We start from the raw sequence: 71164 nt of genomic DNA on the forward strand, positions 1-71164 counted from the left end.
CCCTGTTCTAATCTACTGGGCTGTCTGTCCAACCTCACCCAAAATCCAGTGTTGATCAACCCTTGAAAAACTCTCAGGGAAATTTTGGTATCTGAAGAGTATTTTCAAGGGTATTAGGTGAAAGACAGTTTCCTTTTGTGAGCAAATAAAACTTCAGTAACGGGAATGGATGCTTTGCTAAAAGTGGTCTACAAAGGAAGTAATTTTAAAATATTTTATACTTTGTAACACTTATATTTTGCATTATTTTATAATTAAATACTTTTATTTTGTGATGTTATTTTAAATTATTTTTCTTTTATAAAATTGATAATTTGTGATGTTTTTTAGCCACATATTAAGTGACCAATTTTGACAGTATTGCAAAGTTCAAAATTTCCCTCAAACTAAGAGTTATTCAGTAAAAAAAAAATCAATATAAACATAATCATGCTTTGTTACAGATATTACTATTTGGATGGTTTTTTTTAAGCTTAGACCTCAATTACAAGACAGAGACTATCAGAGTAGATCAAAAAACAAGCCTCAGTTATATTTTGTCTATAAGAAACCCACTTTAAATATAAAGACACATATAGATTAAAAGTAAATGGATGGAGGGGCACCTGGGTGGCTCAGCTGGTTAAGCGTTTGCGTTCAGCTCAGGTCATGATCCCAGGGTCCTGGGATCAAGCCCCACATGGAGCCTGCTTCTCCCTCTCCCTCTGCCTGCCACTCCCCCTGCTTGTGCTCTCTCTCTCTCTCTGTCAAATAAACAAATAAAATCTTTTTTAAAAAGTAAATGGATGGAGAAAATATTCCATGCAAAATTAATCAAAAGAATAAAGAAGTAGCTATATTAATTTCAGACAGACGGGACTTCAGAACAAAGAAAGTTATCAGTCATAAAGAGGCATTACATAATGATTAAGGGATCAATTTTCAAGAAGAGAAAAGAATCCTTAATGTATATGTACCTAACAACAGAGCATCAAAGTACATAAGGCAAAAACTGATAAAATGCAAGAAGAGATAGATGAGTCCCCTATTATAGTTGAAGACTTCAATGCCCTTTATCAGAAATAGATCCAGCAAGCAGAAAATCAGTAAGGACATACTTAAACTCAACAACACCATCAATCAACTGGATATAATGGACATCTATAGACTACTTCACCCAACAACAACAGAAGGCATATTCATCTCAAGCTCACATAGAACATTTACCTAAGGTAGAACACATTCTGGGCCATAAAGTACACTTTCACAGAATTGTAAGAATAGAAATCATACAATGCCTGCTTTCAGACCACAGTGGAATTACACTAGAAATCAATGACAGAGATAGCTGGAAAATACCTGGAGGTTAGACACACACTTCTAAATAACATATGGACCAAAGAAGAAATCCAAGAGAAGTTTTAAAATATTTTGAACTAAATGAAAATTAAAACAAAATTTATCAAAATTTGTGAGATGGCATTATAAGAAATCTTATTATAAGACATCTGATAGGGGCACCTGGGTGGCTCAGTCATTAAGCGTCTGCCTTTGGCTCAGGTCATGGTCCCAGTGTCCTGGGATCGAGCCCTGCATCGGGCTCCCTGCTCCGCGGGAAGCCTGCTTCTCCCCCTCCCACTCCCGCTGCTTGTGTTCCCTCTCTTGCTGTATCTCTCTCTGTCAAATAAATAAATAAAATCTTAAAAAAAAAAAAGTTCTCATCACAACCAGTTGGCAATTTTATACCAAACTGAGTCTCTGATAACATGAAATCATTACTGAATGCTTAATAAGTGGTCAAAGTGAAACTTCTAATTTCCCATTGCATCACATGTTCCTCTATTTTTCCAGCTTTATTGAGGTATATTTGGCAAATAAAAATTGTACATATTTAAGGTAAAAAAAAAAAACTAATGGGATGCAGCAAAACCAGTGTTTAGAGGGAAATTTATAGCACTGAATGCATCTCTTAGAAATGAAGAAAAATCTAAAATCAATCACCTAAGTTTCTACCTTAGGAAACTAGAAAAATAAGAGCAAATTAAATCCAAAGTAAGCAAAAGAAAAGAAATAATAAAAATTAGAGCAGAAGTCAATAAAACTGAAAACAAATCAATAGATAAAAATCAAACTAAAAGCTAGTTTTTTGGAAATTGTTAAGTCTCTAACCAGGCCAACTAAGAAAAAGAGAGAGGACATAAATTACTAATATCATAAATGAAAGAGGGGACATCACTACAGATCCCATGGACATTAAAAGAATAATAAAGCATTACTATGAAAAACTAACATCCATAAATTTGATAACCTAGATAAAATGAACCATTTCCTTGAAAAACACAATCTGCCAAAACTCACATAAGAAAAAATAGACAATTTGAATAGGCCTATATCTACCAAAGAAATTAAATAAGTAATTAATAACCTTCCAAACCAGAAAACACCAGATCCAGATGGGTTTACCAGTGAATTCTACCAAACATTTAGGGAGAAATTATACCAGTTCTCTACAATCTCTCCTAGAAGATAGAAGCAGAGGGAATTCTTCCTAATTCATTCTATGAGGCCAGCATTACCCTAATACTAAAACCAGACAAAGACATCACAAGAAAAGGAGAACTACAGACTAATGTATCTCATGAATATAGATGCAAAATCCTCAACAAAAGATTAGCAAATAAAATCCAATGATGTATAAAAACAATTATAAATGGGATTTATCCCAGGTATGCAAAGCTGGGTCAACATTTGAAAATCAATTAATGTAATGCGTCACATCACCAGGCTAAAAAAGAAAAATCACATGATCATATCAATAGATGCAGAAAAAGCATTTGACAAAATCTAATACCCATTAATAATAAAAACTCTCAGTAAACAAGGAATAGAGGGGAACTTCCTCCACTTGATAAAGAATATCTACAAAAAACCCTACAGCTAACATAATTTATGGTGAGAAATTTGAAGCTTTCCCAATAAGATAAGGATCAAGGCAAAGATGTCCCCTACCACCACTCTTTTTCAACATTGTGCTGGTAGTCCTAGCTAATGCAATAAGACAAGAAAAAGAAATAAAAACTACACTGATGGGGAAGGAAGGAATAAAACTGTCTCTGTTCACAGATGACATTATTGTCTTCGCAAAAAATCTGAAATAATTGATTTTTTAAAATTCCTGGAACTAATAAGTGATAGCAAGGTTGCAACATACATGGTTAATATACAAAAGTCAATCACCTTCCTATATACCAGCAATGAACAAATGGAATTTGAAATTCAAAATACAACATCATTTACATTAGCAACACCAAAAATGAAATACTTAGGTCTAAATCTAACAAAATATGTACAAGATCTATATAGGAAAACTGCAAAACTCTAATGAAAGAAATCAGAGAAGAACTGAATAAATGGAAGGATATTCTATGTTCATGGATAGGACGATTCAATACTGTCAAGATGCCAGCTCTTCCCAACTTGCTCTATAGATTCAAATACAATTTCAATCAAAATCCCAAGAAGTTATTTTGTGATATCAACAAACTGATTCTAAAGTTTATATGGAGAGGCAAAAACCCAGAATAGTCAATTCAATATTGAAGGAGAATAAAGAACAAAGTGAAATGACTGACACTACTTGACCTCAAGATTTACTATAAAGCTACAGTAATCAAGACAGTGTGGAATTGATGAAAGAAAGACAAATAGATCAATGCAATGGAATAGAGAGCCCAGAAATAGACCCACATAAATATAGTCAACTGATCTTTGACAAAAGAGCAAAGACAACACAATGAAGAAAAGATAGTCTTTTCCACAATGGTACTGGAACAACTGGACATCCATATGCCAAAAAAAAATTAATCTAGACACAGACTCTACACCCTTCACAAAAATTAACTCAAAATAGATCACAGGCCTAAACATAATATGCAGAAGAAAACATATATGACCTTGGGTTTGATGATGACTTTTTAGATATGATACCAAAGGCATGATCCATGAAAGAAATAACTGATAAGCTGGGCTTTATTAAAATTAAAATTTTCTGCTCTGCAAAGGATGCTGTCATGAGAATGAAAAGACTAGTCATTGACTGGGAGAAAATATTTCAAAAGACATCTGATAAAGGACTGTTATTCAAAATATACAAAGAACTCTTAAACTCAACAATAAGAAAACAAACAACCCAATTAAAAAACGGGTCAAAGACCTTAACAGATACCTCACCAAAAAAGATATACAGATGGCAAATAAGCATATGAAGAGATGCTCCATATTATGTCATTAGAGAAATGCAAATTAAAACCACGATGAGATACAAATACTCACCTATTAAAATGGCCAAAATCCAGAACACTGACAAGGATGTAAAGCAGCAGCAACTCTCCTTCATTGGTGGGAATGCAAAATGGTACAGGAAGACAGTTTAGCAGTTTCTTACAAAAAGAAACACACTCTTACCAAACAATCCAGCAATCGTGCTCTTTCAAACCAAAGGCCTTAAAAACTTTCAGTGCAAAACCCGGCATATGGATTATAGCAGCTTTATCCTAGTTGCCAAAATTTGGACGCAAACAAGATGCCCTTCAGTAGGTGAATGGATAAATAAACTGTGGTACATCCAGACAATGGAATATTATCCAGCACTAAAAAGAATGAGCCAACAAGCCATGAAAAGACGTAGAGGAACCTTAAACGTATATTAACTAAGTGAAAGAAGCCTCTCTGAAAAGATCACATAATATATGATTCCAAGTACAGGACATTCTAGAAAAGGCAAACCATGGAAAAAGTAAATAGATCCATAGTTGCCCGGGGTTGGTGGAGGGAAAGATAAATAGGCAGAGCACATTGGATTTTTAAGCTAATGAAACTACCTTGTCTGATACTAATAATTATGGGCACATGTCATTACAAATCTGTCCAAACCCATAGAATGTACACCAAGAATGAACCCTAATGTAAACTATGGTCTTTGGGAGATATTGATGTGTCAGTGTAGGTTCATCAACTGTAACAAATGTACCACTCTGGTGGGATGTTAATAATGAGGGATGCTTGGGGCACCTGGGTGGCTCAGTCGGTTAACTGTCAGGGTCTTAGGATCAAGCCCTGTGTCGGGCTCCCTGCTCAGCAGGGAGTCTGCTTCTCCCTCTCCCTCTGCTCCTCCCCCCACTTGTGCACTCGCTCTCTCTCTCACTCACTCTCTCAAATAAATAAATAAAATCTTTAAAAAAAATAATGAGGGGGCTATGCATGTGTGGGAGAAGGAGGTATATGGGAACTTTCTACCTTCTTCACAATTATATTTATTTTTACTTTTTAAATTTTATTTTAGATTTTTTAAAGATTTTTATTTATTTATTTGACAGAGAGGGACATAGTGAGAGAGGGAACACAAGCAGGGGGAGTGGGAGAGGGAGAAGCAGGCCTCCCGCTGAGCAGGGAGCCCGATGTGGGGCTCGATCCCAGGACCCTGGGTCCATGACCTGAGCCGAAGGCAGACGCTTAACGACTGAGCCACCCAGGCACCCCAATCTTCACAGTTTTACTGTGGACCTAAAACTGTTCTAAAAAATCATGTGTGTGTGTGTATGTGGGTGTGTGTGGTGTGTGTGTATATATGTATATGCATGTATAATTTTAAGTTCAAACATATAGTCTCTATAATTTAAAAAAAGCCACAGAAAAACCACAGTGTGTCTTCCTATAGTCATGTACTAGCTGAAAATAAGGGCATTACTAGTATCACATTCCCTAAGCTGCAGGCACTTGATACATTATGAGCTATTTTGTTTCAGGCATTGTGTGAGCCTAGAGTTCAACACAGATGAACAGTCTGCACTCAGAATTTAGATAGTCATATAGGTCAACCAACTATTGAATTACAGTTGCACGGAGATGCAGCAGTTAAAAGCATATTAAAGAGAAGGATGTGAAATGCACTTAAATCCATCATTTTCCTATACCAATTTCCTGGATTTTTGTCTTTTATTATATAGGAAATGAGAAGAGAATAGTAGTAAAGAAAAGTGATAATGAATGATTCTTTACGGCAGGTGGGCTAAAAGGTCTGTAAAGATTCTCTTTCCAATCTCACATAAAAATCATGTAATCATACGATAATTATAGACATAGAGAGGGGATAGAGCCTATACTATGTGAACAGAGGCTAATGCAGCTGAAGGAACTATTACAGGACATCTGGCCCACCCCTTTCATTTTGCAGATGGGGACCCTGCAGATGAGAGATTAAATGATATGCCCAAGGCCACTCAAAATTTCCCAACCAGTTAATGAGCTCCAGGACTAGAGCCCAGGCCTTTGGACATGCTGACCCACCTGCTATGTGCTCGATGGTTAAAATGGACCAGAGCAAATAAATTACTTCATTATAGCAACAAATAAAATTATCCATGTATCAGTATTCACTATAAGATAATTGTATGCTTTTCAAATCTGGTTTTTAGAAACTTGCTGAGCTTAAAAACAAAAGACTTACAGAGGCCAAGGTGGACATTCAAGATAGCATCAATAAACAAAGATTTTGATTTAAGTCAAACCAACAAAAACAATCTCTTCAAAATAAGAAACTGGTTCAGATGAAGCACGACAGTAAGAATCCAAGAACATCTTGGGGCGCCTGGGTGGCTCAGATGGTTAAGAATCCAAGAACATCTGCATACGAGTGCTCTTGGCAACCCTAGCTCATTGGAACACCATGAGGCTTAGAACCTCAGGTTCCGTTCTGCGTGAAGAAGGTTTTTCTACCACAGTGAATAATGGGCTCGGGGTCTGGTGCCATCTTTCCACCTAGAACATTCTTTTTCCTGGCTGCTCCTCTCAGTATGATTGCCAGTACCATTAACCATGACCCTCTGTATAATTTACCCAGATTTCAGTCATGTCATGAGCTTGAAGGGAGGCAAGCAAGGGGGTCGTACACTACACTTGGCCATCAGACCCAGGATCCTGCCTGAAGACTGTGAACTGACCATAAAGTTTCACTATTATGGACATAAACTAAACCAGGAGTAAGATCCCTGGAAATGCTAGGAAATAAGGCAAGAACCAAAGGAAGCTGTTAGCACTTGGGTCTTACCAGCTTCTAGACTAATGTTTTTTCAGTCTTGGACCCAAGGCAGTTGAAATTTGGACATTGCCTTGAATCTTTGGGTATTTTTTTTTTTTTGCCTAGGACTCTCATTATTGAAAGTACTTATCCATTACCCTCATGAAGCCCAGTGCTCCAGAAAAAGGGCATTATGGGTTTTTCATTAAAGTTTGCTCATTATTTTATTCCAAACTTTACACGGATACAATTAGGGAAAGGGAGAAAATTGCTAAAATATTTCATTCACATGGTTGCACTAAGCTCAAAATATGACTCTTGGGATATGTATTTGTCACCTGTCAAGCTAAAGGCATCCACCAAGAGGATGTTCTCATCATTCAGCAGAAAACCAGAATCTACTTCCACAAGTCCACAACCCGATGAGAGCAAAGGTTCCCAGTACTACTCTTCATTTCTTTGTTTCAAGCTACATCTTCCTTAAAGGCAGCCACCACAAGGGCCAGCGGGACAATAATGGGGAACGCAGACATGCACCTGCCTCCTTCTGTCGCTCTGGGCTTCACCAAGCTTCCATTGGGTTCTGCTTTCTCGTAAGAGCTGTCGGCCGTGAGTCCTTCACAACAGCAGAAATTCACGAGGACTCTAAAGCAATGACAGGCTTCAACAGCCATGGGTCAAAGACAAAAACATTGCCAGTATCATCTGGATTTGTATTTTTTCTTCCCACAGAGGAGTTTCAGAGAACAGTGAACATGCGCTGGGCTGTCCCCCTTAAGGTGGCACTTTGTCCTCCCAGCAGAGCCCCATTGGTTCTCCCCCGGTGCCTCACCTACAGAAGAAAATGAAAGATCATGGCCGCCATGGGTACATAAGAACATAAGCAAAGAGCTTGCTAACAAGGCCATATCAATAGAAAGCCGGAATTTGAAAGTATCCTCTCATATCCACACATTCACCAAAGAAAGCTCACAGGTTCCCCCAAATAATATTACTTTTAGGAGGCAAGGCTAGAGGAGTAAGTTTGGAAGTATTTTCAAATTGTATAGATGTATGGGGGAGTCCAAATTTTAACTATGGTGTCTGGCTGGAGACCCCTCATGAAATTTCCTCCCTTCCCACCAAACTACCAGGACAGCCCAGATGTTCTACAAATCATTCAACTTCTGGATAGATACCCCGTTTGTTTCCGGCTTTTGGCTTTCATGAACAATCACCAATACTGTAATTCCTTCTGGGTAGATCTCTCCACCTCTGATGTCCCACAGGCATTCCAAACTCAAGGGGACTTCAGAAGTTTGCTAAATACAATTAACAATGATTGTGGCTCGTATGCAGACTGAGGGAATGTTGGCGGGGGGCACAGTGGAGAAAAGAGTGAATGAACAGCAGTTTCTGTTCTCATGGGACACAAATCCTGGACAGATGGCAGCAAAAATGCAAAGTGAGGTAGGCTCCAGTGGCTCTAGGCCAGGTACTGATGAGAGAGAGAGAGAGAGATCACATTTAACATGAGAGTCAGGAAGAACTTTGCAGTGGAGTAGTATATGCTGTCTTCAGGGCACCTTAAAGATAGGACTCTGATGGGCAGAGAGGGGAGGTGGGGAGGAGGCAGGAGAGAGAGGAGGACATTCCAGTGGGAATGAAGATCCAGATAGCCAAACTATGGAAAGAGCCCAGATGTCCATCGACAGATGAATGGATAAAGAAGATGTGGTATATATACACAATGGAATATTGCTCAGCCATCAAAAAATGAAATCTTACCATTTGCAACAATGTGGATGGAACTAGAGGGTATTATGCTGAGCGAAATAAGTCAATCAGAGAAAGACAATTATCATATGATTTCACTCATATGTGAAATTTAAGAAACAACAGAGGATCATAGGGTAATGGAGGGAAAAATAAAAAAAGATGAAATCAGAGAGGGAGACAAACCATAAGAGACTCTCAACTGTAGGGAACAAACCGAGGGTTGATGGAGTGGGGTGGGGGGATGCAGTAACTGGGTGATGGGCATTAACGAGGGCACTTGATGTGATGAGCACTGGGTGTTATATACAACTGATGAATCACTAAATTCTACCTCTGAAACTAATAATATACTATATGTCAATTAACTGAATTGAAATAAAATTTTCAACAAAGATCTGGAAAGAAGGCAGCACTGCTGTTTAGGAGATGGAGACCTAGGATCTCATCCATCCATCCTGCTATCCTCTCCTATTTCCCTTTATTCCTTCACACGGGAAGCTAAATCGGGCACTGGCCTATGTAGGAGAGCCTATTCTTAAGTTCAATTGGCAATGAGGAGTCCTTGAAAGTTTTGAGCAAGTGAGTGGCATGGTAGGCCTCTGGCAGCAGGGGGCAGGAGTCTCTTGGGGCTAGGGGACAAGTGTTATTAAGATCTGGGCTATCTCCGGCAGGCACCTGGACATGTGGATCTGGAGCTCAGGAGAGAAGTCGGGATGCTATATCCCACATCTGGGAATCATCTTTCCAGAGAGGCCAACTGACGCTGTGAAGGCCGACCAGCACCAAAAAGGGGTGGAGAGACAGGAGGTCCAAAGGCAGAAGCTTCCCAAGCAGCCATCCCTAGGTGACCCAGAAAGGAACTGAAGCTGGTGGGGGGAGCCAGGGATGGTAGTCAAGGTGGGCAGCCTGGAGGAGGACAGGGAAATGGAAGCCAAAAGAGGGGAGCTAAGGAGGCAGCTCTAAGCCAAGAGCTCAAAGCTCTGGTGTTGTTCATGCCCAAGGAGAATCAGGACTAGATGGATAGGTGGATGTAGAGACAAGGTACCTCCTCTGCCGCCAGCTGCTATTTCTCCCCGCCAGGTCTCCCCCTTGACACCGCCCCTGCTCTCATCTTGCCCTACAGTCATGCACCGCCGAGCCCTGTCAATGCCACTGTTAGACTCTCATCAGCTGCATGCACCCGGTTCTGGCCGCCCTTCCCATCCCCCTCATTATCCCTCTTCCGGGCAGTTTCATGTGGCACCAAAGCGACCATCTCCTGCCCCCGCGGTATTCCTTCTCCACTCCGTCCTGTCCACTTCTGCCAGACGAAGCTTCCTAAAGGGAGCTCAGGGTGTCCTCTGCTCCAAGACCTTTAATGGCTCCCCTCCTACCTACTGACTAAAGGTCCCGCTCCTCCTGATGGCAAAGCTCTGATTTGCAGCTTACCACTGGGGCACCTCCTACAAAGCTCAGCCGGTGGCAAACTGAGCTGTTCTCCCTAGTTGCACTCATTACTCCTAGGCCCACCCCTGCATTCTGCCTCAGACCAAAGACAACGCTTTACTCCCCTGTGAGCTGTACTAGCCCACTCGCACTCCCTCCCGGTGCTGGGCTCTCCCTCTTGTCCAACTCTGGGCTTGTTACATTCTTCTCTGAGATGTCTGTTCCTGAAGGCCGCTCTTGAGACAGGACTGAAGTCCCTCCCGGGAACTCAGAAAGGAGAGCTCGGCCCTGCAGGAAAGGGAGCCCCTGTGCTTCATGGCTTTCCTAGGGCTGGAATCTGAGTGTGGATGTGCCAGAGAGGGTCGTCAGTGATGAAGACGGCCTCTGCCCGAGGAGGAACTGGGAGGGCCAGCACTCACTTGAAGGGGCGCAGGTTGAAGACGACCAGTTTCTCTCACCCCCTTCTCTCAGTATACATGATCCGGACACCTGCCATGTACCAAGTCCCGGGCTGTGTGTCGGCAGTGGTGGGCTGAAAAGCTGGTAAGACAGAGCCCTGACTTGCAGCAGTTGCCTGTTTCCGTGGTATAAAGATTCCTACCATTGCTGATTTCCAGCTCACGGTCCCGAACACGGAGCCGGGAAGCCATGCACACAGCCCGCTCCAGGGAGCGGGACGCGGGGCCGGCTCGGGCACACCACGGCTGGGGCCGGGGCCGGGAGGAAGAGGGCCAAGTCAGTCATGGTCGTGGAGTTTGGTCTAACGGATTAGGTCACTGTTTTACTTCCACGTCTTCTCTTCTATTCCCCTGGTGGGCTGTTGAAGGCCGGGCAGGGCGGGAACCGCAGCTTATACCGGGCTGTCTACCCACCCCCCGCGGCCCCCCACCCCACACTAGGCACGGTGCTCTGCTCACGGGATGCACTCCAGCCTGCGGGGCAGGGAGGGTATGTATGCACTGAAAACAGGCCCTTGCATACCTGCCACCCACCCCAGAGGAGTGGAAGCCACCAGAAGCCACAGGTCAGCTTTGCGCCGCGCAGGGTTGGCCTTTGGTAAAATGACACCGCGGCAAGCTTACCTCAAGCCTTCTGCACTCTCTGATCCCTCTTCCCCACCCTTGCTGATGGCTCGTTCTCAGGCCTGGCCTCGAGTTTGACTCTCCGCCCTCACTGAGGCCTTCGGTGGTGATGCGGCAGGTAGGTTCTCTGACCTCCACGCTAAGTGAGGAGTCGAGACTTGTCCCTGGCTTTTCAAAGGGGCCTCCACTCCACCCCTCTCCTACCTCCAGAAAAGGTTTAGTTATCTAGGAACTATGTGAGGATTCTGGTCACTCTTGGGCCTTCCATAAAGAGGGGCCCTGATTGAACCTCTGCAAAGAGGGGTGTGTGTGTGTGTGTGTGTGTGTGTGTGAAAGAGAGAGAGAGAAACAGGCACATCCCAGGTACCAGGGCTGTGCACACCATACACTCGCAGCCTGTCACACTCACGCTCCCGCACTAGGAAGGAAAACTGCCACCCTCCCTGTCGTGGAGAGCAAAGCCAGAGGCGGCTCTCGGCCCTTGCCCGGGCATGATAATGTGACCGTCCCTGGGCTGCCCGACATGGGGATCTGCTTCCACCTCTGAGAGCTGACATGGCACTTTCTACCACAGTCATGGATCTGGTTCTTCATGAGCGAGGCTAGACTAGGCACCAGCCCCACGGATTAGACTCCTTCTCCCCATCCACTCTCCTCTTTTTTTCAATATGCCCACCACAGAGCCCACAACACTTCAAAGATCAAGGCTTTATTTTCTCTAGCTCCAGTGTCACAACTGTAGCAGCAAATCTGAGATATCCCCACACATAAACACACATTTGTCCCTGTTCCAAAGAGCTGGCAACAACTGGAGGCAGCAACTGTGCTATTTGCCCCAGGCCATTAAGAAACACTTGCTCACCCTTGTACATTGTGCGTCTTACAGGCAGGAAGCAACAGTACATTGGCATTTAACAGACACAATCATCCTTAAATAAAGTTAAATAAAACCTTATTGGCATAACAGTGTGTTGGAGATGCAGCTTTAGGGGGACTCTGGAGGACCGCGCTTGAAATAAGACATCATCATTAAAGAAAAGAAACAGAAATAGAGAACACACAGAAGGATGTAGGCCGGTAAACAGCTAGATTCAATACAAAGTTAGGAAAAAACAGTCGTGGATTGAAGCTGTATCACACCTGAGGAAAATCAATTTTCTATTCTAAAATAAAACTCTGATCTACAAGGGACTGAATCTCACATCATGGTCTGGGCGTAAGAGTTCACGCCTGTTACCGAGCACCGTACTCAAGGGGCGTGCCTGACTGCAGAGGTCACCCCAAACACATGAAAGACCAAGCACGTGCCATGATTATGTTAAGCTGGCCATCACCGGGGTGGGGCGAGAACATTTCCCTAATTACTTACTTCTCAATGTCAAAGTCACAGTTGACAACTGGACTGTAGTCTGCACAAAGCAACAACACAAACTTTGGAGCCCAGAGCAAGGGGGAATATCCATTCCCGCAAGATTAAGTCCACTTACATTTGTTTAGTGCTTCACAACTTTCAAAACCCGCTCAGATACATGGCTCATCCAGCCTCATGAAGGTCCAGGGGGGAAGGCAGGACAGGTGGCGTTGCCCCATTTCCTGGCCAATCCATCTGTACGGTGAGAGGAAAGTATGGGCAGACCTTCCAGCTCAGTCCACAGAGCTCTCAAACCCCCTTCCCGCCTCTCCTTCTTGCATCCCTTACCCAAAGGAGCTTTCCTAGAGAAGTGAACAGTTTCTTTTCTGAATACCATCAGAAACAAAATCCTGTGGTTTTTTTGCAGCAGTGTGGCACATCTTAAGAGGAGGAGAAAGAGTGGTTGGATAATTATTTTAGAATTCTCTCTAGTTTTCTTCCTTTTGCAGAATGTACCAGTAATACACAGCATGTTTTAGTAGAGGATGTAAATACTTCCCAGAGCACCAGGGTCTCTCTCCATGGCTTTTTGTACCCCCAGGTAGGACAGAGGCTTGCTGCAACTGGTTTCCCACTGGCAGAGGGTGGGGAGAGGTTCATTCTAAAGTGGGACAGGCCAGCAGCTGAGCCCTCCCAGCCCAGGAGCAAGGTTCTGCTCATGGGGCACACATGGGAGCTTCCTGATAGGGCACCCTTCTGTCTGACCTCAAAACGACTCCCAAAGGCAACGTGCAGGGTCCCAAGATGAAACCTGTCCCAGTGCCACCTGGAGTTCTTGGCAGGAGGAACAGCCTCCAAAGGAGCCTGGATCTGAGCCTCAGAGGGGTGCACTACATTGACCGTGGGGCAGGTCAGGGGTAAAGGGCAAAGGCCAAAGGTCAGGGCCAGGCCCACCAGATTGAACATACATGTGCTTCCTGCTCATTTTTAAAGGGCTCCAGAAGGAAACCGTGAGGCCATTTGGGCTTCCCTTGGAGATGCCTGGCAGCCAATCAAAGGGCGTGGCCAGGGGAAACAAGCTTGCATTTTCTTAGTGATAATCGGGCTCAGATGCACCATTTCAGAAAACAAGACAGTTAGGCCTCGAGTTCTCAGCTGATGCAGATAAGTGAGGCTGACGATAGCTCTGGAGAGACATCCTGACTTGTGCACAAGGGTCCGGGTCTCACTTCAGCGGCTGGGCTTGGCCTGAGGGTCTGGCCTCTGTCACTGCAAGGTGAGAGGCTCCGTGCCAGGTGAACTAATGGTGGACAGAGGGATGGACACATGCCATAGACATACTTGCTATGCTTTTTAAAAATCCCTGAAACCGCCCAGGGAAACAGATTTAGTCAACACACAAGAATATCTGAAGTGCCAGAGTTAAAGGCTGAAGCAGAAATAAGTTCTAGGGAGAATTTATCCCAATTGCCTGCTCAACAAGTAACAAAACCTTGGCATTTCAAGAGCTGCTGCGTGCTGGCCCAGGGAGGCAGACATCCGCATCCCTCACAAGGAGGAAGGGAATGGTGTTAGCAGGAATAAGACTAGTCATCCCAATCCTGCTGGCGGCCGCTGTCCTCCAATGTGAGCGATCCTGCCACCATTAGGTGTGCATGCGTATGTGCCTACAGCAAGAGAAAATGCCCCAGGACCGATCTTTGGTCCTGGAATTTTCAGTAAAGACAAAAGGAAAAGGCACACGCAGGTGACTGACTGAATAAAAGGAGAAAAAAGGTAGCTAGGAGTAATGTATCACTATTTTGATTTTGTTTGCAACGTAAATTCAAAATATAAACTTTATTATTTTACATTCAAGTGAAACTTCCATCTGGGGGCTCCACACAATCTTAGGCCACATTCAGTAATTTATCACTTTGGTGCCTTTTCACTTAACCCAATGGAAGAATTCAGCCCTCTACCTGTTTAAAAAAAAAAACAAAAACTTGACATTCCCAGCTGTACCACTTATCTGCACACACACACACACACACAGAAACTTCTACATAGAAAAATAAAGGATAAACATTATCCATCTATTTTGTACTGTGTACTAGAGCTTTTATATACAGAATTTTCTTTTTTTCTTTAATGCTTTCAGTCACTGCACATTTTCTCCCCTCCCTTGCGAGCTGCGATCGTAGGGCAGGAGACGGCTACAGGGAAGCAGAAAAGCTACATTCCTGTCAGGGGAGGGATGGCAAAAGCCATCCCTCGCTCCCCGTCCAAAGTCTTCCCCCACCTACCACCTCGGACGTCCCTGTGGACGGCCTTCCGGTCAGCGGCTGTCCCATCGTCCCCACTCTCTGAGGCGTCAGGGAGCAGAGGGCCCACCCTGCCGACACCCCGCCAACATAACCTCAGTGTGAGGACAAGGGAATGGAAGCAGGCAGGAAAAGCCTTTTTAAAATAAAAGATTCTGGAATCACTGCCCACAGCCTGTTCCTTTAGTACGGAGCTCGATTCTCCAGCTTGTGTTTGGTGAGAAAGTACTTGAAGAACTCATAGACAGACCAGGAAATGGCCGTGGAGGGCATCTGGTAGATGACACGGGCCTGCATGCCTTTGAAATAGCCGGGTAGGCCATTGAGCTGGTACACCATCCTGAAGGCATTGGCCATGCCCGACAGCCGGCCGCTGATGTTGGCCAGGTTGAGGGCCATGTTCTCCTGAGTGTTGAGGAGGGTCTTACAGACGTCCAGTGGGGTGGTGGCGGCTGCAGCGAGGGCCCCGGCCAGCCCGCCCGAGATGATGTGGGACTGTGGGTTGTAGCCCCGGTGAGGGTTGACCTGCTCCTGCAGGAACTCGTAGGTGATGAAGTGGATGGACTGGAAGGGAATGTTCATGGTCAGCTGTGTGGTGTAGCTCCGGTAGAAGGCCCCCAAGCCCTCGGTCCTCCAAACCGTCCAGACGCAGCGGAGGGCTGACCGGTGCGGCGAGTCGTACATCTGCATGCGCTGCTTCACAACTGTGGTCAGGGCCACCAGCAGTCGGCGGGTGGATGGTTGGGTTTGGCCCCACCCCGGGTCGGAGTGAAATGGGCAGCCAAGCCATAAAGAGAAACAAGCAAGTTTAGACACACTGGTAACAGGTCCCAGAGAGCTAGAACACACGCAGCCCCAGCCTGAGAATCCAGAGCCGCCAGCTCTGGGCTCTCCCGTCTACAGATGTGGCCCCAGGACCCGGTGCTCAGTTTCTCCTGCCTGCAGCCCGCGCAAGTGGGTCCCCGAACCAGGCAGCCACTTCAGACTAGATTCAGTGATCTGATCCCCCATATCCCGGAGGCCTCCAGCATCGCACCTGCGGCAAAACTAAATCCTGCCCCCCCATCTCTCTACATGTGTGTCCCATCTTTTATTCTCTGTATGTGGTCTCTACACAGCATTTTTAGCTTCTGTATGGCACAGCGCTCTTGGAAGAAACACTGGAATTATGTGAGCCCAAATTCTGTGACAAACCCCAATGAAGACCCTGGCTTAAAATACAGAAGTAACTGCTGGTTCAAAGGCTATGAGGCAACTGGGGGCCTCAGGCTTGAGTCATAATAGTCCCCCATGCACTGCCAAATGAACACATGCAGTGTGCTTTGCTTTACTTTTAGAGAAATGAAGTCCTTAAATCAACGTCAAAGAGAAGAGAGGGGGCTGAACCTCACTGGTTTCTCTTTGAAAAGTAGAAACAAAATTCTTGCCTGGTTGACATGGGCTAATTAACTGGTCACTGACCAGGTCCCTGGATACACTGCCTTAAACACGCAAAAACAAAGCCCACCTCTCCCAGTCTGACCCATCAAGTTCCTGAAGGTCAGAACAAGCCCCCTGTCTGCGAGGGGCTGGGAGGCAGCTGAGAGCAAGTAAGAAATGTTCACCTTAAAAGACAAAAACAGACAAACTCATAACAAAAGACTTGAAATGTTGACGTTTTACCTCTCATTTTCGCTTCTGGCAAGGGACCAATTTTTAGCTGGGGAGAAAGGTGGAGAGAGCCCTACATGTTACACCGAGAATAACCCAGCTGCGAGGATGCCCAGTACCAGGCCCCAAAGCTCCTCGCTGGGCGGACCTGAGTCGGCTAAGGACGCACGTCTGCACGGCTGACAACTGTTTTCCAGTGCTCCCCAAATTCAAAATAATAATTAAAAAAAAAAAGGTAACGTGGGAGGGGCTGGCTAAGGCAAGATGGCCAAAGGTTAAATCACAAGTAGAGTGAGGCACACATGGGCATTCCTAACACTCTCCTCTCCACATCTGCGCACGTTTGGGATGGTCCATAATGATTTCAGATCTCTTTTAAAAAGCAAATTGAACCTAAGCCCTAATGAATGGCCTTTGACGCTTCCCCCTAAATCTGTCTGGGATTGATAAAGGTTAACAAAGGCCTGTGCGTGTGAGTGTGTCCCCTGTGCGCACAGGTACACGTACACACAGCTTTTACAGGAGTGCCAAAGACCACTCAGGAAGCTTGCTAAAACACACTCCGTCTCTACCCCCCAGAGGCTCCCATTTAGCAGGTCTGGGGTGGGACTCCAATTAGCATTCCTAACATGCTCCCAGGAGATGCTGATGCTGCTGGTCCGAGGATCACAGTCCCACTCTCTGTTCAAGAGAACAGGAACAGGGGCGCCTGGGTGGCTCAGTTGGTTAAGCGACTGCCTTCGGCTCAGGTCATGATCCTGGAGTCCCGGGATCGAGTCCCGCTTCGGTCTCCCTGCTCGGCAGGGAGTCTGCTTCTCCCTCTGACCCTCCCGGCCCTCCCCCCTCTCATGTGCTCTCTCTCTCAGTCTCTCTCAAATAAATAAATAAAATCTTAAAAAAAAAAAAAAAGAGAACAGGGACACCATAAGCTCATTTAAATGCTCAGCCCCTTTTTGAGGCCTTTGCTGATGTGGTAAAGAATTCTGCTTATTCCGACTGGGGGCCGGAAGTCCCCTTGCCCAACCTTCGGTCTCCCCACCGCCCGGCCGCCCCCCCACTGTTTTTCCTGCCCCTTCGCACATCCCCTCCTGCCATTCCCTGGGACCATGAAGCATTACCTTCTGCTGGATTCATTACCGCATCGTGGAGCAGGGTGGCCATACTCCCAGCTATCCCTGCAAAACAAACTCCAGAAAATTACCCTCTGAGACTGGGAGTTCTGAGGAAGTTCCTGGAACGTAAAATCAGATGGAACCCTGCACAGAGCTTTCTAAGAAGCAAAATCTATGCCCAGCTGCTCCCAGGTGAGCACTGACTCTTCAAAACGTAAAGTGATGATTGAATTGTTGAGCAAAATGAGGACGGTAACATAGGCGCCATTGGCCACATCTTCATCCTGCAGATGTGTAATCAATGCTGGGAAAGGTCAGAACTGCTGACGGCTGATGGTACCCAGAAACCACACTTCATGGCTCTTCCCAGTGGAAAACTGTCCAGATTTTAATTCTCTCCGGTCCCTCACCTTTGTCTACAGACTAACTTACTCTGTCCTTGAGCTGGGGCAAGCAAAGGGGATGATATTATATATACAGCTAAGAGGGGAGAAAAAGAAAAGAAGTTTTAAAAGAAATATCCTTAATAAAATCCAGGCATTTTCAAGAAAACAGGCAGGAGAAGCAGACGTCAGGAAGCTCTGCATATGGCAGATTTCCAGGGTTGGTTTGCAAAGCGATGACTCGTCTCGGAGATGGCAGACCCCATCTTGAGGCTCTCACCTGGCCTGGCTTCAAGAACCAGGAACTTCTGAAGTCTACTTAAGGCCTGGAATTTTGCTTTTGGCTTTGGGTTTCCTCCCTAGGCAGGTGACACTGCCCAGCAATTAAGATTAGCCCGCTTTGGGTTTCCTCCCTAGGCAGGTGACACTGCCCAGCAATTAAGATTAGCCCCGGAAGGTGGGAGGAATGAGCAATACCAGGACAATGCTTCAGAAATGCATATAAACCCCCTTTCCCCCTCCACACACACTTACGATTACCACCAGAAAGGTCAAAATGCAACCACAGCATACATCGTCGCGAAGCAGTAACAGCACTGGGCAGAACTGTGTTCCGTCCAACCGCCTCCAAGGGTTCAGTGACCAAGGGACTAAACCATTACACAAGGCAGTTTCAGCAAGAGGCAAACCCCGAGGCCACGCACTCAGGGGACAGCATCAGAGTGTGACCGTTGGGGACTGTCTTGATAAATGCAACCAGGGGCCCATTTAAAAAAAAAAAAAAAAAAGAAATGTCTGCACACCAGCCAGGTAGTTATGATTACCAGGGTTTGCTGGTGGAAGGGTTGCTTTTGGGCTCTCAGCACAAAAAGGGGGAAAAGCTGTCGATGGTCACTCTCCCTCTTCCGTGTTGAAAAACTAGTTTTGTTAAAATAAGGACACCTTATTCCATGTCCAAACAAAAACCAACAAAAGCAAAACCCAAAGGAGATGGGGAAGGAGCCACCACTGAGCCCAGAGCCCACTGAGCCCACTGCGCTGGGCGGGTAGGAGCCGTCTGCCCCCCCGCCCACCTCCGCCCCCTCCCGCCACTCTCCCTCAAAGCAACAAAGGAAAACTATTCCAGCCCTTGCTCGCTGAGAGAGGCGACCGAGACCAACGGAAGAGAACGGGGGCGAAACCCCCGGATCCCCAGAGGCTTAAGGTGGGAAAGGTGGCCTGCGCTGCAGCAAATCCTTTGTCAGCCATAAAACTTCTTGACCTTTTAAAGCTTAGTTAGATCTTGACGTTGCAGAGACCTGTTGAACCAGTTTTTAAATAGTCTCAAAGAAGCTGTCCAGATAACTTTTTTTTTTTTTTGAATCCAGCATTGAAAAGTTTTGTTTCTATTCAGGGTTTGTTTGTTTGTTTTTTTTTTCCTAGATCTGATCATTAATTGCTTTTCAATGTCTTAAAAAAAAAAATGAAAAACCCACGCAACAATGCAAACTGAAACACCTCTGTCACGGACTTCCCCCAGGCTTTAGAAAGCAGAGGGGAACAGAAAAGCGTGTGTGTGTGTGTGTGTGCGCGCGTGTGTTTGGGTGTGTGTGCACACACGACTAGAGTTCTTTATTCGTAAGCAAGCGCGGCAGAGATGAGGCGTCAGGCTGCTGGGTCACAGGGAGGAGAACCCTGGGGAAGGGTCTGTTGAAGGAGAAAGCTCTCTAACTCCAGACAAACGCTTTCAAAATACCGTTGGCTAGGTGGCTGTTTCCTTGGTGGTGGAAAACGGCATTTAAAGTCCTTTTCATGTTTTCATAGCAGGCAAAATACATGGCGTGGGCCGGCCCTGCGCCCATCATCATCACGTTGAGGCCTCGCAGGGGCCTCCAGAAGCCTTCAGTCCGAATGATTTTCTTAAGGGCTCCGTAGACACTTGTGTACTGCGCTTTGGGATCTGGATTCAAACTCTGCATTCGTGTCTGGGGGCGGGGGCAAGAAAACAGAAACAGTGGAAGTTAACAAGGATAGTAAAGAGGAAAAAAAGACCCAGGGAGACAGTGAGAGCAAACTGTCCATTTTCAGTTTCACGGGATTTCTCGGTGAGGAAAACACTGATTCCCTCCTTCCTGGAGTACTCCCCGCCTCACATACGCACATTGGCAAGGATTCCATTGTGGCCAGCAGGGGGGGAAGGATGGTTGGGGGCAGGATATGATATAGGAACATGTACCCACATGCTGTGTGAGCCCTGAGGAATCCCTTAACCTCTCTGGACCTCAGGACCCCCCCAATTAAAAAAACAGGATGGTCACAAACCCTTAATAAACTCAGAGGCCTAGTCAACTGGAAGTATTATCCTGTGGTTGCCCCTCTCGTCCTAAAGTCTGTGTCCTCACTTATCTGAGATCTCCATGTTCTGAATGCTCCTTTTCAGCCCCCACAAGGAATCTCCCAGGCGTCCTCCAGACCTCATCCCACAGCTCCTCTACATGCATTTTACATTTTGTCTTTAGAAGTTAGCCCTTAAACATAAATGGTCCTGTTCTTAATTTCTTCCTGTGTGGAGCCTTGCCTCCTTGAGGCAGAAGCTCAGCTTTCCCCATCTGTTATCCCTGTCAGATGACCAGAGCACTTAAGTGGGTATACAGTTAATCTCGGTGTCAACGGAGCAAGACCATGGTACCCACAATGGCTCCAACTATGGCCAAACACTAGTCTAGATGTTGCTATGGAGGTATTTCTGAGATGAGATTAACATTTAAATCATTAAATTAGACCCTGAGTGAAACAGATTACTCTGTGTGGTATGGTGGGTCTACACACACACACACTCTCTCTCTCTCTCTCTCTCTCCTGGCTTGGTCTCTCTGGAGAACCCTGACTGGTACAGGAGATAATATCTGCCAGGTGAAAGACCCACCCTGGCTCAGTCCTGCAAAAGCAACAAGCATGCGCTCCTCCACTCCCCTCAACACACGCAGGCTAGGGGGGAGGGTCTCCAACCGTGAGCAGGGATACCCTTTTACCACCAAACAAAATCATACCCAAAGCTAATATATAAAATGGAAGAAGAATTCCTCTAATTGAGAATGGAGGGAGGGCCCTGGGCTCTCTTCTCACTCTGAGGCAGACACCCCCACACACACACGCCGCCCCCCCCTCCCCAGCAACCAGCAACTCCAGGGCTCAGAGGAACAGTGTGAAACCAATGATCTAAACTAACACTCATATCTGGAATTTAAGAAACAAATGAACAAACAAAGAAAAAAAGAGACAAACAACAAACAAGACTCTTTTTTTTTTAAAGATTTTATTTATTTATTTGACAGAGAGAGACACAGCGAAAGAGAGGGAACACAAGCAGGGGGAAGTGGGAGAGGGAGAAGCAGGCCTCCCATGGAGCAGGGAGCCCGATGCGAGGCTCGATTCCAGGACCCTGGGATCACGACCTGAGCCGAAGGCAGACGCTCAAGGACTGAGCCACCCAGGCATCCCAAAACAAGACTCTTTACAGAGAACAAACTGGTGTTTGCCAGAGGGGAGGTGGTGGGGGATGGGTGAATTAGGTGATGGGGATTAAGAGTCCACTTACTGTGACAAGCACTGGGTGATGTATGAAAGTCTTGAATCACTATGTTCTACTCCCGAAACTAATATAACACTGCATGTTAACGACACTTGAGTTTTAAAAAAATAAATTTTTAAAATTAATGGTCATTTTCAGATGTCACCAGCTAGTAAAAACCACAAAGAAAATGGGCACATCACTGGCAACTTGTCATTTTGCCATGAAAGGGCATAAAACAGTAACAACATGAGCAACAATCACCATTGCCCTCCATTACGACCATTTTCTATGAAAGGACATTTTTAATGCCAAAAAAAAAAAAGCAAAGACTATCTCTGATTATAAAGCTGTTCTTTAAATTAAATTTAGCTTTATTAAAAACTCCCTACTTGGGGCACCTGGGTGGCTCAGTCGGTTAAGCATCTTGACTCGATTTCGGCTCAGGTCATGATCTCAGGGTTATGAGATCGAGCCCCTCCTGGGCTCTGTGCTGGGCATGGAGCCAGCTTGTCCCTCTCCCTCTGCCCCTCCCCCACTCTCTCAATAAAACCACAACAAAACAACTCACCACTTCACCCCTTGTTTTCTGGTGAAAATGCCCCCTGGCCCAGCCCGAGGCAGCTACCCCACATCTGGGCCCACATTCCAGGGAATGCCAGGTGGGAATGGATGGGGTCAGTGTCCCTGTGCCTTTTGTTGAACTATTTTCTATTCTAACATGTTTCCAAAAGTATTCGAGGTGGCTTCATAATGGAGGATACATTATAAGCAAACAAGAGCAAGGGAAGGAGAAGGAGGGAATTTGTCAACCTAGAGGGCACCTGACGCCCCTCGGCGGGTGCTCCTGGCCAGAGTGAACCAAGTATGGGAGTGCAAAGTGTCCACTCTGGAAGAGGCACATCCGCTTCCTCAGGACTGCTGAGGCTACCCAGGGCACTGAATCCTCAACAACACTTGAAATCGCTCACATTTTACAGCAAAGAAAGTTCCGTAGTCGCCCCGACCCCCCGCCCCGGCTTTTTCCTATAATTGCCCCTGATGAGAAGCAGGGGCACCAGGCAGGAGGCGGCACAGAGCAAACAGGGATGGAACCCAGATCCCATCACTTAGGCTGTGACTCTGGGCTAGATGGCTACCCCCTCCCCGCTTTCGTTTCCTCCTGTGACAGAATGGTTGAGAAAATTAAATGTCTATGACCATTGTTACTGTTAATGACAATAAAGGATGTGGTTCCAGTTATCTAGCCCTGCAGAGGTCTAAGCTCCATGGGGGCGGGGGGCTACATCTGTCTTATTTACAGTATATCTATGACGCCTATTACAGTGTCTAACTCACACGGGGGCGGGGGGGCCCAGTAAATATTTGCTGAACGAGTGAACAAACAAATGCATGCAACTTAGGGTACCAACGGGGGTGATGCGGTACTACGTCTCTTAGTGCATTCTCCCCCTAAAATATGAGTAGCTTTCCCGGAATTACCTGTTCCTCCCACCACCCCTTCCCTATTGATAAAAAAAAAAAGAAGTCCCAATTTTGCTGCATTTCTCAAGCCCAGGGGTGATCTGCTGAGCCACATGCAGAGCTGAAGCAGCCTGTCCCTGGGACCTGTTGGTAATGGGTGGCTCCTGCCAGTCCTGTGCCCAGGGGAGAGCCCCTGGGGATGGACTGGAGAAGCTTCCTGCCTTCTCTACCCTCCACTTGGCCCCAGTTTCTGGCTTTGGGCCAGACCAGCCTGTGGTGAAGGCCTCCCTTGGGTCTCAGTGGGTAGAAACAAAGGAGCCCCTTACAAGCAGTGTGAGAAGACACATAGGACCTGGAACGAGGAGCTGAGAGGCTGGATTCTGGACCTGACCCCAGCTCCAACAGGGCCAGTGGCCTTGGCTATGGCATCTCATCTCTCTGGTCCTCAGCGTCCTCAACTGGAAAATGAAGGAGAGGACTGGAACCGTGGCTGGTTACCAGAATCATGGGGAAATGTTTAACAACGTACCTCTGAGCACCACTCCAACACATGTTGTTTCTAAACTCTTTTTTTTTTTAATTCCCCAGATGATTCTGATCATCACTCAGTTTGGAGAACCCCTAAAAAAAGGGCCCTCTCGGCCTTAGCACTTTCTAGTAACATTCTGCATCCAGCCTTGGCAGAAAGGGGGGGGCACCTGGGTTAAGTGAGGAGGGGGTGGTTGGGGAGGCGGTGTGCAGAGAAGAGGGCCAAGGCAGGAAGCTTTAGAGCCGGCCAGTCCAACCTTGTAGGTCTGAATTCCAATGCTGGGACCTTGAGCAGGTTCCTCAGTGTTGGGCCGTGGAATAATCCCCCCGCAGTGAGCTCCCAGAGAGCTGTCGGCAGTCGGAGTGAGTTGACCGTGGGAAAGGCCTGGCTGAAGCTGGGAGGCAACGATGACCACCTCTTCTCCTACCCACCCCCTTTCTATAGTGTCAGGAAGGTTCTCCCTGACAAAGCCGCTCACATTGGCCAGCTCTCAGACTTACATGGGAAATTTGGGATTGATTTCTCACCTCCCTCTTTTTAAATTAGGGGTGAGGCAGCTGGAGTAAATTTTACTGAACCAAAATGCCCCACCCCCTGTGGACAAGAAAAGGACAATTGGGTATCTCTCTGTCCCGGGGAGGGGGGGGCGGCAGAGGTCTGCTCAAAGGAGGCCACATTTAATGACACAGGGTTGGGACAGAGGCAAGCGGCCCCTGAGCACAGAGGAGGACTCAGTCGAGGCTCCTCTGAGCCCACCGCGGCCAAGCTCGGGGCCAGAGCCCCTTTAGTGCGACCTTCATTTCTTCAACCTGCCCACAGGGAGCACCCACCCTCAATCAGGCACCAGGATGCAGAAGGGAGAATCGTTGGGGAAATAAACAACAAGGAACGTGGGAGATAAGGGGAGAAGGACACAGACCCTCTGCGTGCCCCAGGGGAGAGGGGGGTGGCCAATCCGCACCAGCATGGTCGCGGGAGGGGCTGAGAGAAGCCGAGGTGGCCGCATAGTGGCCGGAGGAGTGGCCAGAGCCACCGGTGGAGATCCCTCAGTTTAGCCTCTCTTTCTTTTTCAGTGACTCTACTTGCAGAAGGTACAACTCAGGACCAGGCATTTTTTAGTGACCTGTGGACCAAAGAAGAATTTGGGGTTGAGTGGAAACCACCCAAGCGTCCCGTCCCTCGATGGATGAATGAATAAACAAAGAGGGATCCATACAGACAACGGAATCTTATTTGGCCATAAAAAGGAATGACATTCGGGCACAGGCTATAGCTTGGGGGAACCCGGAGGACATGATGCTGAGTGAAATAAGCCAGCCAGCCAGCCACACACACACAAATACTGTTTGATTCCACGTAACATGAGGTACCTGGAGTTGCCAAAACCATAGAAACAGAAAGTAGAATGGTGGTTGCCAGCGGCTGGGGGAGGGGAACGGGGTTGTTTCCCGGACCCTGAGTTTCACTTTTGTAAGACGTACAGTTCCGTGAATGTACTTAATGCCACCGAACTGGGCGCTTAAACATGGCTAGGATGGCAAGTTCGATGTTACGTACATTTTACCACAATGTTTTTTTAAAAGCCCAGGTGTGAGGGTAAACAGAAGGAAAAAGACAACAGAGAAAGGGCAGAGATTAAAAAGCACAACCAAAACCAACCAAAAAGACGGAGACAGAGAATTTCACAAACCGCCTTTCCTGTCCTGGGTTTCAGTTCCTGCTCAGGCCTAGCTGCACTGCACGCCCACCCTTTCTTTATAATAAATTCCCATTCTCCGCCTTTTAATTCTCCACTCTTGGAAATTCAGAATGCACATTAGCATATTAAAGGCTCTGGGAAGTCCTTCAGGAAAGCGCTGGTGAATTCTGTTTAACAAGGCACTTGTTACTGTTTGTCTTGGGCGACAGAAACCCTGTCTCGCGGAATAACCAGTTCCACCTTGCTGAACACACTTTGAGAAAACAGCTGTAGCCGGCATGGGCCCTGGACGCAGGGCTGGACGCAGGAAGCGCAGGGAGCAGCTCGGGGTGTCAGGAGGAACCCCCGGGGGCAGCCCAGGCACAGTGTGGCTGGCAGGAGCCGGAAGACAGGCCCGAGAAGCAGCACGGCCGGGAAGTAGCATGAGCCTCTGGGCGGGTTACCCAAGCACTCTGGCCCAGAAATCAGGAGACCTGGGTCTCAGGCCTGGTTCTGCCACTCCCTGTGTGACTGAGCAAGTCTCCTCCAGCTCTAGAAGGGTGATCCTATAGGAGGGCTCCACTCCAATGACACAAACTCTGTATTTGCATTAAACAGGCTCCATAAGCTCCCAGCAAGGCCAGAATGGAGTGAGGGGCAAATTCTCCCCTAAGAAGACAAATCAGGATGAGCCTACCTTGTCGTCTTGTTCTCTTCTTGAGGGGAGGAGGGTGGATGGAGAGTGGAAAATGTGTCCTCTGCCTCAGGTGAGCTCACAGGATCATAGGACAGGAGCTGCAAGGGCCCTGGGCAGAGGGCACACATAGCTCGGCAACCGCCTTTTCAGTCAGGAAACTGGTGCCCAGCAAAAAAAGCTAAGGGAGCAAGCCAAGCCTGGTGGGGAGACCTCTGACCTCCCTGCGCATCCTGCCCAGCCCAAGGACCTGCAGCATCATGGGGTCACTGTCCTCCCACCTGACCCAGAGTCCAAGTCCTCCTTTCTCAGTATTTCCAGAAAACGAAGAACAAGTGGGGTGTCTGGCTGGCTCAGTTGGTAGAGTATGTGACTCCTGATCTCAGGGTCGTGAGTTCAAGCCCCACACTGGACACAGAGTTTACTTTAAAAATAAATAAGTAAAGAAAGAACGAATAATAATATGAAAAACTTCCTGTGTCAAAAATACATGCACTATCAGGACCAGGAGAAGATAAGGCGAAATCTACCCATTCATCCACTCAAAAGCATTTGCCATGCTCCTACTTTGAGGCAGGTGCAATGGGGAGACAGGGCAGGAATGGGTGTATGCGGGGCTCCCGGGTCATGGTGTGAACAAACATCACAGCGTAACACGTGGGCACAACAAGCACCCACTGAGGGACCAGGGCTGGGCCCCAAAAAGCTACCAAGGAGTCTCTGCTGTTCCAGACTTGCTCCCAGAGAAAGGAAATTCAGTTCAGGCACCCACAGAGTGCTAGGAAAATGCCAAACCATATCAGTGTCTGCCGCCCAGTGTCCCTTGCAGAATGAGCGGTCAAATCGATAAGTTTAATTCTATCCCGTCTGCCAACTGGCACTGACAGTCAGTAAATGGAACCACAGCCTAAGCCAGGCCGCAGGTCCTAACCCCAGGCCCCTCCCGATTTTCCAAGCCCACAGCCAGCCACCCGTGGGCGCACAGCCTCCTTCAGCCCTGTGCCCGAAGCTCTCCCACTTGCACCCACAGCCCATCCATGGCACTGTGTGTCCCCGGCACTGGGGTCTGCCGGTGACACTCCAGTTCCCACCCACCACCCCCCGGCGCAGACGGCGTCAAGCGAGGAGCCTGTTCCCATGCAGGCCTCGCTGGCTGAGACATGGGCGCGCAGATCCCTGCAGGCAGCCGGGAGAGAGGCTTTTCTGGCACTGCGCTTTGTGAGGAAAGAACGGTCTTCTGGAATGAAGCTACAGACCTCATCAAGGGCTCAGAAAGTACTATCCTCGCCTTCCAGGATCCTTAGGAGGCACGCACAGCAGAGAAGAAACCCAAACCACATCAAGGAGAACCACGCACACACAGTAAAGCCTACAGCTCTCTTGAGTTCAACACTGCCAGGGTTCCAACTCAGAATCTGCGTCCCAACCTGGAACCTCGTCCTTACTATGTATGATACAGAAGATGGATGATCACACCCTGCCCTTAGAAAACACTTGCAGAAATCATCAAAATCGAGGCATGAGGAAAAGGCCTGGCGTCATCCCCCCACCTGCCCCCCACACACATTAACCAGTAACAGAGCACCGCAGGAAATGCTCTAAGGAGAACCACACTGTTCACGGCAAGCGGAGGCATACTGAAGTTTATTCTCAAGTTCAAAATTCCCAATCATGTCTTCTTAAATCTCCCAAGTTGGCAAAAGTATAGACATAAAGAGAATGTTACTCTGTCTCTCTTTTTTTAACCAAAAGGAAAATTTGATCCTCTTCAAGTTTAGGAACCAACAAGAGAAAAAGGACCCCTTAAAAGAAGTCCTTGCCTCTCCCTCCACCACCCCCAAATCAAGGGGGGCACGAGGTAGGGGAACGAAGCATGTGGTGGCGTGGTGCGTGGGGAGCGCCGCGCACATACATTCTGAAAGCCCCCCTCTTTTAGAGCAGGCAAGAGGGGCCGGTTCACTGCACCGTCAGTGGGAGGAGCCGCACCAAGACAAAACAGAGAGATGAGAGCTGGTGGGAACACACTTCCAGCTAAACCGTGTCGGCACTGATTTCCCTGCCTCACCTAGCAGAAGGGCCAGACTCCCCTCCGTTCCCCGTCACCTGGATGCTCAGAGGAGGATGGGAGGGAGCGGGCTCCCACACGCGGGAGCAAACCAGCAAGGCCACTCTGTCTCTCCACTCACGTCCCACGGGAGGCCCGATTTTCATGTGAACAGACCAGCCACACTCCCAACGTTCCCAGCCACCCGCTGCCTCTAAAATGTGGGCCTGTGAAGCGTTCGCGCCATCTCTCACTCATCCTCTCCAGACGGAGTCCCGAAACCTCCGGGCCCATTAGGGCTGTGCTTCAGGGCACTACTGTTTCTAAAGGATAGAATGCCTAAGCATTCAGTAGAAAATACAAACCCCACCAAGACAACCAAAACCCTGTCTCAGCCTCCCAGGGGAGAAGCCACGGCCCCAAACACAACTTCTCCTGGGAACAGGCCATAGCGTGAGGAGTCAGAAAGACCCCAGATCACATCCAACCCAGAAAGGGTGGCGGAACAGGGGCCACTTGAGCTGTCCCTCGAAGGAGGAACAGTATTATAATTGGTAAGAAATGGAGCTGTCTTTACGATTCCTTCCATCCGATTTGATTTTTGACTTTGTGCGCGTGTTACTTTGACTGGAAAAAAAAAAAAAGGCCAACCGGGCAGGGAGAGGAAGTGAACGATTCTGCCAAGGGGGAATGTGAATGTGCAGGTGGGTCTGGGAACCAGAGGAAGGTATGGCTGAAGGGTATGCTTCAGGGGAAATGCAGAGGTAAGGTGCAGATGGAGAGGTAATCCTGGGCTCAGGAGGGTGGCTGAGCATTAGATAATCAATAAATGCTTGCTGAGAGAAAGGCAGGTTGAGGCTGGACTATGGGAGGCTCTGAACAGCTTGCTCAGGCATTTGGAATTTACTTTATATTCCAGTGTTTTCCATGGTTACGTACTGCACATGACAGTAGCTATGAGGAGCCACATGGTAACCAACACGGATGGGGCCTCCAGCGTCTGGGAGGAGGGTTCAGGCCCAGGCAACAGAAGCCCTCCCTGCCGGGTCTCCTTACAGGCTGGCCACGCTCTGCTCTCTCCGCAGCTGTGGCCCCAAGCAAGGCCACTGTGCCACCACCCCACACCCACGGGTAGCCGCTCACCGCCCTGCTATGGCTCAAAGCACTTTCCCACAGCCCTTTATCCTAGGAGCTAAGCCTGGTCACTCCTCCCCTTCTCTAGAAGATTCTCCAGCAGATGGAGGCAGGGATGAAAGAATCCGTGCCTGGCTCCGACCCAATGTACCCAGGACATACTTAGAACATCCAGTCTGTGGTCGGACCAAAGGATTAAGTTATTGCTGCCCTACAGGTGGGAAAGTTCCCAAGGTTCCAGGTAACAGGGCTTGGAGTGCACGGATGGGATTGGTGACCCCACCGGAAGATGGGAAGTGAGGCTGGAGGGGAAGCCTGAACCACCAGTCACACTATCCACCTTGTCTAGCTCTAGCAAGGGTCCCGCATTCTAGTCCCACATCTGGTATTAAGGACTGTGTGGCCTTAAGCAAGACAGCTTGCTTCTCTGAGCCCCAATGCCGCCACTCACAAAATAATTATAATAACAAAAGAGTCACACTAGCAACTAATTATCCCCATCTTACAAACAAGGAAACTGAGGCACAGAAGGGCTAAGCAACTAGCTCCCAAGGTCACAGAGTACACACAGACCGGCTCCAGAGCCATACTCTGAATGGGCAGGCCACCCAACCTCTCACTAGGGGGTGGACAGTTAGGGATCACAGGTGATCTCCAACTTCCTTCCTGTCTCTGATGTGCTCTGCTTCTCCTACCATGCTAAGTGATATGGACATCACCCTGTATGTGCCCGACCTTTTTGAGGAGGGAGTAGCCCCATCTACGTCAAAGTCCCCCAAATCCTCACTGGTTAAGACCACGAAGCTTCTGAGGGTCCAGGCTGCAAGCAGGGTACTTAAAGAGAGTCATGAGCCCAATCACATGGAGGTCACAGAGCTTCACTGTTTCGCATTGCTGGCCATCAGCCTGGCCACGGGTCCCAGGTGGAACTGGGTAATAGTGGCTCGTTCAGTACGAACCCATTCTCTCTCCTCAAAAAGGGCTTGAGCCATTCTCCCGCCCAGCTCGTGGGCAGGAGGGGCATGTTGATGGATGAAAGCCTGGCACTCCCACAGTATTCAAAGGCTAAGACTGAATATTCCAAAGTTCAGGCTGCTTTCGGGAAAGAATTTAATTCACTGCGCGATCCTGGCCTCTCCAGGGCCTCCCCTGACTCAGCAGCCTTGTCTATGTCATTGGCTTATAAAACGCCCCACCTACAAGTAAGGACAAGATGTCAGGGGCAGAACTGAAGAAATACCTCATTCTCAAAAGTGTTTTATTTTCCTTGCACATTGGTAAACCCAGTGAGGCATCGCAACGCCACATCAAAGAACAAATTTAATGCAAGATTCCACATGGAAATACCCTAGAAGCGCATGACGCCACCCCAAGGCACCAGGATTACCTGAGCGCAGAAGAACAGAATCCAGGCACTGATTCTCCACATGACCAGTCCAGGCCCTGCCCTCTACCTTCAGCCCTCAAGGCTCTGCCATCATGGTTTGGCACGGTGGGGCTCCCGATGGGCTTTTGTTTGACTTCAGACTTCTGCCACCCATCAAGCACCCCCCAACCTCCACTTTGTCTTCTCTAATGAGGAAACAGTTATGTGACCTGAGCCCATAGCTCCAAGAGCTGATCACCACTGCGCCAGGACTGGCCAGCACTCTAGCTCCCAGACCCTGCCCTGCTGACCAGCCTTCAAGCTTTTGCTGAAAATCCCAACTGTGGAATCTCAAAGACACCTTGTTCAACCACCTACCGGCCTGACGCTCAGATGGTCCCTGGGGTTTGAACTGTAACCATTCAATCAAAAATTACATGGTGGGCTTCTAATCTAGGCCTGACTCTGTGATTAGGACCAAGGACACAAAGACGTCCTGTGTCCTCAACCACCTCACAATCGAGGTCCTATTCTATTTTTCAGCTGTATGCACTTGAGGGAAGTTACTCAACTGCTCTGAATGGCAGTTCCCTCATCTGCGAAAACCCCTCCCTCACGTGCTTCCTGCAATGGATCCTCAAGAAAACCTCTCAGCACATGGATCACCTGGCACAGTCTAGGAGGTGCTCAACACATGTTTATCATCTTTGTCATTATTTTTGTAAGGGTTCCAGCATGTTCCCTAAGTGGTTTAGGGAACCACCTATGTTAATAAAAAGGTTTTGAAATATTATTAAGAATCACCAGCAAAACTAGCTTAATCTTGCCGGGAAGGTGTGGGGCTTTCTCCCCTGCTTGCTGACAAATGGCTGTTTGGCACAAAGGATCTCCTTACAGGTCTGAACTGAACATCAGACTACAGAGTAGGACAGGCCATAAACCACACACACAATAGACCCCAGGGTCCCAGAAGGAAGCGGCCAGCCAGGGAGCCCTGGTGTTGAGGACTCCATGCCCCAGTTCCTATAACCTCACAAGGTAGCGAGAGGAGTGAAACCCAACCCTCCCCTCTGATCAGAAAGAGGCTGGACAAAGCGAGGTGGCCCTCTCGTTTCCACTGGATTCCAGACCCACAACGGCTAGCACCGTAGGCTCGAGGGCTCCGCCTGAGTCTAAACCCCCCCAACTCTTTGGCTTCCTCCTCACACCTTTGCACCTTTGGCAAGTTACTCAATCTCTCTGAGCCTGCTCCCTTATCTGTGAACGGGGGATCATAACAGCACCTACCTCCTAACGTCTCTGTGAGGATTAAAGGAAATAATGAACGACAAGCCCTTTGCCTGGGGTCTGCCATGTGTGGGGTTTTTGTTTGTTTGTTTGTTGGATAAACTGCAAATTCCTAGGAAGATGTAACTTTTACTGTAATTCCTTCAGAAAACCCTCATTCCCTCGGAGGAGATCAGCCCTGGGAGGCAACACCCCGCCCCCCACCATTACCACACGCTGAGACTAGATTACCTGAGTCACCCTCACCACAGGCCAAGCAGCTTGTAGTTCTGCTGCCTATTAACAGAAGAGAAACTGAGGCCCAGAAAAGCCAGGGCACTTGTCCACAGCACCCACAGGGGCCTCTGTCCCTTCCACCGGCCCCACTCCCACATTCACCTTTTTTGGCTCTCAATTTCTAAACAAATGGACCTGGTTGCCTACATTAATCCTGATTATGTAACAAAGGGAACTTGGGTAGCCTGAAAGGTAGAGGGAAAATCACCAGTGTCAATTTACGCGGGCACAGAGGGTCCAAGATGACAGTGCCTCAGGAAGCTGGCTCGCCGGGCCTGGCTGCTCAGCGCCAAGGGTGGTTCTGGAAACCTTTAACCGTTGCTGAAGTCCCAAGGTTCCCTGACACTGCTGACTGCAGCCCATTCCCTTGAGGTCACCCCCGTGGAGAGGGCCCTCCCCGTGCTCAAGGGCTGGCTCCTCTCTGAACTGTAGAGAAATAGCCAGATGGGGCCAAGAAGGGCTACAGCATGGGGCACGGGGAGTCCTCTGTGGGTTCTGCCCCTGGCTTGGGCTCCACGGTCACCCTGCAGGACCTGGGCCCTCGCCATGGGCATGGGCAGGTTCGCAGGTCCCTTGGATTCTGGGGGATCGAGCCACATGGCGCTGCAGGGCACGGATGTTTCCACCAAGCGTGTCTCACTTTCCCAAACAGAGCAATCTCCCCAAAATGTGCACTTAAATGTGAGTATGATCAAACGGACAGAGTCCTGTTTCAAGAGTGAGAAGACCCAGACTCCAAGCCAGCTCTGCCCTCAAATCTCTAAGGACCTCGAAGCAGTGTAGCCTAGCTGGGCATCAACATGGGTTTCTACCAGCAGGTAAACACCAGAAAAGATGGGAGATTTCTTCTGTTTTGTTCACGGTCTATTACAATTGCAAGTATCTGTCAAATGGATCAATGGAGTTAATACTGATGTCTCTAAGGAGGTCCTTTTTGGCCTCATACAGTCTAAACCTATAAAACTAGTAAAGAATCCTTTGAAAAACAAATGTGTGTGGGTTGTGTCTTATTTGGGGGAGATAAATCTGTATATCTACATTACTATACATCAGGCCTACTTGCAACTTTAAAACATCTGTATTTAAAAGGCAGGCAGGCAGGAAGGAAGGAAGGAAGGAAGGAAGGAAGGAAGGAAGGAAGGAAGGAAGGAAGGAAGAAGAGGAGAGGAGAGGAGAGGAGAGGAGAGGAGAGGAGAGGAGAGGAGAGGAGAAGAGAAGAGAGGAGAGGAGGGGAGGGGAGGGGAGGGGAGGGGAGGGGAGGGGAGGGGAGGGGTGGGGAGGGGAGGGGAGGGGAATCCAGGAGATATTGGAAGCCTTGTGTACTGTCCTTGGGAATGTACTATACATCAGGCCTACTTGCAGCTTTAAAACACCTGTATTTAAAAAGGAAGGAAGGAAGGAAGGAAGGAAGGAAGGAAGGAAGGAAGGAAGGAAGGGGGGAGGGAGGGAGGGAGGAAGAAGAGAAGAGGAGAGGGGAGGGGGATCCAGGAGATACTGGAAGCCTTGTGTACTGTCCTTGGGAATGTAAAATGGTACAGCCCCTATGGAAACAGTGGTTACCAAAAAATATTTAAAAACAGAATTATCATATGATCCAGCAATCCCACTTCTGATTTATAACGAAAAAAAATTGAAAGCAGGATCCCAAAGAGATATTTGCACACCCATGCTCACAGCAGCACTATTCACACTAGCCAAGAGGTGGAAGTAACCCAAGTGTCCATCCGTGGGTGAATGGACAAACAGAATGTGGTCTATCATACAATATTATTATGCAGCCTTAAAAAGGAAGGAGGTTCTGACACAAGCTACAACATGGATGAGGATGAACATGATGTGATAAACCCATCACAAAAAGACAAATACTGTATGATTTCACTTCCATGAGGCACCTAGAGTAGCCAAATTCAGGGACAGAAAGCGGAATGGGGGTTGCCAGGGGCTGCAGGGGGTGGGGGGGGGAAGGGGGAGTGATTGTTTAATGAGGACAGTTTTACTCTGAGAAGATGAAGAAGTTCTGGAGAGTGGCTGTACAATGTGAATGTACTCAGCGCTACTGAACTACACACTTAAAAATGTTAAGAAGGGGGGCGCCTGGGTGGCTCAGTCGGTTCAGTGTCTGCCTTTGGCTCAGGTCATGAGCTCAGGGTCCGGGGATCGAGTCCCGCATCGGGCTCCCTGCTCAGCGGAGAGCCTGCTTCTCCCTCTCTCTCTCTCTCCTCTCTCTCAAAATAAATAAATAAAATCTCTTTAAAAAATGTTAAGATGGTCCTGTACACCTGAAACTGATATAACACTGTATGTTAACTATACTGGAATTAAAATTAAAAACTTCATGAAAATGAGAAAAAAGAAAAAAATGTCACGATGGTAAATTTTATATGTATTTTACCGCAATCTTTTTAAAATCCTAAATCTAATCCATAGCTCATTCCACATCTGAAATCCTGGCACAATCAAATAATTCCCTAGACTTCCTCTAACACCTGAGATAGCAGTCTTTTTTTTTTATTATTTGTTTGTTTTTGGTGAAGGCAGTCAGGGGTCTCGAATGCACAGCGCGATCCCCCAGACACAACAGTATTCCTGGCTCCAGAGCCTGCCTTGGAAGGAAGCACCTGGAAGATCAGCCCAGGGGCTCTCAGAAAGAAGGCAAAGCTTCCCCGGGAGGCAGAAATGGCTAAGATGCAGAATTTGACTCTCCGTCCTTTCCGGTAGGCTGGCCCCCAGCCTCAATGAGACAGCGCTTCCCTGTCCAGGGCACTCTGGCCTGGGCCACCCCAAAAGATATCATCCCAGGGATCAGTACCCCAGCTGCTCAGGCATGGAGGGAGCTGTCAAAAGCCAGCCACGTGTTTGTATGTGACAGACTGGGTGCCGACACGGGTGACAGGCCGTCAGAGCCACGGAGCGGAGGCGACGGCCCTCCTGGAATCCGTCCCAGACAGGCCCAGGGAGCCGGGCGCCTCCGAAGCCCTGCGCGCGCTTCTCAAGTCAAGCGTGGTCCCGTCAGCTTCTGCAACACCAGCTTCCACACCCTTCACGGAGGCCCTGCCTTCTAAAGCATGCCCCACTATTAGCCTGTTATCCACAGGAGGAAAAGACTTTTCAAAGCAGCCCTGTCGCCAGCCTTCTCCTGCTCATTTCTCTACTTATAATTATTATCAGGTGACACGTCTGCATGCCTGTCTTCCAATAAAGTCTGGGGACGGCCTCACGCGTTTGCGATCTCAGTGCCCTGGCACTGTGCTTTATAAAACGGACACACTCAATAACCGACGGTCAAGGACGCAGAGGGACACAAAATGTCACCCACGGGCATACACAAAGTAGGCCCTTGAAACCCCGCACGCGCGCCCCTTGCCAAACAGCTGTCTCCTTGCTGCTTGCTCCCCCAAAGGGTTACACACTAGCCGAGTCCCACATGCACAACGCGCCTTTCTGGGGCCTCCCACGCAGGGAAGTAGCCCCATCAGAGCTGGGCTCCAGAGTTCAGTGTATGCTAGAAGTCTAAGCAGGGGTTCAGGGTAAATTTCCCAGATGTTACTGAAGCCAGATTCCCCACAAATGCTAAGATCCAATTATCTCCATAATGCTGGCTGATTTATGTGTGGGTGGGGTCAGGTCACAGCTGGGGAGGACGTTCTCCTGCTTTCTTCACACACCTTGCACACCAGCCAGTGACAGAGAAAGAAACCCCAAATACCAGAAACACCACACTTGATGTTCTCCGGGTCTCTCTCAGAGGAAAGAGACCAAAGGAAACATCCCAAAGATTCCCCTCCCAGCCTCCGGAATCCACTTACACGTACAAATGTCTGCATGGACAAATTGTTTCATAAGCTTTTGGGGGAGTCATGTTTACGTTTTCCTGGATGCCGAAAGCAATGGCAGGGACCTGCAATCATGGTTGAGCTTTCATGCTGACTAAAACCCTCGTCCTGGAAACCAGGGCTTTAAAGGATTTAAACTGAAGCCGTCTGACGAGAAGGGTTTCCAGAAGGCAGAGCGGGAGCCTGGCGTGGTCAAACTACGGGGTTTTTTTCCCCACTGCACAAACATCATCAGTGTGCCCACAGGGGTGCTGGGGCTGAGTCCTTGCCTTCAAGGGGTCTGTCGTCTTAGTAAGGACAACGATAGTAAACCAAAAACCATGCAAATTAAAAAAAAAATGACAAAGTCTAAGGGTCCTGAAGCAGAGTAAAGGGGACAATGCAAGGAGAGCAAAGGCAGGGAGCCTCCTGTAAATGTGGGGAGGGGTCCCGGAAGGGCCTCTGAAGCCTGGGGAGTCAGGCAAGTGGAGCTCAGCGCACAGGGGCTACCTGGGGCACGGGCAGTGGCAGGTGGGAGGGGGCCAGAGGCCCCGAGAAGGCTGGTGTCCCTGGCAGCACCGGGAACTGAGCCCACAGTAAGCCCTGAAAACCACGGCAGCGGTGAGGATCATTTCACCCTTCAGTCTGTCTGGCTCTGACCTCCGGCCTTGGATGTGGGAAGAGAGAAGGAGGAAGAGGGGGGGGAAGAAAGGAGGTAAAGGACACAGGAGAACGTTTCTCACTGTGAAATCTAAATGGGAGCACAAACCATGGGGAGAAGTGGTGCTCCCGTCACCGTGAGGGGACACCGCCAAGAGCCTCCCAAGTGAGGAGCCCACCCCACTCTGTCACTCCCAAAAGCGCTACCCCAAATGCTCGGGTCGTCTGGGCTAACCCATCTGTGCTGCTGGCAACGCTGCCTGACCTTGGCCATGCCAGCTGACCCCTCAATGACTCAGCTTCCTGGTAGTGAACTTGTAAAAGGTCCCCGGCAGGATGGAGTCAGAGTTATAAACAGGGCCTTCCAGAAGCATCTGCTACATGGCTCCCCTTGATTCCAGGGTGGGGCTGTGGCCATTCAGCATTTCTGGAATTGCCTGAATGAATGGTTTTCAGTCTTTAAGCATTGTAGTTGGAAGTTTCAAGGAAATTAAACAGACTATAATTTCTAGTAGTCTAGTAAGGACTAGCACTAGGATGCAGGGACCCCAAATGGTATATTGGCACCTGGTTCCTCTCCCTGCTCCTTATCCCCCTGGTAGAAATGCCGGGGAAGGGGTCTTCCAGCGTCCTCCTCTAAAGAGAAGTGTCTCCAAGTCTATACATTCAAAGTCAGAAGAGGATGTCCCAAAGTTATAATGCCCCATGGAAATAAAGGGTGGAAATTTTAGAACTGGAAACTTCCTAAGAGATCATTTAGTTTGGGTTCAATCTTGCCATTTTACAGATGAAGAAACTGAGACTCGCAGAAGTGAAGTGCTTTTCTCAGAGTCACTCGGTTGGTGGGCCTCTGGTCATCTTAAGCTAATTACAATTCACTCTAAAAAGCCAACTGCTAAGGGGCGCCTGGGTGGCTCAGTTGGTTAAGCGACTGCCTTCGGCTCAGGTCATGATCCTGGAGTCCCGGGATCGAGTCCCGCATCGGGCTCCCTGCTCGGCAGGGAGCCTGCTTCTGCCTCTGACCCTCCCCCCTCTCATGTGCTCTCTCTCTCTCATTCTCTCTGTCTCAAATAAATAAATAAAAATCTTAAAAAAAAAAAAAAGCCAACTGCTAAAAAATATAAAATAAAAGGCGAATGCTGATGTACAGAAAGAATCCGCTTTTGCCTCACTTTTCCTTAGTTTGTTCCCTGCCCTTTGTGCTCAAGTTCTGGGTTGACAAAGGTTCTCCCTGTCCCTTAAACTGGCTGCTCAGAGATCAGAAATCTGTTTCTAATTTAAAGCAGTTTCTGGTAAAAGTCCAGCTTTGTAGTGACTTTCGGTTCTTAGGGTCGGAAAGAGAATTTCAGAAACTGTCTTGTGCCTGGATTACCAGAAAATACAAAGGACCCTTGAAAGAGACACCCGGGGGAAGTTGAAAACGAGACTTCTTACCCAAGGTCAGGGAGAGCACCCGCTGCCGGCGTCAGAAGCCCGTGGGGGAACAGTGCCGAGTCCAGGGAGAAACGGAACGTGCTTCCACCTGAACCTGTCCCAGCGTGCACCCCTTGATCGTGACAGACAGCAGTGCCAACCGCTTCTCTACCTCCTCCCGAAACTCGAAAGATTCTTCTGGAAGCACAGAAGGCGCTGCGGGTCCTGCCAACTTGTCAATATACTCCTTATTGCTATTACATTGCTTTTGTGATGAAAAGCCTCTTCTGAAGCGGACATTCTCAAAGCTCTAGTTGTGAACAATAAATATGCAGTAATTTGCGAAGAAAGCTCACTTACCGCGCCATCCCTCCTGGATGGTGTAAACACGTGTATGTTAATTCAGTTTGTTATATGAGAAGCCAAGATTCAAGGGGGAAAAGAAATGAAATACAATCAATCACATTAAAAGCGAGTTCCCAAGTGTCACATACTATGAAGGATTTTAGCCATTTCACTGATAGCTCCTTGTCCTGATAGGACACTTTCTATGGCAGAACTTCAACCAGCTCAAATCTTGGCTTCTCCCCTGACCATTTCTTCTGGGTTAACAGCTCAGCATTGTCTAAGGACACTGAAAAGGCCCACACACGTCCTCCTTCAAAACACTCAGCCAACAGATTTGGTAACAAAGACCTCCTGTGCCAGGGGAATCCGCAGGCACAGAGAGAAAGGGCTGGCCTTGGAGTCACCCAATTCTTGCCCATGTCACCGAACTGGCCTTTTAGAGAAACAGGACTTGGTCTCCAAAAGCTGCGAGTTCCAAGAACTTCTGTCTAAACCCTGGACTAATGCAGACACAAGGGGGAACATTCCTCAAGAGTCCAGTTTCAGGCTCTTTATCAAAACTGCCACAGGCAGATGGGACAAGCCCCGGGAACTGTACTCTCTGCATTTTGTAGGAGGCTCCACTGGAGCCAGATAGGCTAAAAGGGAAGAGAGGACGGGGAAAAATGTCCAGCTCCACAGTGGCCTTTAAAAAGCGAAAAGGAATGACCTTCGAATCGGAGTGTCAGGAAGAGGTCCAGGTGCTACGGGGCTCCAGATCAGTCTCTGTCCTCGGGAAAGCACACTGGTCACCTACATTGTTTGTCAGGGCTCTCCCTCATAACCCTACAAGCCATGACCTGTGCTAGTAAAGGTCACTCAGGCAAACCCTGACCCTCCACAAGTCACGTGACGGTATTTAATTTTCAGCCACTTCTCTGGCTGCTCCTGAAGCCGGTATTGGCCACCAATGCCACCCATTAATTATGAGCCAGTTACGAGCAGAAATGCCTCCGGTACGACAGCTTTCATCCCTCCCTCCTTGTTCCCGCTTTCCTTTGATCTTTAGCACTGCGGTAAAAGGTCCCACTCAGGGAGGGAAAGCCACCTGACCATCACTTGGGAGCCGGACAGGGAATTAAAACCCCAGAACATGAGGGAGAAAAAGAAGAAACTGCAGAGAAGGGGGAGGGGGCAAGAAAATTCCAGAACAGGGGGCAGGTCTCACATGGAGGCCCCGGTGTGGTGACCTCGAACCACGAAAACTGTCTCCATGGATTCTGCAGTCAGAAGGCTCCGAGCAGAACCCCAAAAGCAGAGTGTCAGAGGGGTGGAGGTGTCCTGATTATGGTGAGCACCTTGGGGACAGGATGTGACAGCCTAGGGGACAGAGAGAATGGCACAGCTTTGTTCTAACATCTGCAACCCCTTTGGTCTAGATATACTGAGAGAATTCCTGGAGGGGCCCTTTCCTGACCCCTCCAGATGAGGGGCAGGGTCCCTGAGGACAGGCTCAACACCCACTACAGGAAGGATTCATCAATCTATCTGTCCTCGCTGTCAGATGGGGACTTCTGCGGGGAGAGACCTCCAAGGTGTCAAGCGAGGCCTCGGCTCCCTGGTACCCAGCATATGCAGTCACTCTCCGTATGTCCTCGCTCCTTACTTTCATTCAGTGAAGTCCAGCGGATGGAGCTGCACTGTTGCAAAGGCCTTTCAACTCTTCCACGGTTCTCTGAATCAGGCTAACACAAGCCCACATTTAGCAAATAAGGCACGGAGACAGTGACTAAGAAAAGAGACTGACTTGGTTCCTCACTTAAGACACGCCCTGGGTCTGCCCCTTCCACCGTCACACACACGTATACATATACCACCACCATCTTTCCTTTGGAAAGGCTTCCCTGCTCTGGTCTGACTTCTTTATAGAGCTGCTCATCAGCTAACCACCCTGCTCCTTTAATCCAGGCTCATGACAGCCCCGGGACATCCTTGGGACATCCCCTATTCCGGGGAACGGGGGGAGTGGAGCACTACAAGTCAGAGGCAGTGCCCGGCGTGTTCCTGTCCTGAGCAGGCCTCGTTGGCAAGCTTCCTGCGGGCTGCCCGTGTCCACCCACCACCTTCCGCACCTACTGCCAGGCCCGGGGCAAGCAAGGAGCCAGCAAAACCCTCACAGCGGGCAGCATGCAGAAACAAGGACGGGAGGACCTCAAGACAAAGGCATCTGTGTCCTGCCTCCTTCCCCTCTTACTTTTCTATGACAGCAGTTGTGAAAAAACAAGGAAAACAGAGACAGGAGGGACCACAGTGGGAAAATCCCCAGCCTCATCTGCCTGGCACTGGAAGGGCAGGCTCACTTAAAAAGTAAAAGTGAGCCTACAAAATGCTGACCCCCAGAGATGAACGGGGCCCTAACTGCCCCGGGGCACCCTGCTTGTCCTCCCTGCACAAGGCCCTGTCGTTCACGGTTCTTCATCTCAGTAGCCACACGCAGCTCCTCTCAACACCAGCCCTACGGGATCAGTTTTGAATGTGTTTCTGAGCAGGCTCTGAGTATAATCCAGCGAACGAGGCGGGAGCAGAGGGGCCACCCTGGTCTTCACTCAACAGATGGGAGACACTGTGTAAGGAGAGAGGTGAAGCGCCCGAGGCCATGCAGCGAATCCCACAGTGGCTGGAAATAGAGCCTGGATTTTCCATTCCGATGAGCTAACCTTACCCCTTTCACAGGATCCCCATTTGATAATAAATACCATGACCTGGCACCTGCAGAGAGCTTTATACTTTTAAACAGTAGGAAGGTTTGTCTGCTGCAAGCCTGGCTCTATTTTCTTCCTAGAGGCAGTGAGCAGACGGGACAGGGAGGGAAGACGGGGTGATCTTTGCTCCTCTTCCCTGCGTTCCATGTTGGACTCTGAGTCGCTGCTGGTGCTCCCTTAACTCCAGTTCCTCCCTCCCCAAAACGCAGCTGGGGCCGCATCATCTCGTCTCAGAACCCAGCTCAGGGGCTCTGCTGCCATTAACATGTGAGTCTACTCCCCGGCACCTCACTTGCTTGCTCCCACCTGCTTCCTTCCTCACTGTCCCCCTTTAGCTCTGGAATAACAGAAAATGCCCAACTTCCAGAGCATCTTATTTTTCTGAAGTTCAGTTTTCTCATCTGTGAAATGAGAAACAGCACATGCCTCTTCCCACCTTCAAAGGAGAGCTAAGAGAATCCAATGACAGAATGCAGGTGAGAACAGTACAAAAATAGTGCAATATAAAGTGCAAAAGCAACATACAAGCATAAACAGGCGTTCAAGTAATAACACTTTTAGAAATGATAGAAAAGCTAAAATTAACCAAATGCTTACCAGGTACCTGACGCTATTCTTAACACTCGAGGTGTACTGTAATTAATTGTCATAGCAACACTCTGAGGTGGGTACTGTGATTATCCCTGTTCTACAGATGAGGAAAATGAGGCACAGAGAGTATGTCAGCAGCTTGTCTAGGCACCGTTCCCGGGCAGTCTGGCCCCAGACCCTGTGCTGTGAACCTGAACCGCTCTCCTCTCTTAATCATTAAGCATATTGCCTCTGATACGATCTGGCATTATCTGGGCAAGTCCGGGTTTACAAAAGCCGCCCACAAACACGATCCTGCCTGAGCTTCTCAACAGCCCCGTCAAGTGGGTGAGCAGATGCTGTTAGTCTAGAAGATTAGTATTAGTCTGTGAGACAAGGAGACACCAGCTTCGCCTAGAGAAGTAACTTGGCCAAGGTTTCAAAACTGGTCCATGGCCCCGGGGCAGTGCCCTTTCTAGAGGCTTCCACGCCAGCACACACGGCCCTCACCAGCCCCTGCCCCCAGGAGCATCTCAAATGGAGCCTTATGGCCGTGCCAGGGAACCAAAGTTGTCACCACAAGGAGCAACCGGGCAGGGGCTTCTGCCAGCCAGACCTCAGGGTGCCACCGCTTTCTGGGTCTCTCGCCGGATGCGAGATCCAGAGGCCCCAAAGGAAGTCCTCTCAGCAACACGAAGCTGCAGCCCCCCACTTGACCCAACAATGGCCAGACGTTTCTTAAAGCTGTTATGCAACTCTTGCTTCAGCCAAGCTGCTGCTGGGATTTCTATTTCAACATGTTTTGTTTTCTCTTCAGAGAGAAAGCATGAATGTGAAAACGTAACACCTCTTAGTGACCAGACAACGGCCCTTCCCGACTGTCTGGGGTTACTGGTAGGGTGGAGGACGTTTTCAGAGGCACCTTCTGGGAGCCAAGTTCAGCTTCCAGAATGACTAACAACCTCAGGGGTGAGGAAGAGGATCGGGGGGCGGGGGTGGGGAGGACAACTGAGGGTCACTGTCTCCTACCAGGGAAGGAGCCAACTCAAGACTGCACAGCAAAGAAGCCCAGAATGATGCTCCCCGGGCAGCCTCCGGACCTGCAAGATGGCAGCTTGAGCACTCCAGAGTCCGGACACCCCAGACCTTGTGCCCCTTTGAAAGTAAATACCAAGTTGGGCCATTCCAAGGGAGCCAGTCCTGCCACCTTAGCTCAGGATCTAATTATAGGGAGCAATGCTCTGGGAACAGGGGCCAGGACTTATTTTTGCTGCCCGGTGTCTAGCACAGAGACTGGCAGGGAAGGCGCGCAGTAAGCGTGGAATGAAGTGGGTGGCCAGATGAATTAACAGCCTCATCGGGATAGAATTGTGGCTTGCGAATTCTACTGCAAAAAAAGGACAAACAATGGGGCGCCTGGGTGGCTCAGTCGTTAAGCGTCTGCCTTCGGCTCAGGTCATGATCCTGGGATCCTGGGATAGAGCCCTGCATCAGGCTCCCTGCTCAGCGGGAAGCCTGCTTCTCCTTCCCCCACTCCCCCTGCTTGTGTTCCCTCTCTGGCTGTGTCTGTCTCTGTCAAATAAATAAAATCTTAAAAAAAAAATAAAAAAATAAAAGGACAAACAAAAGGGCTGAGAAAGTCTTTCTATGGGCAAGGTACACATGGATTCAAAAACAACACCAAAAAAATTAAAACTAGCATTTGTTTAATAGCATGTTTCAAAGAACTTTTTTCCCCACATCTCTTCTTTTTTTTTTTTTTTTTGGAGAGATTTATTTATTTATTTTAGAAAGGGGGGTGCACACGAGGAGGGTGCGGTGGGGACAGAGGGAGAGAAACTCAAGCAGAATCCCTGCTGAGTGTGGAGCCTGACGGGCAGCTTGATCCCACAACCCTGAGGTCATCACCCAAGCCGAAAACAAGAGTCAGACCACCCAACCAAATGAGCCACCCAGGCGCCCACCACCACATCTCTTTAAAACAACTGTGCCTACGTTCATTCAACCACTATTCACAGAATACCTTTAAATACTCACTCTGGTGGACAAGTCAGAGGGGGGTTGGTCTGGGTCTCTGCACACTGCTCAAGGTTCGGGCTTTATTCTGCAGGCAATGGGGATAGCTAGGGGCATATGAGGCAGAGAGACCACCTGATATGACACGCAGAAAATGGGGCTGGTTTTCAGCCCCTGGCATCGGCTCTGCTCATGTGCAGAACAGGCTGGATTTTCCATTCCAATCAGCTAACCTTATCTTTTAACAGGTTCCCAGTTTGATAAAACCATGACCTGGCACCTGCAGAGAGCATTATACTTTTTAAATTACGTTCACGGCTTAAACAGAGTTCACTGCAAACCTGGCTGCATTTTCTTTCTAGATGTAGTAACTACACCTGAAAGGTGGGGATTGCGACTCTTCCCTATTTAAGAAGACAAAGCTGCAGCCTGCACGGAAGCTGCAGGGCTCAGCAGTGAGCGCGAACAGGACCAGCTATGAATGATTTACAGGAATTCATTCAACAAATCCTTAACTGAGCACCTACTATGTGCCAGGTATGGTTTCTGGCCATGGGAACATACCAGAGAACAAAAGAGCAAGATTCCTGCCCACTGGGAGCTTACATTCAAATAAGGGGAGACAGACCATAAATAATAGTCTAAATATGAATAACATATGCAAAGACTATAAGTAATAAATGTAAGTAAATGGCACTGTGTGTTAGAAGGTAACACACTGGCTGTGGAGAAAAACAGCAGGGCCAGGCGACAGGGAAGTGGGGGCCAGGGGAAGGAGGGTGTACTCAGTTGCGACTCGGGTGGTCAGGGACGCCATCAATGCAAAGGAGACAGTGAGTCTCCGAAACCAAGGTGGCAGCCGTGAGAGGGAGATGAACAAAGGCAAGAGCTACTACAGATGTACCAGTGGAAGGGTCTTAAAAACATATGGTGGGGTCGGGGATGGCGGGGAGAGTGGGCAGAGGCGGGAGAAAGGCTGAACAGGGTCACCAAGTTCCTGAGGGAGGGGGCCCAGGCTGGAGGGGAGGCAGGGATGTCTACACTGCACATCCTGGACACCGAGGCAGCCACGTCTACGACATGTCTGTGAGGCAAGAGATGCCCAGCTCCCAGAAAGACAGGACCAGAGACACCAGTGTGCCATCCGTGAGCGACCGGGACCCAGGTGGAAACTGAGGGAAGAAGAGAGGGTGGCAGGCCGACTGCTAAGGAAGACCAGGCAGCTGCCCCCTCATCAGAGAGGCCAGGAAAACAATGACTGAGTTTCTAAGCAAGGAGATCATAGCAGCCTCCAGGAGGTTTCCAGCAGAGTGGTGAGCACAGAGCCAAAGGCCTGGCCGGTGAGGGGTGGGGGGCGGACAAGGTGAGGAAGCAGAGACCAAGTGTCAACGATCCTTTCCTAACACTTGTTATTTCAAGGAGAAAGACCCCTGGGGCCCCTGGGGTCAAGGTGAGACGTCCGGTGTTTGTTATTTAAGATGGGACAAGTTTGGACTGTATAAATGCTTTAAAGAAGGAATCACTGGTCGGGGGAAGGCAAAAGATACTGAAACCGAGTTACTCATGAGAGAGATGACCAAAATAGCCACCAGCTTGACCATTTATAGCACATTTATACAGCAGACTCGGCAGCAGCAGCTTTTCGGGAGATGCCTCATTCAATTCTTTCACCGGCCCTGGAAGGGAGGGCTGGGTATTAACATCCCCGCCCTGTAGACAAGGACACTGAGCTGACAGGGGTCACTCACGCGCCCCGATGGAGACGCAGGACTGAATGCAGGTGTCCGTGGCTGGTTCCCACACACCGCCTTGCCCCAGGCCCGCTGATTCACCTTTGACAAAGGAGGGAGCCTCTTCCCTATGACAGTAGGAAGGCGGGGAACAGCATGCTGGTTGGAAGGACAGTGACAGGAAGGTGTGAGCTTGACCGGGTCCTGCTTTCTCTCTGAACGAGGGAGCAAGACGCCACGCAGGGGCTGAGAAGGCGGAGGGATGGGAGTTTGAGGAGCTGCCGAGGAGGATGGAAATAGGCTGACCAGGACACCCGGAAGGACAGGCTGAGGGCCCCAGAGGCATGCGCACACAGGGCACCACCAGTGGCGACAAACACGCGATTTTTCTCCAGAGGGGCTCGACTGCCCAACGGGGCGCTGGGTCGTCATCCAGGACCAGGGTTTGGGCAGACCAGTGAGGCAGGGAAAGAGAGGTCCCTGGAATGGCTGCAGTGGCGGGCCACAGGCTCCCGTGTGGATGAGGAAGACGGGGCCAGGCTGCAGCCTAGGCAGTGGGGCCAGGCTGACACATGTGGATTTAAGATCTCAGAGGCGGAAACCGTCGGGGTTAGGATGAGGCCCCGTGGAGTCACAGGCCATCAACCTGAGGGGCATAAAGAACACGGGGATTTGGATGTTAGTCCGGTGGTGCCCAGGAGGGTACGTTCTCAGAGTGATGATGGGATTCATTCGTGGTGGAAGCAGTCTGTGAGCCAGACACCAACGTCCAGAGAGAACGGGGAAAGTAGCTGCAAAACTATGTTGTTGACGATGCCGGAGATGAAGGTGAGCACTGAGCCCCAGGGAGCACTCAAAGCACAGCAGGCTCCCTCATCAGTGCTCTAGGGACTGAAGCCTCACAGCCCCTCTCTCCTTTGCACTGACAGGAAATGGGGCACAGAGAGAAGACAGGAGGAGGGACCTGCCCAAGGTCACACTAAGCGGAGCCAGGACCCAGTCCACGTGGTCTGGCTCAAAGGCCCCTGCTCCTCACCACTCCACCTCCTGCCTCTGCCTCCTGCCTCTCAGCGTAAGTCAGGCTGGAGGCGGAGGTGAGCAGATGAAAGAGAGAGAGAGAGAGAAGAGGAAGGACCGGAGCCTCCAAGAAGAGGGGAGGCTAAGAGGCCGGTCAGTCACGGTGAGACGGCAGGAGCCCCAGAGGTGACTGGGGTCGAGCTGACGGGAATCTTACACTTGAGAGGCTTCCGGGAAGGACAGGCCTCGGGAGAAGAGCTGGATTTCTATCAGGACGGGGAGACGGGAAGGAACATTCAGTGCAGATATAAGGGAGCTTGTTCTAAGGCACTTCCGCGGGGTGTGATGAAAAATAAAGAAAGAAGAAAGCAATGGAAAGCTAGGTCAGGAGAGAGAAACCAGCGAGAAAATTAGTATCTGCATTTTACAGACAAAGCAATTACAACTCAGAAAAGCGAAGTGGCTCTGCCCCAACCAGTAAGTCAAAGACTAGGGATCTGAATCTCCCCAAGATAGTTCTCTGAGGGTGAGACTCGTGGCTCAAAAGAGCTTGAGGGGAGGTCTAGAGCGAAAGACAAAGTGATTAGATACATCCCCTCTATGGAAAACGCCAGCCATGAACATTCAAGGTGGAGGCCGGGAGGGGAAGGGCAGGCTCAGGGCTCACAATGCCCTCCAAAGAGCTCCCGCAAACAGCAGGACTGTAGAGATGCGTCTGCAGCCAGCACTGAGGAGGCCGGAGGGCTCACTGAGGATTAAAAAAAGAAAAGGAAAATTCTCTGAGAAGGAAATGTTGGGTACTAGGAGAAATATGAAGAAAGCCAGAATGTTCTGGGGTTTAAGAGAGACTGCCAAAGGCTTCATTCAACACAGAAGCTAGTTCATCCAGTGGGCTGGGTAAAGGCAGCCCTCCTGAAGTTGGAAGGGGGTCAAAAACCCACGCCCATCAAATAGGGAGAGCGGACTACAGTCGGTCATTGCTCCGAAGAGCAGATGGGACAAAAGCTCTCGTGAATGAGATGGCCAAAGGTAGTTAAAACATGCCCAAAAGAAAACCAGGAAGAGATACGGGACACACACACTCCACAGAGCAATGCCCTCTCCCCTGTGACACGTGCACACCCCTGGGCACTTTAAAGACACAGTCAGGTAAATCTCCCATTCAGGCCCAACTGCCTCTCCCTACTGAAGAGGTGAGGGCACCTTCCCTGCCCACTAGAATCTTAGGGGCGCCCCCTCAAGCCCTGGCCCAGACTGCCCCTCCCCCACTTCTGGGCGGAGGGGGCTGGGTCAGGTCTGCCCCCTCCTCCAGTGGCAGGCCTGCCAGGTGCAGATCCGGGCAATGGCACCGGCAGGCAAGAAGCAAAGAAAAGGACACGAGTTCCAGAGTACGCCTTTCTTGACTCCAAACCCCTTCCAAATGCACCTTTTAGAAAAGCATCACCCACTTAAAGACAGAAAAAAAGGGAGGGGAGGAACCTGAAGGAGACAAGACAGGAGAAGAGAGACAGAAAAATGACTATAATTTTCTTGCAAGAACTCGAGCAATTTGGGATTTCACGCCCTTTTGAAGCTGAATGGCAGCTACTGAACTGTACTTGGTTTTGAAAACACTGCAGTGGGTGGGAGGGGACTCTGACTGCCACCCTCACCCTCCCGCTGAGCACCCTGCCTACCAGCCAGCCTGCATGGCTGGGACCCTGAGGAGCAAACTCAGAAGGTGAGGAATGCTGAGCCGTCCTGGCACCTGCCTGGCTCACTGCGGCTCAAAGCTCAGCAAGGTCAGCTACAGAAACCCCTGAGGCCAACCGAGCTTTCCAACTGGCTCAGCACCCACCAGCTCCTCAAGAGAAGGCTGAGCCTCACCCCTTCGCTGCCGGCTCCTCTCCATGGACGGCACCCAGCTGGGAAGGAGGGCTTCACCTGGCACAGTTAAAGGCAGCGTTTCCCTGAGAAGCAAAGGGAAGGGCCGAGAAAGGGTCAGCGGAAGTTCCCTCTCTTCAAATCTTTCCTGTTTCCTTTTGCCCCCCGCTTTCACCACCACGGGATTCAGCGTGGTCTAGAATGGTGTGCCTAATCTGGTTGGAATTTCCTCCTCCGCCCACCTGGCATTCTCCCCACGGTCTTGAGCACTCCCGACCAGGGCTTCTCGCAGCCACCCCACATGCTGGTCTAGGTGACCACGCCACTTGCCACTCTGGAGCACCAGCTAGAGAATCATGGAAAACCTGCTGCAAAGCCCCAGTTGGGAAGGAAGGGGAAATTGCTACTGGTTGGCGAAAGCGCTGCGGGCCCCCCATGCTCCTTCCCTTGGTACCATGCAGACCATACAGTTACTGGGAACTGACAAGAAGTCCGGGTGGCCTGGCCCTGTATGGATTCATAAGCACTCACAGTCCACCCCCAGGGACTAAATGAGAGAAGAAGGCACAGGAAGGAGCAGAAAAGTTGCCGAAGGTCTTCCAAATAACCCTTTAATAATCACAGACTGCTGGAGCTTGAGAGACATTAGTGATCATTAGGTTCAGTGTTCTTCATACTTTTTTGGCCATAACTCCGAGTCAGAAGGGGATTTTACACAGCCATCCAGGGGACACAAACACACACACACAACCCAAACAATTTCACCAAGCAACACTTCTTACTATATGCCACACACACTTGTATTTTGTACTCTGACCATTAGAGGGACTAATCTTTCTTAAAATGTTGATGCCATTAATGGATCACAACCCACAGTTTAAAAAACACAGGTAATTAAAGTGACACTGAGGGGGGGTAGGATGTGGCTTCATGGGAAAGCATATTTAACATAATAATTTTAAGCCTTAGTAAGGTTGGCTTTCTGCCCCTGTGACCACAGCAGCAAGCAGCTCATCTGGCTCAGTGGTCAAAGTGACCAGCACTGACTTCCATGGTCTACACCATCTAGGACAGAAAAACTGGGAAAAGCGGGCCCACCTGATACTCTCACTTAACCTCACATATTCGAAGTTCAAAATTCGAAGTTCAAACTTATAAAATCAGAGATAATTTTTCCAGCATACAATTTACATTGACATGGCTTCGACTGCAATAATTCTTTGGAATTTCAAGTATCATAAAAGAGGACAATGGGTGTTCTGTGTAAGTAGAAAGGGGGACAAGTTAAGAATGGGGAGAAATACTGAACTGGGCCGTAGCCCCCACTTTACAGACACAACACCAAGGCACAGAACAGTGCCTGAGGCATGAAGCAAGTTAGGGGCAGGGCTGGAAACCCAACCCAGGGCTCCAGACTCCTTTACTCACGGTCTCCATCACCCAAAATATTTAAGAAGAACACAGTCGAGGTTTCCCCAAGTGAAGCATTTCCATGACTGAAGCATGGATGCGTCCCTGATATGTCACGCTGGGCACAGACAACTGTGCTGATGTTGGCAGACCTTGGCACTCGGCTGAAGCCTCCCTGGGATCATGCAACGGGGCTTACACCACTTAACACTCTCTCTGTGCCTTTTGTCTCAGCTGAAAAATGAAAAGAAGAATCCTTGCTACCCTCGTCTGAGAAAGTTGTGGTGAAAAACGAGGTGCTTTAAAACCAAGCCTGCATGCTTAAAGACAGAAGAAGCCCTTACTAGTAACCAGGGCCTTCATTTTACAGTCAAGCCCCATAAGGTGAGTGACTTGTCTGGGACAGCCCTGTTACCTATCCGCAGGTGAAAACTGCTATGTAAAGTAATACTAAGTACACAGTGACATCTGGATTAAAACATACGACGTCTACGGGGCAGAAGGAGCGGCAGGGAAGAAACTAAACACAGAACACACAATTTAAACATATAAGACGAATGCCTCTTTAGACTGACATAGGGAGTTGAAAAGGCATGACTAATTGCATCTAATCCTAAAGATAAGCTGTAGTGATGCTCTGAACCACACTCAGCAAAACCTCACATGTGGCATAGTTCCTCAATGGAACGTTCATCTCTGCCACCCTGTGGGTCCAGTGCCTGCTCGAATAACATCTCCCTGCCCCTAACTTTCCCCATACTCTGTCCAAGGCACTGGAGACAACAGCTTCGAATACGGGAAATTGTATTACATGTGACGGATTCCTTCCTATACATATGCCACCTGGTATCTGTCCAGGGTCTTTCCTGGAGAAGCTGTGAAAACCTACGAGGCAAAATCTCCCCCATGCCCTCCATAACCCTGGCAGCAAGGGCCGTTCCCTTAATTCCCCCCTGGGGATGCTGGAGGGTCTGAAGAGGTGATACCTCAGGCCCAGCAGCAACATCAAAGGCTTGGGCCTCACCTTACTGCAAATGCCCATGCTTTCTCTCACTGGACTCCTGTCTGTCCGCTGACTGCCAGCTCCCAGACAGCTGCCCAGGGCAGGGAAAACCCTGACTTAGACATTCTGGTCTTCACTCCTTGCAAGTGGGGCCAGGATCAGCAACAAGCTACAGCTGCCAGTGGGGGAGCTCGGTGGGCCCTGCCTTTCAAGATAACTGCCACCCAGAGAGGTCCCAAATCTCAGAAAGCACTCTTGGGCTGCAGTCAGAGGAAACAGGTGGAGTATGAGCCCAGGCAGGTGAATCAGTTCATAGCTCTTTGCCTCAGTTTCTTCATCTGTTAATCCCCGGGTTGCTGGATGAATTCGACGAGTTATGCCTACAGAAGTGCAAGATGTCAATACCAGCATTACCTTCCTGAACAGGCGGACAGAAGGCAGCTCTCAGGCTAACAGGAAAAATCCGCCTGGCTGACGCTGCCTCTTTGCAGAAATGCACGTAAAACTACCTGGGGAAGTAACAGGCAAACCGAGTGCCTATTACACAACCCACAGTAAGAGTTGTATAGCACATGCTCTCCTTGCCTGCCCTCCTCCCTGCAACAAAAAGAGAAGGCAAATGTCACTGCAGGGCTCACTGCCTCTAGGCTGCTCAGCCGCCCGAACTTCTGGGGGAAGAGGTGCAGAAACCCTGAGAAAAGGGGATCACGTAGGGCGTCGCTGAACCGGTATTCCCAAGAGAGCTGCCAAGAACCAAGAGAACGCCTGCCACTCCTACGCCTCCCCAGAGACCCTGGGAGCCGAAGCCACACACCCGGGCCGGAGCGCGCACGGCCGAGCAGGGGCCACGTTTCCCGGCGCTAGCGTGGTTAGCGCTTCCCGGCCGCCAGCTCCCTCGGAAACTGCGCACGTGTGGGCAGCCGTGGCCACCGTGCACGGACCGGAGGACGCCTCTCGCCGCGGCTCGGACACTGGGCGCGCCAGCGGGAGCCGCGAAGAGCTGGAACCCCAAAGCCCTCGGATCGCGTGGGCAGACGTGGTAAGACTGTGCAAAGCGGCACCGATCGCCCTCCCTCGGGCACCCCGCCGCCACCGCCGAGACCGGGGGCGCTCGCCAATTCTTCTCCCCCGCCGCAGCGCCCCCAGCAGCCCGGGTGGGGAAGGCTGTGGGAGCGGCGGTGCGTGGCGCCGGTCGGAGCACCCTCGTGGGCTAGGGGCGCCCCCGGGGCCCAGGCGCGCGGCGGAAGGAGCGGCTCGGCGCGCTCGCGGCGAGAGCGGGGGTGCCGCGCCCCACGCCCGCCGCAGCCGGGAGGAGAGGTGGTTTCGGGGCGCTCCCGCAGGCTGCTCTTGCGCGGGATGCAAACGCACGCGCGCGCACTCTCCTGTCCGCTCGCTCCGTCCCCAAAGTCTCCTCGCGCCTCACCTTCACTGAGTCTACCGGGTACATGACCGAGTGCTCCAGGATCCCGGCCATCGCTCCGGCTGTCATGTGGGTGGATAAAGAGGCGCTGGTCGGCAGGTTCTCATAGTCCTCCGACCCGGCGTCCTTGCAGCCGCCGCCGCCATCTCGGCTGTCCCCATCCATCCTGCGCCCCACAGCCTGGCTCCCTACGCCGCCGCAGCGCAGCTCCATCCGCCAGCTCCGCGGGGCGCGGGAGGCTGCAGGAGGTGGGCAGGGAGGGGGAGGGGGCGAAAAACTTCACTTCTTAAAGTGGGAACCACCTCCCCGGTTTTGCGGCGCCTGACGCCATGGCGGGCTGGGGTGGAGCAAAGGGGCCCGAGACACCAATCGCTGGAAAAGAAGAGGCCCGCCGCGGCCCCACCATTGGTGTGCGGGACACTGGGGTCCCGCCTTCCTGTGTGACGTCACTGTCCAGTGCAAATTTCCAAGCAACCGGACGGGGGCGAGAGGAGACGTTGGGGTGTCCCGGGAAGTTGTACTAGCTCCAGGCTGCTGCTGGCGCGCATGGGGCAGGCTGGGCGGAGTGGGGGGTCTGGTGGTCACTGGAGAGGGTCGTCCGGGCCCGCAGCGGGGACATGGCCAGGGGTGGAGGGAGATCAGGGACAACGGATAATCCTTTCCCAGAGACCGGGGTTTTGCAAACAGTGCTGCTCAGCAAGTGTTGGCATTCCTAAGGCCTGGAGAGGGGACAGTTGCTGCGAATGCCATTTATGGAGCAGTTATGATAGCCGGATAGTGGGTGAGGGCGCACGTGGGGGTGGAGTGGAGTTCTAGAATTGGAGACACTGCGCGATATCAGTGGTGCATCACCTTTTGTGCAGCACAGGGCATATACCGTGGAGGAGACAGAGTCAAGGTCCTGTGCTAGACGGCTTGGTTGGGGAGAACACTCATTTGGTTGAAATTTTTTCCCCTCACTGGAAGCACATAGAGCTAAATCTGTTCCTCTTCTTATTTTCACAAAGAGGCTTAAAACCACCCTGCCCCCGGCCTGATCAAGACGTGAGTAGTCATCAGAATGGAGCCTTTCTGAGGCACCTTCAGCACATTTTTCTCAGGACTGATATGCCTGGGAGGTCCTTACAGGCTGATGTCTCAGTCAGGTGCCAAGTGGTTCCGAGTAAAATCTTGCAGCATTGCATCTACCTTCCTTTTAAGACTCTGGTCTCCTGGTTCTTAAACTCATCCCAAACTGACTTCTTTAAGTGTAACCCAGGCAGCTTTATTTCAGCCTCAACAATATTGTCTTGCTCTATCTCCGGGAAGAAGGAGCAATCAGAAAGTAGGGGAATGACCTGTCTGTCTATGGAAGTCTCTGTGAAAGCGTGGCATCTGCACAAATGTGCATGTTCTGGGGCTCAAGACGTGACACTTCTGAGATACCAGACACCTTATCCAGGGAAGCCTTCTGGTCAGGAGAGCTGGGCCTTGAGATATGAAAGGGTGGGGGAGATCCTGAAGATGCTGCACCCACTCTACCCTCACCCTGGTTCCAAGGATCAGGTCACAGCAACCCAGGCACCTCTCAGGGATTTGAGATACAGTGATGTGAGCATTGTTGATCAAGGCCTTCCAGGCCGAGGGCACCAATTCCCCATTTTTGGTAGCTGCCAAGAGTAGCTCCCAAGGCAAGTGATAAGGATGTCACAGGTAGAGGCAAGCTCTGTTTAGTGTTGGCAGAGAAAATTTTCCCTGCTTTTACCGTAGGTGATTTTTAAGAAACATTGATCGAAAGCCACTGATACTCATTTAAAAATGGATACCTTTTAACCAGTACATATTATTAACCAGTTGTTCCACTTCTGGAAATGTGCCACGAAAGTCTACATATGCGTAAGCTCCTCTTCAAAGCACTATTTATAGTACTAAATAATTGGAAACAACTAAAATGTTCGACTAGAAGGTAATGGCTGAGTAAATGATGACATGTATATTAGCGAACTATTATGGGGCCATTAAAAATTGTGGTTATGTTATGCAATAAGATGAGAAATGATTATGATACAATGTTGGGTGAAGAAACAACACAAAACTCTATGACATTTACAAAGATGTAAATATTAATGCCGCAGGAAGAGGGAAGTGGTCACTGTGATAGTGATGTAGGATTAAAGGTATTTTTACTATATTTTTCAGACCGAAATAATACATGTATTATTTCTATAACTTAATTCTTTTTTAGGATATAATCACCTAATGGATGAGAAGCCTTCTGAACTTTGCAATGGTGATATCGCTGAAGAGAAGCCACCCTCTGGATGATTAAGGGGACTCCTGGCATATGTGACCAGGCCCATAATCTTCAGAGACATCAGACTTTTTAAAATTTCATTAAATAAATGTTAAGCTAGAGCCATTTAGAAAATCTTTGGAATATTTATTATAAGCATTCAGTATTTTTTCTTATCCTATAAGGTAGATATGGTAGGTTGGCACTCAGCATCCATCTTAAACTCTTTCTTGTACTGCAGTGGCCAGAAATTTGTAAACCACATTTATCAGATCCTTGCAGCTAGTCTAGACGTGAATTATATTCTGCCAGTTGGATGAACTGGAGAGATCTGGGAGACAGTAAGGAGACGGAGGTCACCTTCCTGCTGCTTTGATGTTTTCTGCTGCCTAGCAAAGCCATAGACACTTGGGTAAGGAGCAGTTGGGGTGGGCAATGGCTTTCCTATTGCAACAGCTCTGCAGGGTCTGGTCACCAGATTCATGGATGTCAAGAAGCAATGTGGCAGTAGGAATGGCAGCAGGAATGGTAGCAGCCTTCTGATCCCTGCACCATAGCTTCAGTAGGTGGCCTTCCTCACCTTTCAAGACATGGCAGAGGATCCCTTGGAAGGCCAGTTTGGCAATGTGGATCTGAGAGTTATTCCTGGAGGCCCAGCCTAGGTTTCAGCTCTAAAAATATTGTGTATAGTAGCAAGAGGGCATAAAAATGAAGGAGCCATTCCTGGGTATCAGAATACAGCCACCAGCCCTGGTCCTAGACCTCTGTGCAAGGCCTGTTTGGAGGGAGTTGACATCCCAGGTACCATCACCTAGTGCTTTGGCCACACTGTCAACAAAGAGGGAGAGCATAGGGAACCAGGAGCAGAGCAGTGATCCTGTCCTGTAGGGTGGACCTGGAGACTCAGAATGACTTGTCTGGTTCCACTGGGGTCTTATGTAAAGTTCCTAAATGTTGAAGTTTTGAAGATGTCATCATACTGCCCTAGCCTATCTGGGAGCCAGCCTCCATTTCAAAAGCGGGGATGGAGGGGGGAGGTTACGGAGGGTAGAGGGTGAAGAGCACTCGACTTGGAGTCATGGACCTGTTCAAACCCTGGTTCCACCATTTACTAGCTATGTGGCTCTTGCCCATTGGTTGGCATGCTTCCTCATCTGTTGGTAGGCATTCATGCTTAACACATGGTGAATGAAACACAGAAAAAGATAAAATAAAAATCTCGTGGTGAAGGATATATAATTTGGGAGTATTGAGAGGAAAGAAAATGGAAAGGAGTTAACGGTCCAGACTTTCTCCAAAATCTTACTTGTTTTCTTTCCACAATAATTGCTCCAACCCTGGCACCCACCTGCCCACCTATGCAACACAGAGACATATTAACACCCTACCCAGATTTCAGCCAATGCCGTGGCGCCCACCAGGGACACACTTGTCTGCCAGAGAGGAGGCTCTGTGCCTTGGAGCAACTGCAGCTGGTATGATGTCTCCTAGAACAAAACCATGTGATGTGGTACCAGGGTGTGGGGGCTGGGGGGCATTTTGTCTTTGTTTTTCTCAAGGTGCACTCATCCACATAGCCATTAATTTTAAGCCAGGTTTATCTGTTGGGAGGGCTGGGAGGTCCTCTAGATGTGCAGGATCCCTCCCATTTATATATCTGGCCGTGTATTCCCAGAATCTCTCACTTTCCCAAGGACAGCACTGTGTTTCCTAAAAGCTCTGTGATTCATACTTTGGAATGAATCTCTCCATAAAACAGACAGAAGAAGAAATGAAGGCAAAAGCTAATCTTACTCCAGATCCCCATGTCAAATAAGGAAGTAGTGGGTGTGAGCCGTCAGGCCCGGAGAACACGGAGCTGATTCACTTTACTGTCTTTTCAAACGATGGTGATGGGCAAGGGTCAGACCTGAGGGTTTAATCAGCAGATTGGGAGTGGAGTGTTGACCTGCTCACACGTCTGCAGACTCTACTGCTTGAGTCCACTGGTAATCGTCCATGTGATGTGGCTGGGAACCCCTGCTGGGGGACAGTCCCCTGACTCCTGTTCTGTGGACGCCTGTGCCGTCCGCCTTACCAGCTGCCCCATGTACTTTCACTGATGAGACTCAATGATGTCAGCTGCCTCCTCCCCACATCGGGGGCCACATTGTCCCTGCGCTGCTGCCATGCCCCCTCCACTCAAGAGCCCATCCCCTAGTGAACGGCTCAAGGCTCCAGAATTGGACAGGGGTGTGGCAGAGGAGCACTAAAGCTCCAGTGGAGGCAAAGCATTAGCTAAATTCTGGGTGAGAGGCGCCACGTCTCTGTGTTTGCATGGGTGGACCTGGGGCCATCCGGTAGCCACCCACCACAACTGCTCACACCTGTCATTTTTCCCTCTCCTCACCTTTTTCCACAAATACACTCGATTCTCCACGGCTTAAAAAAATCCCTCTTCCCTGCTCCACGCCTTAAGCTGTTGCCCTGTTTCTCCCTCCATCCTGAAGTCCCTGAAAGAGTAATCTCCCTTTATCTTTCTGTACTCACAATGCACTCACTCCTGAAGCCTCTGCATGCCAGTTTCTAACCCCTGTGCTTTTCTAAAGGAGCTCTGGGAAAGGTCACCAAGGACCTCAGTGCCAAATCAGCCCAGTCCAGTCCTGACCTCTTGACCTCTGCCTCTTCTGGAATTCCTCGCTTCCTGTCTCTTCTTGCACTTCCGGCAGTGCCCTCTGCCTCCTCTACCTCGTCCCTCCTCACCCTGTCCTCGGAGCTCCTTTCTTTTCCTTCCTTTGCTCCTTTCTTCCGTCCCCACATTCCCATCACCAGCCCTGGCTCTGTTTTAATTTGACCGTTGCTCCGCACTCGAGCCCCACGTTTTCTTGTACCTCACAGACAGTGCCATCTGAATACTCCACCTGAACCGAAAGCTCAGAAGGCGCATCCCCGTCCCAGGGCTGCCATAATTGAATACCACACACTGGGTGGCCTAAAATAACAGAACTATACTCTCCCATGGTTCTGGAGGTGACAAGTCCCAAATCAAGATGTTGGCAAAGCCACGCTCCCTCCAGAGCCTCTACTCGAGGATCCCTCCTAGTCTCTTCCTAGCTTCTGGTGGCTCCTGGCTGTGCTTGACGTTCTTTGGCTTGTAGATGTATCACTCCCATCTCTGCCTCCACTCTCACCTAGCGTTCTCCCTGTGTGTCTCCATGTCTACTGTCCAGATTTTCCCGTCATACTGAATTAGGGGCTCATACTATGCCAGTATGACATCATCTTAACTTGATTATATCTGGCAAAGACCCTATTTCCAAATAAAGTCACATTCTCAGGTTCTCAGCAGACATGAATTTAGGATGGACACTATTCAATTCAGTACAGTGAGGGAGAGAGGCAAACCTGCAAAGGGGTGGGGGGGGCAGGTGACCTAGGTTCCTGTCCTGATTAATGTGCTTGGCCCCATTTCCTTTACCTATGAAAGGAGGGTTTGGAGTCAGTGGTGCACAGGGCCCCCCCAGCTCTATCTTTCTGATCAAAAAGTGAATTCGCAGGGCACCTGAGTGGCTCAGTCAGTTAAGCGTCTGCCTTTGGCTCAGGTCATGATCCCAGGGTCCTGGGATTGAGCCCCATGTCAGGCTCCCTGCTCAGCGGGGAGTCTGCTTCTGCCTTTCCCTCTGCCCCTCCCCCTGGCTTTCTCTCATTCTCTCTCTCTCAAGTAAATAAATAAAATCTTTAAAAAAAAAAACTGAATTCATAATCTTTCCTTCTAACTGGCAACTCCTAATGCCATTTTTATCTGCATTTTACCAGGCAACCAAATGGCAAGCACAGAGTCGTTACTGACTCCTCTCTTTTTTCTCCTTGTTTTAATTGAAGTCTAATTAACATACAATATCCTATTAGTTTCAGATGTATGTTATAGTGATTTGATATTTTTATACTTTATGAAACGATCCCCACAATAAGTCTAGCTACCATCAGTCACCATACAAAGTTATTACAATATTATTGAGTATATTCTTTAGGCTGTAAATTACACCCCCATGACTTACTTATTTTATAACTGGAAGTTTGTACCTCTTCATCCCTTCACCTGTTTTGCCTACTCCCCACCCCCTTCCCACTCTGGTAACCAGCAGTTTGTTTCCTGTATCTTTGAGTCTGTTTCGGTTTTGTTTGCTTTGTTTTTTAAATTTCACATGTAGGGGCGCCTGGGTGGCTCAGTCGTTAAGCGTCTGCCTTCGGCTCAGGTCATGGTCCCAGGGTCCTGGGATCGAGCCCCACATCGGGCTCCCTGCTCGGCAGGAAGCCTGCTTCTCCCTCTCCCACTCCCGCTGCTTGTGTTCCCTCTCTTGCTGTATCTCTCTCTGTCAAATAAATAAAAAATCTTTAAAAAAATAATAATAAAATAAAATAAAATAAAAATAAATAAATAAATTTCACATGTAAGTGGCCTTTATTATGTTGAGGTACATTTCTTCTCTATCCCCTTTTTTGGAGAGTTTGTAATCATAAAAGGATGTTGAATTTTGTCAAATGTTTTTTCTGCATCTATTGAGATGATCATATGATTTTTATCCTTTGTTTCCTTAATGTGGCATATCACATATGTGTAGATGCTGAACCATCCTTGCATCTCTGGAATAAATCCCACTTGATCATGGTTTATGATCTTTTGATGCATTATTGAATTCAGTTTGCTAATATTTTTTGAGGATTTTTGCATCTATGGCCATCAAGGATATTGGCCTGTAATTTTCTTTTCTGTGTGTTGTCTTTGGTTTTGGTATCAGGGTAATACTTGCCTTGAAAAATGATTTGGAAGCATTCCCTCCTCTTTAATTTTTTGGAATAATTTGAGAAGGATATGTACCAACTCTTTTTTAAATGTTTGGTAGAATTCACCTATGAAGCCATCTGGTTCTGGATTATTGTTTGGGGGAGTTTTTAAATTCCTGATTCAATTTTATTACTTGTAATCAGTCTATTTTCTATTTCTTTGTGAGTCAGTATTGGAAGGTTATATGTTTCCAGGAATTTATCCATTTTTTTTTAGATTTTCTAATTTGTTAGCATATCATGGTTCATAGTAGTCTTTTATGATCTTTCGTATTTCTGTGGCATCAGTTGTAATTTCTCTTTCATTTCTGATTTTACTTATTTGGGCTCTCTCTCTTTGTTTCTTGGTGAGTCTGGCTAAAGGTTTATCAATTTCTTTTTATCTTTTCAAAGAACCAGCTTTTAGTTTCATTTATCTTTTCAGGTTTTTTTAGTCTCTATTTCGTTTATTTCCTCTGTAATCTTTATTATTGCCTTCCTTTTAACTTTGGGTTTTGTTTGTTCTTCTTATTCTATTTACTTCCTTTAAGTGTAAAGTTAGACTCTTTATTTGGAATTATGTTTGCTTCTTGAAGTAAGCATGTATCACCATGAATTTCCCTCTTAGAACTGCTTTTGCTGCATCCCAAAGATTTTGGAAAGTTCTGTTCCATTTTCATTCATCTCAAGGTATTTTCTGATTTCTTCTTTGCGTTCCTCACTGACCCACTGTTGTTTAGTAACACGCCTCTCCTTTTCTCCCTCGAAGATCCTGTCAGCCATATGAAGATCTGGCCTCTTAGAGAGCATCACTTACAGCTATGATGACTATATACTTTATCATCCAAATGGGTTGATTTTTTTTAAAGATTTTTTTTTATTTATTTGACAGAGAGAGAGAGAGAGCAGAAGCAGGGGGAGTGGAAGAAGCAGGCTCCCCACTGAGCAGGGAGCCCAATGCAGGACTCCATCCCAGGACCCTGGGATCATGACCTGAGCCTAAGGCAGACATTTAACCAACTGAGCCACCCAGGCGCCCCCAAATTGGGATTATTTTTGAGAGTAAAAATGGGGTGCTGCTAACAATTACACCAGTACAGAAAATATAAACTGAGACCTTCCTAGGAAAACTCAGACATCTGGTCACCCTACATAAAGCCACCCCTTGCTTTCCATCCCCAAACCTTCATCGACCTGTAGCCCTGTCCCGTCCTTACATCCTCTTCTAAGGGAGGGCTCTCCGTGGCTCCACTTGCTGAAATGGTACTCATTTCTCAGTTCAGATGGCTTTGCTTTCATGAAGCCTTATCTCACCCGGAAAAAGTGAGCTGAAACCTGTCACACTTTCATGCTTTCTTCAGGGCTCTTGCTACCTCTCACTTTACATTACAGTTCTAGTAGCCATGTCTTAGCTCTCCCACTACATTCTAAGTTCCTTGAGGATGTAAGCTGAGTAAGCAATCAATATTTGTTAAAGGAGTAAGAGTTTCTTTCAAAAGAGCTCCATATTCTTACATAACATTAAAACATCGCAGACTCATGATCTCCAGGAAATTAAAGCATGTTGCACTTTCGATTCCAAGGCTCTGAATATAGTTTGTGAAGAAGGGGAAAAAAGTGACATTTTCTTTTCTTCCAAAGGACATGTCACAAATGCTAACTTAGGTTGCTACTTTTCTTAGGAACTTGAAGTTGCAAAGCCCAGGAACTGGAAGAGACCTAGAATGTGATATAGTCTGTAAGTCTCATCTCACATGTCACAAAAGAGATCCAAAAGGTAAAGCAACTTATCCAAGGACACAAAGTGGTTAATGGCAGAACTGGGTTCAAAACCCAGGTGTTTCATTCCGTACTCCTTCACTCCACACCTTTGAAATAAACCCTGAGGCTGATAAGACTCCTTTATTGCTGCCATTAGTTATATCTCAGATGGCTGCTGCATAAAAATCAATAGTCATCAATCCTCCACTCTGGCCAGGTTTACCTGACACAGCACATTAGCACATGGCCACATTTGCCAAATTCCATACGTGAGTTTTACACTGAGCTCTGGGCCTCATGAATAAGAGATGGTGATCCTTCAGACAGTACAGTGACCATTTTCAAACATCTCAAATAGACCACTGAGCATAAAAGAGGTGCTCTTTAAGGAAATATAGGAGAAATAGAAAGCATGTACTTTGCAGGGCACCTGGGTGACTCAGTCAGTTAAGCATCTGCCTTCGGCTCAGGTCATGATTCTGGAGTCCTGGGATTGAGCCCCTCATTGGGCTCCCTGCTCCAAGGAAAGCCTGCTCCTCCCTCTCCCGCTTCCCCTGCTTGTGTTCCCTCTCTCTCTCTCTCTCTGTCAATTAAATTAACAAAATCTTTTTAAAAAAATAAATAAAATAAAGTTTATTTATTTAAGTTATCTCTCCATCCAACATGGGGCTTAAACTCAAGACCCCGAGATCAAAATTAACACGCTGCTCTGACTGAGCCAGCCAGGCACCCTGCCCCCCAAGTCACTCTTTATCCACTGCTCTCTCAATTATCTCATTTATTTATCCTCTCTCTCCCTCCCCCATATCTCTCCCCCTCTCTCTCTCTGTCTCTCTCTCTCACACACACACACACACTGTAAGCTTCAAGGAAACAGACAATGGGTGTCACATCTTCGTAGCTGTGTCCCCAGCCTGGAAATACGACTGGCACAGACCCAGCTATCACTAAGTAGATGCGAATGAATAAATGCAATGTCACTTCCTCCAGGAAGACTTCCCTGACCCCAACAGCCCACACACATCTCTCTCCACTGAACTTTTCTAGGATTTGTTTGCTACATCACCCACATGACATTCATCATTCACTACTTTGTAATATGGTTCATTTCAGGACCTGCCTTGGTCTCCCTCATAGATATTAAATTCCTGGAAGGCAGAATTCCTGGTTTAAACTTCTTTCTATCCCCAGGACCTAGCTCACAGCAGGCTCCAAATCTCCTGCTCATAACAGGAAAGCAATAAACATGTGCTCAATCCATTGAGGAGGAAACAGAGCATAGTAGAAAAGGTGAACTTTGTAGTCAGAAGTCCTGACTTACCACTTATTACCTAGCTGTATGTCCTTGGAAAATTTACTTAGCATCTCTGAGTCTAGATTCTCAATTATAAAAGGAGTGCAGGAATTCCTACATCATAGGATTTAAAAAGAAGTTCTATAAAGCAGTATGTGTGTGTGTGTATTTAAAAATGTCAATTCCCCCTTAATGTTTGACAAAAGTTTGTCATCTCTGACTGTAACCATGGACATATTGCATAGCATGTTTATGTTCCCCAAAGATTTTCCCTTCGGCAGCAGTTAATTCTGCTTCTTAAGTAGTCTCCTTTATCCCCCCAAAAAAGGCAAGTATATAACATGTTTATCAGAGTGTTTTTGATAAATGCAAGTGTATAAAATCAGGGCATGAACACAACTTGCTCAATTTAATAGGCTTCATTTTGATGTTATAATAAACAAAACCAATTCAGATTCTCACCATTGATTTTACATCCACAAACGGGACTTCAACAGCAATAGCAGTCTCTCAAAACTCATCAGCTTGGTGCAAGTAAGGGATGCCCTACTGTGGCACATTTGTGCAGGGAGGAATCCTTCTCTCATCTGCTGTGTGACAGCTTCATGCTCACTTAGCCCCTGTGTGTCTCCACTCCCAGAAGCTGGCAGCCAAGTCTAGTAAACAATGGCCACTGGTGTCCCTCTGGAGAACTTTCCAGCGGTTTACATGTCTTATCTAATTTGATTCTGTTATTAGGGAGTAAGAGGGAGAAGTGCAGGCTGTGTAATATCATCGTATGGTCGGGTGCATCTGTCGTTGTCCCCCGTGGGTTGGTTAATGGGACTCGTATCAGCACAGAGGCAGGCGTGACACAGGACCCTGACCTTGACCAGGTTCGATTCAACTATTTTTTTTTAATCTGCTACTAGGAAAAGTCATGGAATACAGACTTATCAACCTCTTAGAAGACACAATACCAGGAGGAGTAGCTTCCCGGAATGCTAAAAGTCAAGGTTGTTTTTAAAATCTCTAAAACCAGAAAATTTTACGCTTAAATCCTACACAGTATGGATATGCTGAATGGGCCAGAGCACTTGAGGACTGCTAAGTCTTCACATGACTGTAGTTGCCTGTAAGCTTGGCCCAAGCTCCAGCTTCTAGAGCATTTTTCCTGGCTCTCTTCACTTGGATAGCCACCCTTTGTCCTTCCAGTCTCCATTTGCATGTCCCCTCCTTTGGGAAGCCATCCTGATCCCACACCCTGACAGCTGGTTGCTCAGGCCAAAAACCCTGGAGTCATCCCAAAGTCCTCATTGTGTTTACACAGAACACCCCACCTACCAAGAATCATGCCAGCCCTACCTGCCAATAGACAAGATAATTGAATTTGTCATTTATTAATGCATAACATGACTTTTACTATTTATAGTTTTATTCATTGTGCTTCTGTTTATCTTCCTCCAATACCACATAGGCTTCACAAGAGAGAGGTCTTTGTTTTGTTTCACTGATAATTCTCAGAGTCTACAACTGTACCTCACAGGAACCTAGGAAGTATTTATCTTTAAGAAATGAGTGAGTGTTGGGGTACCTGGGTGGCTCAATTGGTTGGGCGTTTGACTCTTGATTTCAGCTCCAGTCATGATCTCAGGGTCATGGGATCGAGCCCCACATTGGGCTCTGCGCTCATGGGGGAGTCTTCTTGGGATTCTCTCTGTCCCTCTCCCTCTGCCCCTCTCCCACCACTAGCTTTCACTCTCTCTGAAAAAGAAAAAGAAATGAGTGAGTGTGAACAGAGGTGAGTTAGGTGTCCCACTTTTGGGCTCCCATATCACCCTGTAATTTTCTCATCAGAAGACTTAATACACTGCGGGGCAACTGGGGTTTATTTCCACTTAAAAAAACATATCTTTTAATTATACTTTGGCCAATGAATAAATTCTAGTTGTAATGTAATGGTTTACTTGTCTGGCCATTTCACTAGACTGCAAACCACAAAAAGCCCAGAGCTGGTCTGCCTGGCCCACTACTGTGCCCCCAGCACTGGGCACGGTGCCCTGAGCAGAGAAATAGCACATTTATTAAGTATCAGGCACACTTCTAATGTTTCACATGTGCTAATTAGTTTCATCCACACAACAACCCAATGAGGTGCATTCTATTATTACTCCTATTTTATGGATAAGGAAACTGAGGCTCTGAGGAGTAAAGAAACGTGCCCAGTGGCATCCAGTAAGGGATGGATCTCTGAATCTCACCTGCAAAGTCTGGCTCTGGAGCTCAAGCTCCAAATGACTGCCCTGAATTGCCTCACCTTTACGAGGCACCCAATAAAACTTGTTCAATAAATGAATCAAGGAAATATGGCTGCCAAGAAGGGCAATGCGTTCTTTGGCTGGGTTGAGATAAGAGAGGTTGTAGTCCCAGAATAGAGTACAGGTCAGCTCAGTTTAGGATAATTCCTGGTGGGTTTTTTTATGATTTATTTATTTATTTGACAGAGAGAGAGAGAGAGCACACGAGCACAAGCAGGGTGATTCCAAGCTTACAACAGGGCTCACGTCTTCCCATGCTCTCTTAGCCTCCTCCAGGAACTCCATGCTGCCTCCCGCTCTTTCCTGCTCAGCCCTGGGCATCAAATGCCCAACATGGGCATTGCCGGTCAGTCACAGAGGCGTTAAGTTGCCCTCAGGAAGGCACATCCTCACACACCTTCTGAGGGGGTTGCTACGGCCAGGATGTCTCATGACAAACAGAAAGCCTGGCCCAGCACAGGCTGTCCCATTATTGCTCTTTTAGGGTCAAGATTCCTGGGCAATAAGCAAGTTCCCTTGTTATTTCCCTCATAATTTCTCATGTCACAACTTCTGTGTTCCCTTACTTAAAAGTGGACTGTAAATGATGGTTTGAGAACAAAAGCTCTTGCATAGACTCAAAGCCTATTTTAATTTTATGAGCATTGTGCTTTATATTCACCATAGTTTTTAAATGCTTTGAAGCAGAGTCAGGACCAGCACAGCCCAATAGAAATACAATGCATGCCGCATATGTAATTTTAAATTTTCTGGTAGCCATATTAAGAATGTAAAAGAGGGGCACCTGGGTGGCTCAGTTGGTTGAGCGTCTGACTCTTAGTTTCGGCTCAGGTCATGATCTCAGGGTCATGGGATTGAGCCCCGCCTTAGGCTCTACACTCAGCGTGGAGTCTGCTTGGGATTCTTTCTCTCCCTCTGCCCCTCCCCCTACTGGCGTGCATGCTCGCTCTCTCTCTCTCTCTGTTAAATAAATAAATCTTTTTTTAAAAGACTGTAAAAAGAAACAGGTGAAATTAATGTTAGTAATATGTTTTATTCCTCTCAGTTGGTCCAAAATAATTATTGATGAGATATTTTACATTCTTTTTCATATTGTCTTTGAAATCGGTGCATATTTTATACTCAGAGCACATCTCGATTCAGACTAGCCACCTTTCAAATGCTTACCAGGCAGATGGAGCTGGTGACGACCATTGAACAGTGCAGGTCTAGTCTCTGCTTTTCAAGGAGTTTAATGGTGAAGAGGAAAGAGAAAAAAGTCATGTTTTAAGGGGAGCTGGATCTGGTGAGAGTTTTGCTTAGTATAGAATTCATGATTACATGTTGATTATGGGGGCTAGAGGACGGTGCTTCTCACGGCTTTGGCAATGAGGAACATTTGGCTTTCTTCTAAGTGCTAAACTTGAAAATCTATACACAATACATCGGATGTATGCAGTCTTTTGGAAAAGAGAAGAAGATGCCCAGGTCCATAAAATCTGACTGATAATTGGCTGAAAATAGCAATATTTCAGTAAAAGGGAAAAAAAATGGACCTTGAGGCCATTAAGCTAAGTGAAGTAAGTCAGGCAGAGAAAGACAAATCCTGTGTGATGTCACTTATGGCAGAATTCATAGAAAAAGAGATCAGATTTGTGGTTACCAGAGGCCAGGGGTGGGGGGAGGAGGGATTGAAGGAAGATGGTCTGAAGGTACAGACTTTCGGTTCTAAGAGAAATAAGTACCCAGGATGGAATATAGGACGTGATGGCCATAGTGAACACCGCTGAGTGGTATATTTGAAAGTTGCTAGTAGAGTAAATCCTAAAAGTTCTCATCACAAGGAAAACAAAAATTTTTTGTAACTGTATGAAATGATCCATGTTAACTTATCACGGTAAACATTTCATAATATATGTATGCCAAGTCATTACTCTATACACTCTAAACTTTTACAATGCTGCTAGTCAATTTTAACTCGATAAAGCTCGGGGGTGGGGGTGGCAGGAAAAACAGGTTAATCAGAAAGGGTTTTAAAGTCTAGAAGTAAGAGGAGAGTCACAGATAGAAACCTCGGCAGCACTGGTCTGGGCAGAGATGAGGAAAGAGGCAACCTTCAGTGTCCCATCCTTTGACAGCCTCCCTGGTACCAGGACACACCGGAGCATGAGTGCCAACGGCATGTTAGGATTTCGTCCTCTGGCTGGATGGTTACATAAAGTCCTGATACTTAGGATGTCAAGAAACGTCTGATTCATCCAAATGCCCTGGTTCTGGCTCTGTGCTCACCATGTCACCATTCGGGTCACCCTTTGGTTTCCACGAAGCTTGCCTACAGAGAGGGACTGGGCCAAGGCCCCCACACATTTATGTCTCATGATAAATGTCTGGGTAACCTGGCATCCTAGTTCTACATATTATTAATCTTGTGTGTCTGATAAATACAAACAGCCGCCTGAGGAATCAGAGTACCCTTGGGGCGCCAACAAATGTGGGTTTCTGAGTCTGGAAGTCCGTGGCCCTCACCCTGGACAGTTTGGTCATTTGCCACCACGTTAATGAATAGCACCCAACGGGAAGTAGCTGTGCCTTATTCACCTGACACATCATCTTTGAGCCCCTTCTTAGTGCTAGACATGAGCCGAGCGCTGGGGACACCAAGCCCCTGCTCTCTTGGAGACTCCGGTGTGGTTTCTACAGCAACTTTCAGAGAAATGAAAACAACAGCCTTTTCCTACCATTCTCAAGCCAAAAAACTAACTTTTAAAAAAAGATAAAATAGATGCAGACTGAAGGAAACTTCTGTAGGCAGGCCTACCACGCCCTCAGGTTTTGCTGACATGAAGTTGGTCTTTTAATGGGTGGTTTCCCATTATGGGCTCCTTCTTAAAACCTGGCTCCATCATCCCTGTGTGCTACCTGGACAGGTGAGCAGGGAAGAGAGCCAAGGCTGTCTGGAGTTGGGGGAGGACTGCTGGGAGGCACGGGGTTGGGGGACATCAGATGTGTGGACACTCAAGAGACAAATCCTCCGTAAAGTTCAAGCCATTACAGAGTACCCAGGGATCCAGTTGGGTCCCGCTATCTTTCTGTTTAATTGTGTTTGGAAGTGTTGGCATGGCTATGAAGTTGTACAAAGGGCCCTGAATGGGTACTAAGTGGAAGCTGCTGGCCTGTCCATCACTCATTCACATTCCATATCTAGCCTCCAAGGGGCTCCTAGGGAGGAGACCTCAGCTGTATTTATCTCCCATGCACTTGCCAGGTCCCTTTTGGTTGATTAGGAGAGGGGTGGGTTGGGCCTTGTATCAGAAACCATCTGTGCTTGGGCCAGAGACACATGTATGAAGTGAGATGTCTCCGAGCGGTGGTGGGTAGGCTAAGATAAGCTGGGAGTGACGGGCTAAGGCGAGCACACCCATCCCAGGACCCGGGAGAAGAAAGGCTCTTAAAGGTGCTGAATGAGGGATGTGTGTTTCCCGAGCTGCTTTGATTGTTCAGAACATTCAACTGTATGATTGTGGCTTACAGGACACACAGCTAACTGTCCTACATTGTCGCTAACTGAGGACACAGCATTGTCCAGTGACAACTAGTAGCATATGTCACTTTTATGTTCTCTAGGAGGCAGTTTATAAGGGGAGCGACTCTGCGGAGATCATTTAGAAGCAACACTTCCAGGTGTTGTTAAAACAAAGCAGGGCTGCCTAAGAATTGCTTGATGCTGAAATACAGATTTCCAGGTCCCACTCCCAGAAATACCAATTCAGGAGGTCTGGGGTAGGACCCAGGAATCTGCATTTTAGCAACTCTCCTCTCTACAGCCCCCATCTCTCCTGTGCCCTCATTTACACACTGGGTGATTTGGACAAGAAATATCCGAGGACCCCACGTGGAGAAAGTCTGTGAAAAGGACCCTGGGCCTGTAAATTGAAAGCCTGGATTTGGGCGTAGCTGTCTGACCTTGGAGAAGTCCCTCCACCTCTCTGTGCCTTCATTTCTGTCTATAGAATAAGGGACCTGCTCTTTCAGGCCCTTTCCGGGGCCAATATTCTAGAAGTTTAGGCGTACTCACAAAGGCCTTCCAAGGCTGTGGGTGTTCCAAATTTTCTAGAATGGGAACCCACCCTCGGACTGAGCTTTACCCTAAAGAGGACTGGTTAATAAACCACAGAGCTTTGTCCCAATTCCCCACTCGGGATTAGGCCTTTCAAAAGAGACCCCAGCATACTTCCCTCTAACACAATCCCCTTCCTCCTCACATAATTCTGAGGGCTTCCACAGGCATGATTTATTTTCACCTTCCTGAAGGCTAGACTTTAGGTGGGGCAATGGGCAAAGCTCCCCAATGATGGAAGGAAGTCTGAGGCACAGGGAGAGGAAGAAGCCAAGAGACATTGGCAGCCCATCTAGCTCAGACGCCCATGCTTTGTCCTGGGGTCTCCATCCTCATCACACTTCTGGTGCATGGGCCGGAGATGAGCATCATGGCCCCTGGATGAGACTTATAAACCGGCCACCTCCTTTTGTTAGTATTTCTGTGAGCATCGCTGGCGACATGCACAACCCCGACCTCTTCAAAGTGAGCACTCTTTCTGAAAGGCGTGGGGCACTTTCTCCTACCTGTTTTTACTAGATCAGCTCACCACCACTGCAGTTAACATCTAATGAGCCATAACTTCCTGCACTCAGAGGGTTGGGATCTGGTTGTGAGTCACCAGCCCTTTGGGTGAAGAAAAGCGAACAGTGACATACGAATAAGAAAAGTCCTTATCTGTGATACTCGAGCATGGCGGCCCTGTTTTATACTCCCTTACCTTCCCACGTCTGATGTTGCCAAGAGGAGGCCTGAGACTATAGGCCTGGCTCTGCACAACGCCAACACTCCCGGTTTTCTCAGCGGGATGAGGTGGTTTCTGACAAAGACGTCATTAATAATCACTTGCTGTATCTTGGGAAATTCTTGTATAAACCACAAAATCTTGTAGCAGATACTGTATGACTCAAGCTTCTGTCTCAGTTTAGGGCTACTCAGACATGTCATCTGTTGGCATCTCATTTCTGAGGCAAGAACCCTGTGCCGATAGCCAAAACTTTGACCTTGATAGAGATCGCACTAGCAATAAATGACGCCCTCTTTCCTCTCTCCCTGTTCCACCTTCCAGAATTGAAGCCAGCACTTCAGAACACCACTGACAACGAGAAGGAAGTAAAAAATAAAATCATGAAGTTTGTGTGTTCTTTTATTTCAGGGAATCCTCCTAGTGTGAGCTGAGGACTTTACAAACCCCTCCAAGAAGTTAACTTCTAAACCCCTGGTGGATTAGAAGGAAAGAGGGTGCTCTAGATGGGTAACTGACCGTGAACTTGGGGCAGCCTTTGCACATGGTAAAGCCGGGAAAGCTTTAACTAGGTGTTCTGTGCTCTGTTTAAAAAGGCAGAGAAGCAGATAACAAAAAAATTCTAGAAATAGTTCTACTGCAAATCATTACAATGAAAAAAAAAATGTAAAAGACATTAAAAGGATAAGCAAACCCTCAGCCCTCTGAGAAGACTCATTCCCAGAAAGTAGCTACGGTTAACTGTGTTAAATATTTATTGTCAGTAGTTGTAAGTCATGTCTTTGGGGTGTGCTGGGCAATAGAACGCTGGTGAGCAGAGGGCAAGAGCCATTTACCTAGAACCTCTTGACCCAGCTTTGGCTAAATGAATGCCGGAACCTTCTTTTGTACTTCCAAACTTTGGGGAATTACCTAGTTTTGCAATAAAATCTGCCACCCTTCCCAAACTCAGTGCTGGGTGTGTATCTAAGTTGGGGTGGGGGGGAAGGAGGTTATATTTAAAGGTAACCTAGGGCGCCTGGGTGGCTCAGTCGGTTAAGCGACTGCCTTCAGCTCAGGTCATGATCCTGGAGTCCCGGGATCGAGTCCCGCATCGGGCTCCCTGCTCGGCAGGGAGTCTGCTTCTCCCTCTGACCCTCCTCCCTCTCATGCTCTCTCTATCTCATTCTCTCTGTCTCAAATAAATAAATAAAATCTTTTAAAAAAAATAAAATAAAATAAAAAATAAAGGTAACCTAAAACTACCTTTTTCAGAATTTTTGAAACTTTCATCAATCCTTGACAAAATAACCCTGTTCAGAGTGTCTGACTGGCTCAGTGAAGCGTGTGACTCTTGATCTTGGGGTCATGGGTCCAAGCCCCACGTTGGTTGTAGAGATTACTTAAAAAAGTTTTTTTTCTTAATTATAAAAAGAATAAAATAACTGTCTTCTTATCACAAATGTGATGGACCAACATTTTGGAAATTTTAGAAAATGTAGATAAGAAAAAAAAAGTAAAAATCACTTATAAGTGCATTCTAAGAGTTAGGACGGCAAACATGCATCCTTCCAATCTTTTATCTTTTATTTTTAATGGAACACGGGATACATGCACCTTTTAAAGAAAATCAGAACATCATATATAAAACCAAATTATCCATTGACCACCTCCCATAATCCCACGCCCTTCCCTCTATCCAAGTGATCAACAGCTTTTGGGAGTTTGGTGTATTTCCTTCCAGAGTTTTATAATTATATATAACATATTTTGTGGGGTTTGTTTACATAAAAGG

At 48.2% G+C, this 71164-nt stretch overlaps 1 protein-coding gene, 1 long non-coding RNA gene and 1 other non-coding gene across 7 annotated transcripts; 2 read left to right on the top strand and 1 right to left on the bottom strand.

The window, feature by feature from the left end:
- Nucleotides 1–12012: 12012 nt before the first annotated feature.
- Nucleotides 12013–52502, bottom strand: SLC25A37 (solute carrier family 25 member 37). Of its 5 annotated transcripts, XM_064585384.1 has the most exons (5): nt 52147–52282; nt 51138–51320; nt 19854–20082; nt 17742–17798; nt 12013–15677 (listed from the first exon to the last, which is right to left on the bottom strand). In XM_064585384.1, exons 3-5 carry the CDS (start codon nt 20074–20076, stop codon nt 15157–15159), a joined length of 801 nt encoding a protein of 266 aa, XP_064441454.1. In that variant the 5' UTR covers nt 20077–20082; nt 51138–51320; nt 52147–52282; the 3' UTR covers nt 12013–15156. The 5 variants fall into 5 exon arrangements, with proteins under 5 accessions (XP_064441454.1, XP_045735993.1, XP_064441455.1 ...); XM_045880037.3 differs by lacking the exon at nt 51138–51320 and having other exon boundaries at nt 52147–52502; XM_064585385.1 differs by lacking the exons at nt 51138–51320; nt 52147–52282 and adding an exon at nt 48314–48334.
- On the top strand, nt 26376–26448 carry TRNAR-CCU (transfer RNA arginine (anticodon CCU)). Its single transcript has one exon. It is a non-coding gene; the product is annotated as a tRNA-Arg (tRNA).
- LOC123848035 (uncharacterized) lies at nt 51327–54537 on the top strand. Its single transcript, XR_006791659.3, has 2 exons — nt 51327–51762; nt 54368–54537. It is a non-coding gene; the product is annotated as an uncharacterized LOC123848035 (long non-coding RNA).
- The last annotated feature ends 16627 nt before the right edge of the window (nt 54538–71164 follow it).

Source organism: Mirounga angustirostris, unplaced genomic scaffold (assembly GCF_029215605.1).
Source record: "Mirounga angustirostris isolate CCGP_5_RB_7025 unplaced genomic scaffold, mMirAng1.0.hap1 SCAF_2, whole genome shotgun sequence".
In the NCBI taxonomy this organism is placed as follows: domain Eukaryota; kingdom Metazoa; phylum Chordata; class Mammalia; order Carnivora; family Phocidae; genus Mirounga; species Mirounga angustirostris.

Bases quoted from the DNA above. Each gene is read 5' to 3' on its own strand.
- SLC25A37 (XM_045880037.3), bottom strand. From the start codon at position 52,356: ATGGAGCTGCGCTGCGGCGGCGTAGGGAGCCAGGCTGTGGGGCGCAGG. The intron at 20,083-52,146 runs GTGAGGCGCGAG...CCCCGCCCCCAG, and splicing joins ACCCGGTAGACTCAGTGAAG to ACACGAATGCAGAGTTTGAA. The intron at 17,799-19,853 runs GTATTTTGAAAG...TTTGTTTTGCAG, and splicing joins AAACAGCCACCTAGCCAACG to GGATAGCTGGGAGTATGGCC.